Source organism: Cornus florida, unplaced genomic scaffold (assembly GCF_030987335.1).
Source record: "Cornus florida cultivar Cherokee Brave unplaced genomic scaffold, ASM3098733v1 CherokeeBrave_3.0.0_Hap2_Chr11, whole genome shotgun sequence".
Taxonomy (NCBI): Eukaryota; Viridiplantae; Streptophyta; class Magnoliopsida; order Cornales; family Cornaceae; genus Cornus; species Cornus florida.
The window spans coordinates 136755940-136828028 of NW_026775581.1; the positions used below are offsets into that span (position 1 = coordinate 136755940).

At 35.1% G+C, this 72089-nt stretch overlaps 4 protein-coding genes across 5 annotated transcripts; 2 read left to right on the top strand and 2 right to left on the bottom strand.

The window, feature by feature from the left end:
• The first annotated feature begins 8794 nt into the window (after window positions 1–8794).
• LOC132283280 (uncharacterized) lies at window positions 8795–16753 on the top strand. Its single transcript, XM_059785216.1, has 5 exons — window positions 8795–8891; window positions 10156–10286; window positions 10716–11087; window positions 11161–15781; window positions 16339–16753. The coding sequence occupies exon 4, from the start codon at window positions 11227–11229 to the stop codon at window positions 15742–15744; it is 4518 nt and encodes a 1505-aa protein (XP_059641199.1). The 5' UTR covers window positions 8795–8891; window positions 10156–10286; window positions 10716–11087; window positions 11161–11226; the 3' UTR covers window positions 15745–15781; window positions 16339–16753.
• A 3053-nt stretch (window positions 16754–19806) lies between these two features.
• On the top strand, window positions 19807–26523 carry LOC132282230 (xyloglucan O-acetyltransferase 4-like). Its single transcript, XM_059783837.1, has 3 exons — window positions 19807–19844; window positions 24549–24921; window positions 25747–26523. The coding sequence occupies exons 1-3, from the start codon at window positions 19807–19809 to the stop codon at window positions 26521–26523; spliced, it is 1188 nt and encodes a 395-aa protein (XP_059639820.1).
• A 1025-nt stretch (window positions 26524–27548) lies between these two features.
• LOC132283254 (uncharacterized) lies at window positions 27549–38805 on the bottom strand. Of its 2 annotated transcripts, none has more exons than XM_059785180.1 (2): window positions 37707–38805; window positions 27549–28657 (listed from the first exon to the last, which is right to left on the bottom strand). In XM_059785180.1, exon 1 carries the CDS (start codon window positions 38265–38267, stop codon window positions 37716–37718), a length of 552 nt encoding a protein of 183 aa, XP_059641163.1. In that variant the 5' UTR covers window positions 38268–38805; the 3' UTR covers window positions 27549–28657; window positions 37707–37715. The 2 variants fall into 2 exon arrangements, with proteins under 2 accessions (XP_059641163.1, XP_059641162.1); XM_059785179.1 differs by lacking the exon at window positions 27549–28657 and adding an exon at window positions 31177–36997.
• Window positions 38806–53026: 14221 nt separating this feature from the next.
• Window positions 53027–56305, bottom strand: LOC132286684 (WAT1-related protein At5g40230-like). Its single transcript, XM_059789049.1, has 7 exons — window positions 56069–56305; window positions 55892–55957; window positions 55663–55776; window positions 54169–54403; window positions 53886–54044; window positions 53648–53799; window positions 53027–53530 (listed from the first exon to the last, which is right to left on the bottom strand). Exons 1-7 carry the CDS (start codon window positions 56260–56262, stop codon window positions 53392–53394), a joined length of 1059 nt encoding a protein of 352 aa, XP_059645032.1. The 5' UTR covers window positions 56263–56305; the 3' UTR covers window positions 53027–53391.
• Between the last annotated feature and the right edge of the window lie 15784 nt (window positions 56306–72089).

The following is a 72089-nucleotide window of genomic DNA, read 5'->3' on the forward strand; positions in this document are numbered from 1 at the left end:
TGTGGGATTGAAACCGAGTAGTATGAGGTTTACTGGTAGGCGGCAGTCGTCAGAGAATTGAGAGATGACGTTGAAAGGTTTCAAACCGAAACCTAAAGGCAAATTTCATTCTATCTCTTTCCTGTAAACTTGTGTTCTGTGTATTCTTTATAGTCTCCAGGGATTAATTCAACTTTTAAAACTGATAGTTGGATTGCATGCTATTTTTATAACTGATCCAGATTCCATGTTAATTTTAAATTACAACAGTTTTATGTAAATTGTGTAATCTTGAATTGTGATACATAATTAGATGTTTTCAATTTAAATTTATGATGCATACTGTGTAGTATACATGTTGGGAATGTGTTAGGATCTAGTTTAGACACTTAGGAACCTTAGTAATGGAAGACAGAGGGTCTGGAACACGCTGGAGAAGGAAAAAATGGAGGCTGGGAGAGTGGAGACGGCTTCACCCTTCAATGGAGGTGGCTCCATTGAAGTGGAGCCGGCTCCACATGATGTAGAGGTGGCTCTAAGAGGAGTGGAGCCTGCTCAACTTAAAATTGGAGCCTCCTCAACTTAAATTGGAGCCTCCTCAACCTTTTATAAATGCCCAGTACGTGGTTTTTGGTGGTTTTTCGGACTATAGGGGCTATAATGCAATACTGAAGTTTAGTTGGGGGTTTTAAAATAATATATATACATATTTAAAGACCCATGAATATTGGTTTATGATCTGGAAAGGGGTATCATGAATTTTTTTAAAAGAAATCTATGCATGCTACCAAGTAAGGAAGATGACTTAGTTTCTAGTTTGTTGAGCAAACTAAATGGACTGGAATGGGAGTTATGTTTTAGATTTTATATAAATGATATTTATATATAATTTAATGAAGGCCAGGAATGTTGGTTTTACTGTGTTAATGGAATCCATGAAATTAAACAATAATTTATATGTTGTCACGAAATATGAAAGTTTGATTACTAGTGGTTGTTTTAGCGAATTAAACGATCTAGTATTAAAATACTATTGGGACTTCATATAATGTACTCCGTCTAGACTTCTGAGTGCCATTATACCAAGTTTAGGAATTATGATTGGGGATTAAATGGACGTCATGAGATTTAAATATTAATTTGCATGCCGTCAAGGATTGAGGAGGATTTAAATGTTAGTCTTCATTTTATCAATGTAAATGAACTAGTATGGAAGTATTGGTTGGGAATTCTAGTATAATGTGCAGTTTATAATTCTGATAATCAGTATATCGTGCTATGAATGTTATTGCTGAACTGTTATAATTTTTGTTCTGTCAATTATATGGAAATTGATGGTTTAAATTGTTTATCATTACTTTAACAATTTAAAAGGAGAATCTATGATTATAATCATATACTGATGTGTAATAGGATCTTGTCTATATTTGATTGCTATTATGTTTGTCTTTGGATGTATTTGATGTTCAATTGACTGTGCATCATTTATGGATCATTTGCATTATATGCACTGGTATGGGACGGTGGCATATGAGGAAGGAATTAGATCAAAACACTAATCCTTATCTGTTCATACATACGGAATGGATTAACTAAAACAGTTAAATCCTACATGGATGTATGTCTTGTCAACTAAAACAGTTGAACGACATAACGGATGGTTGTTTTTATATTTTACACTAGGAATGATAGGGATTTAATTAAAACATTTAAATCCTAATTATATGTTGTGTCTTGGCGACGAACAGTTGACCGGCACAACATTGGTTTTGGATGGAATATATATATATATATATATATATATATATATATATATATATTTATATTTATATTTATAGTACCATGATATGAGCTTGAGTCTCAAGATCATGGTTAGGGTGCGTATATCACAAATGATGAGTAGCTAGATATAACTGATGTTCCCTGGTAGGTCTAGGGCACATGCACACCGTAATATGTAAGTTACATGTTACTTTCTATTCAGGCTGAACTGTATAGGCTAGTGAGCATCTTATAGTATGTATATATATATATATATGGACTATTTTAGATATTGCCGAGCTATCTAGGATGTATCTGCGTATCGGGTTTATGTACGGATTATAGTAGGATGGGACTTGCATGTGGGCTTGACCCACCTTTATTTTTCAGGTGTTCGTGAGTACCAGACTTAGGGCTTGATCGTGGTGATGCAGATACAGTCACTCACTCTTCCGACTACATAGGATTTCCTTTCTTTTTTTAGTTTTGGATTTTAATTTTGTAAATTTATTTATAATATGGGATTATTCGGGGTCCGCTAGTTGGATTCCCGAGTTGTACGGATTTGGAGGATTTAAATGATATTAATTTAGTATTTAAAGTTTGAGGAATTTTATTTTAGATTTCTTTCAGCGCATTATTATTTTATTCTTAATTCAGGTTTTATTCTTGCTTGTTTATATATTGATTGTCTGATATCCCTCGAATCTGTGCTCGGACTTGATCACCCATGGCTCTAGAATCGAGGGGTATCACAAAACCTTAAACCACCGTCTCTGAATTCCGGCGAATCCTAAGACTGTTCTCCACCTCTAGTTACTGTTTTCCTCCTCTGTTGCCACTTGGTTCCACCCACGAGCAACTCCCTTTCTTTATTCCTTGAACCTCTCTAATTCCTCTCAAGTTTCTCTCTTTTTTTTTCTCCCAAATCCCTCTCTGTTTCTCTCTGCCTCACAGTACGTGAATAAGGTTCTAAAACCTTTGGCAGACATATAACTTATGTATATATAGGCTTCTATAAAACCTAACCCTAATTCCAACCTAACTATAAGTCGGCTACTTCATCCGTAAAAACCAAAATTAAAGACTTTAAATTTAAACATGGAAAATAATTATTAACCTATTACTCCATTTAAACAAATAAAGAAAATAACGCACATAATTTACACACTGCCATACAAGCATAATATTAATGAAAACAAAGAAATAAAACAAATAATCTCAATTAAATAAAACAAGTAATTAAAACAAATAACTTAATTAAATAAAAAAATTAACAAAGAATTTAAATAAATAAAAATAATTAACAAATAGGCAACTAAGCACATAATCAAAGAAAAATGAATTTAAATTCCAACTATATCATTTAAATTATAATTATATCCTTTTGAGAATAAGGGGTATTACATGAGATATTAATAATGAGGGTATATTGGTAAAAATTATACAAATTTTATTTCTCCATTCCTTCCAACTAAATACAAAAACAGTATCATCTCATCCATCATTTCTCTTATCCATTCCATCCAACCAAATAAAAAGTGAGAGAGACAATTTTCCTTCTATAGGGATGACTCATCCATCCCTCCCCCTCTTCCTTCCATCCATTTTTTTATCCCTCCTACAAAACGAAGCATAAAGTACAACTACAATTAGTACAACCAAAGCAATCTCATACTTATTCAATTTATATATATAAAAATAATTTTCCAAAATTAAATACAATCAAACCATGTTTCTTGGATAAGATTACATCAATTCCCTAAGAAGAAGTTTAGCTATGCATGGAGAAGTAGAAAGTTTCATCATTGTTGGGCACGCCATCTCCATGGACTGCAATTTTTCTCGAGTTCTTCTTCTTCAATCTTCAATAAAGCTTCCAACCCTAAGCCGACAAAACTGTCTGTTCTCTCTCCCCCCCCCCCCCCCTTTGCTGGACATCTCTGTATATATATACATATATATGTGTGTGTGTGTGTGTGTGTATATATTGTAGGGTTTCCTCCTAAAGAAGGGAAAATAGAAAAAGCCTGGCAAAATAAAGAAGCTTAATCAGTTTTCTATATTTTTGTTAGTTTGCAACGCTATTTTGACCTATTTGAAGTATGAATCTCAATATTTATATTAGACACAAAAACGACGGGCTTTAAGCCTTCTTGCCAGAGCCGTTAAGTTTTCCCAATACCGAGTTTTGATTAAAAAGTTATGTTCAAAACAGTGAAATAAGTTCAGAATTTCCTACTCAAGTTATTTTCTTATTAGAATAGGAAAACTTCTTCATATAATTACCCAAAACGAATTTTGCTTACTGGAAACTCCTTTAAAATTCTTTTAAAATCATCCTTAAATGATCTTGGCCATTGGATCACCTTAAATACTCTATCTCTTGTGGTCTCCATCCATCGATTAAACTTAAAGACCCTAAAAGTAACGGAATTGACTGAATTTCACGAGATTAGCTGAAAATAACAAAAATCAATAAAAGAGCATAAATAATATAAAATAAATATTACTAAGGTATTAAAATATACAAATCTAAAGGCTCAAATGTGCTACATTCAGTGCTTATCTGCGAGCAAAAAACACCCATATGGTATGCATATAAAGTATATAATCCCTTATACATTCTAAAAAGTCCCTAAGATTCAATTTTGGAGCAAAGACTAAAAAGTCCCTATGACTTGAACGCTGAAAAGACTAAAGTGTCCCTCTCTAACTGGATTTAAAAAAAAAAAAAAAGGTAAAAAAACTAATTAAATGTGAAATAACTAAACTATCCCTCTTTATATATATATATATATATATATATATATATATATATATATATATATAATAACAGGTTGCAAGCAAAAAATAAATATCCTTATGGTATGCATAGAGAGTATATAACCCCCTATACGTTATAAAACCTTCTTAACATTAAATTTTGATGTAAACAATGACCTGGATGCTGAAAAGATTAAAATATTCCTCTACAATTTAATAAAAAATAGGTAAAAATAATAATTAAATGTGACAAATGTGTGTGTGTGTGTATATATATAAGGGTATTATCGGAAGAGACATGTATATATATATATAAGGGTATTATCAGAAGAGACAAGTGTATTTTTAAAACTTTATGTCTAAAGAATATAATGTGCAATACACATGACTATTTTTTTAACAAAATAATGACCTTAAGCTTTTCTTTATCACATTTTTTCAAACTTAACGGACTTATATAGTCAAAATAAATTATAGGGGTGTTATTTGCTAAAAATGTAAACAATAGGTGTGCTTTTCTCACTTTGCCTTTATAAGGGCATTATCAGAAAAGATAAGAGTATTTTCAGAATTTTATATCTCAACAATGACTTCAAACCATTTTTTACTCATTTTTTCAAATTTAACGGAGTTATTTACTCAAAATAAAAATATTAAAAGTGTTTATATATATATAAGAGTCAAGTACAGAAAACACTCCTAATGTATATTTTGAATAGCACTTTCACTCCCTATTTGAAAAGGTGTGCTAAAAACACCCATATATATATATATTTTAAATTATGCGGAAACATCCTTTAATCAGAAATCTGACATAAAATAATGTTGTAATACCCGTTTTATCCTTTTACTCTTCTGAAAATGTCCAAGGGGATGTGTATGCTAATAATCTCATAGTATAGGGGTGTTATGCGCACATTAATTATATTTAACCCACTTTTAAAGTTTTTCTCACCTTTTCGGGAAAAAAAATTATCTCTATATATTTCCACTAACAGTGTATTATCTCTCTTAAAAATATATATATATATATATTTGTTGTCACAATCGTCAGTAAAAATAAATAAATAATTTTGTCACGATTATTAGATTAGTGTACAATATATAATATAGAATGAAAATTTCAGTTCCTTTTATAGTTATAAAATATATATATATATATTCTCAATTAAATTTTAATATAGTTAGCAATTTTCATTAAATATATAATTAAAAAATTAAATTAAATATATTTATTCATTTTATATAAAAATATACATTTAATTTTTAAACTTTAAAATTTACAATAAATTTTCACACACACACACACACACACATATATATAATTATGTACATAGCAACAAATGATTGAGTATTCAATTTTTATTGGGAAAAAAAAACGAACAAATGGGTGTTCGATCATCTACCGTCATCATGATATTCAAATAGCGATAAAACTATGTTCTCAATTAAATCTAACCGTTAAATAGTGCATAAAATACCCCTATAATATGCTTAAGGTGCGTATCACACCCCTCGTGTATTAAATAACCATTTTCGTCATTTTATAAAATGATGCATTTTTAAATAATATGTAAAATGTGTATATAAGGATAATTTAGTCAAACTATATCTTAAATGTGTCAGGAGAGACCTATTTGCACTAAAATAAAATTTTATTGGTGCTTTCTGCACATGGAGATGTGATACACATCGTAAGCACACAATAGGGGTGTTTTCTGCACTTGACCTTATATACACACACTAAATGGGCAATAACCCAGTTGATACAAATCCATTTATCCAAAGGAGAGTTAGAGGGTTTTGAGCCTTGGTGGAGGTAGGGTGTTGTTGCCTAGCTGTTACAAACCCACCCCTCCAAGGAGTTCAAGGATATGAGTTTGTTTAACCTTCCCAATATATATAGAGTAGTGATCCTAACCTTCCCAATATATATAGAGTAGTGATCCAAGAAAATTCATCCATAATTTTTATAGAGACCATTAGTTCTAATTTAACTATCATTATAGAAACTCACCTATATTCTTTCCTTTTAATACAAAACCACCATCACTATATCTAGTTTTCAAATTTAATATTTATTAATACCACTAATTACAACAATAAAAGGTAGTTACCCAAAAAAAGGAAAAAATAAAAATAAAAAATAGAAACCACTTCATTTTTTAAAATCACCTATCTCTAAAACAAAGACCTGAGTATTTTCTCTTTCTCCATATAAATTGAATTTGCAAGTTCTTTATCTCATTTGTCTCCCTTTAATCCCAAGTTCTGATTATTACAAAACTACCACAAACTATTCACTAAGTCTGCTTAGCAATTTCATAATAAATCATAGTCCCAATCATACATACATCGACCTATTTCACAACAAGAAAATTAAACTAATGATATATACAACATTGGCTCAAAAAAAGATAAAAATAAAAATAAAATTTATTTTTTCTACACAGCACTTCACTCCATAAATTTCAATGGATTAAAATCTCTTTTTTCTAATTGTCTCTTGTAATTATTTGTTTGAGAGACGTGATTTTCAAAGGTGTAAGGTTTCAAATTTTTTTGGGTAATTACATTTTATTGTTGTAATTAGTGATATTGGTAAATATTAAATTTATAAACTAAAATAATAACAATGGTTTTGTATTAAAAATAAATGAAGTAAATGGATTTTTATAATCATCGTTAGATTAGATCTAATGGCTACTATAGAAAGTGGGATGAATTTTCTTATTCCACGAGAAGTAAGAGACCACTACTCTATTTATATATATATATGTTATCTAAAATAAATGCATATTTTCTAAAGAAATTTGAATATTTAAAAATCTTTAAAAGTAAACTAATTAAATAAGAGAATTTGATATTTTTCCAAGTATAAAAGCAGTAGGTGGACTTCCATGTAAAATGAGAATTTAAAAGATGAAACTAATGTATGTAATGTTGGAATAAAATGACATGATTTTCTGAGAAAACTAAGTGGTAGAATTAGATTTCTCCAAATTTTGTTAAAAAAAACACAGAAGTGGTATTACTAACGACTTAAATGGTATTTTATTTTCTTTCCATTTAAAAGTTGAGAGTTAAGTCCTCAATTGAATAATAATAAGTGCGTGTATAATTTATTTATTTTTTAAAAAGTTTTGACAAGTTTAACAGCATACTAGACACAAAGAAAGTTCGAAAAAGAAAAATAAGCAAATAATGAAGTTAAAAATGTGGTAAAAAAAGCATGAGTATATAATGTATGACTTTAAATTTTTATTATCCAAAATGCCAAGTATATAAAGCAACAGGATCATTGGAGTGACGGGTATGGTAGAAAAACATTTGAATGAAAATTAACAAAAAAGTTATGATCCGCTTGGTTTGTAACTATAAAAATAATTTTTTGTTAGTACAAAAAAATCTATTTAATTCAATTTTATGAAAATTCAGTTATAAAAATAAAAATAATTTTTTATTTTTTTGAATTATTGAGAACTATTTTTAATCTTAAAAATTAAGCAAACTCTTAAAATTTACAATAAAATAATTTTTTAACATAAAATTAAATTTTTTAGTATTGAATGCAAAGATGAAACACGAATATATTTTTGATCGGATGACATTATCATTTGAGTTCACAAAGACTTTTTCACAAATTAAACAATGATAACGAAACCAAGTTATACTTGAGGGAGGTTAGTATAATTTACTAAAAAATAGTTCAAATAGAAATAGAACCAAAATATTCATGGCAAAGGAACATGAATACGGTGTCGTTTTCCTTTCCCGCATCAATTATTCCCTTGGCCAAATTGACCTGACCCAACGGTCCGCCCAACCATTTCACCTGCTCGTCCATTCGCCGTTTCACAATCTCTCTCTCTCTACACACACAAAACACAACGAAACAGCTCACTCGAAACCCTCCCCTGAAATTTCTCGACTTTGCTAATTCAATTCTCTCTTTGAGATCCAAATCAGTCGGATTTTCCGTCAAATCGATTCGATTTATCGACACCTAAGCCCTAAATGTCAAATTCCGGTGATTCTTAGCTTAAAATTGAGCCCTGATTTTTAGGGTTTCCGTTTTTCTAACGGCGACACAAAATTTATGCATCGATCGAGGGTTTCAAAACAGCTCGAGTAAAATATTATCATCTAGGGTTTTATTGATAAGGGGATCAAAAAGGTCGAAATTTATTGGAGTTGATGTTTCTCGTCAGTGATGCAAGTGGCTTGATAGGTACCGTAACCGGCGATTATGGACGGTTATTATGCATGGGCGGGAAGGTGAGCGGAGGACACACCGCCGGCACATGTGGTCAGTCCCTGCATCCACCACGTCGTCTGTAGCCGCTACCGATTCTGCTCCAATTACATCCGATTCATTCTCCAAAGTATACCTACAAACATATGTAAATATATATATTGCTTTTATTGTGTTTTCTGTGGCGGTGGTATATATCTTGTTTTTTTTTTTTTTTCCTTGGTTGACGACGATATAACTTCAATTATTAATTTTGGCAGCGAGATTCGTTAGAAATTTCTTACTGGTTTATAGTCATCCAGTGGATAGTGAGAATGCTGATCGTGTTGGTCATGTCATGTTGTTGAGTTGTTTTGTAGGTTTCAGGAGAAAAATGAATAGATAAATAAAGGCAATTTTTATGTACTGAGGGTTGTGTGTGTGTGTGTATATATATATATATATTTTGGTGTGTGTCTGGCTTTTGGGTGAAATTACCAAACAAAATGTTCAACTAAATGTGAGATTGGCTCAAATTTTTTTTTGCTATGCAAATTTGGTAATCTCTATATGCTCTCTAATTAACTGGTTCAATTCTTGTTTAGATCAGCTAGTCTTTTTGGAGGTAGTTACTGAATTTTTTGGGCTGGGAAGTTTTGACGTTAAGTTTTGCCTAGGGTTTGGCAATTATGGGTGGTGTGGCTGAACTCATTTGCATAGCTGAACTCATTTTCTGCTGTGTTTTGTTGTAATAAATTACTTCACTTAATGGAAATACTCTCTCGCTAAATTTCAAGAATCATTCATTTCTGAACAAATCCAATATAAATGTAAGTTGGACATCTTTTCAGCACAAACAGTTGGATGGATTTGTTAGAGTGTTATATAAACTTGGCTTTTATTTCTATAGATGTGTAGTTTTGTTTCATATCATAATTTTGTCACAAACTTTATAGGAATCATGTACGCCCTAAATACACGAATGTAGATTGAAACATCTTTTTTCACCATGTGTTGTTGGAATTTGGAAGCATTCTTTGAAATGTTACTGATGTCATTAGCTTTGCTTTGTTAAACAGCCCGATCATGAGTGGTTAAAAGCAGTCTTTGGGATATTAGTGCGACTATTATCCAAACACCCTGAATTGGACTACTATTTTCATTTTTGTTTGTTTCGGTGGTTATTGTTTTGACATCATTACTTACCAATTAATCTAGTGACACAAATGCCAAGCTTGGATTGCTTCTATTTTAGGTTTCTACACACACTGGGTTTGTCATAGATAGATTTATTTTGACTGTTAGTGTAAGAGTAGTGTCCATGACGCACACTAATAGAAGAAACAATAATATGCTTCTGTGGTTGAGGTCGCTTTGTTTAGGTTATGTCACATGAACTCGGTTGTGGGTGTCAGGTGTGGGCGTGTATCCAAGTGTTGGATCCGACTGTTTTGCAAGATGTTCCATTATATTGAAGTATGTGTATCCATGCCCATGTCATGTTGCACCGATACAGATAATCCAGGATGAAGAAAGGAGGACCCAGGTAACATAGCATCTGGATATGAAGTAAACTTCTTCTTGTCTGGATGTTAGCCATTTGTCCAAAGTGGAAGTAAATTTGAGAATTCAATTTTTTGGGATCATTTACTGTCATTGTTCTTTCTGCCTTCTATGTGAATTTATCTTACTTATTGTTTTTGCCACAACTTAATTGCTATGTGAGAATGTAACATCATCTATAAATATTTCTGGTGAATCCTTTTAATTGTGGAGTTGTCACTTACGTTCTTTAGGCTTATTTTTTGTTAATAGTACTGATAAGTTATGGTTAGGTTGCTGTGATATCTTCTATCTCCAGTAGAAGTACCTAAAGTACATGTACATAGCTACACATTTTTGGCATGTGAAAGCGCAATTTGTTTATCTCAAAAACTTAAGGAGTATTCTTCACTTAGGCTTTGCTTTCTTGTAGGATGGGCGCAAGATTTGTGTTGGTGATTGTGCACTTTTCAAGCCACCCCAGGATTCCCCACCTTTCATTGGAATAATTCATAGGTTAATATTAAGAGAAGAGGAAAGTTTAAGTTTATGTGTGAATTGGCTCTATCGACCAGCTGATGTAAAGCTTGGAAAAGGTAATTTGCTGGAAGCAGCACCTAACGAGGTCTTTTACTCATTTCACAAGGATGAGATACCTGCTGCATCATTACTCCATCCGTGTAAAGTTGCATTTCTTGGTAAAGATGTTGAACTTCCTTCAGGTATCTCCTCATTTGTGTGCAGACGGGTGTATGATATTGAGAACAAGTGTTTATGGTGGCTAACTGACCGAGATTACATTAACGTGAGTATTGTGGTTTTGTATTGTATATATGATAGTTACATTAACCAGTTTCTTCTCTTGATAAGATTTTTAGTCTTGTTTCTGGATACAGGATCGGCAGGAAGAAGTAGATAAGCTATTAAACAAAACACGAATAGAAATGTACGGAGCAGTGCAGTCAGGAGGCCGTTCCCCGAAACCCTTGAATAATCCGGTGGGAACACCACAGTTAAAGCATGGTTCGGATAGCATACAGGACAGCAACTCCCCCGTTGCTTCTCAGGTTAAGGGGAAGAAGAAGGATCGGAGTGAGCAAGGATCTGATCCTGTCAAACGGGAGCGGTCATCCAAAACAGATGATCCAGATTCTGGTCAATTTAAACCAGAACACATTTTAAAGTCTGAGATTGCTAAAATAACAGTCAAAGGTGGGCTTGTAGATTTTGAAGGGGTCGAGAAACTAGTGCAACTCATGCAACCTGACAGTGCTGAGAAGAAAATTAATTTGGCTTGCCGAATAATGCTTGTTGATGTAATTGCTGTCACTGATAGGTTTGATTGCCTTGGATGGTTTGTACAACTCAGGGGCCTGCCTGTGTTGGATGAATGGCTCCAAGAGCTTCATAAAGGGAAGATTGGTGACGGCATTAGCCCGAAGGAAAGCGATAAATCTGCCGAGGAATTTCTGTTTGCTTTGCTTCGTGCATTGGATAAGCTGCCTGTAAATCTTCATGCACTACAAAATTGTAATGTTGGCAAGTCTGTGAATCTTTTGGTACGTAGTCACAAAAATTCTGAAATTCAGAAGAAAGCTAAGAGTTTAGTTGACACATGGAAGGAACGTGTTCGAGCTGAGATTAAAATGATTGAAGCGAAGGCTGGGCCAAGTGGTGGTGGTTCATGGCCTACTAAGTCGGTGCTTTCTGAAGTTTCTCATATAGGGAACCGGCGTATTGGAGGATCCTCTGAGGTTGGTATGAAGAGTTCCATTCTACAGTCTTCTGCAGCTAAAACTACACCGGTTAAGCTTGGTTCTGGTGAAGATGTTTCTAAGTTTGCATCGGAATCTCCTGGCTCAACAAAATTAGCAGCATCAATGACTACATCAATGGGTACCAGCGCCAAGGATGCCAGTTCTGCATCATTAGTTGGTGGTGGAGCCTCAGATCTACCTCTATCAACAATTAAAGAGGAGAAGAGCAGCAGTTCTAGTCAGTCTCAGAACAACAGCCAATCGTGTTCAAGTGATCATGCAAAAATGGGGGGCTCTTCTTACAGGGAAGACGCACGCACTTCAACTGCTGGTTCCCCGAGCGTAAATAAGATATCTAGCAGTGCATCTGGCCATTGGAAGTTGAGTAAGAGTCCTCATGGATCAGCTGTCTCAGGTGTTCAAAATGAAACTGATTTGGGGAAATTTAGCCTTTCAAATAGGAGTTCGACGACTGAAAAGTTCTCACCTACAAGGGTAGCTGACATACCCCCTGTGGATCAGGGAAATAGCCACCGATTGATTGTCAGGTTGCCAAACACTGTTCAAAGTCTTGCACAAACTGCTAGTGGTGGTTCTTTTGAAGATCCTACCACCCACGATCAGAAAGTCAAGGGAAAATTTGATGCCTTGCAGGTTACCTGTGCATCAAGTGTGGACTTGGATTCATTTCAGGGCAAAGGTACATTGGCCGGGTCTGATGAAGGTAATGTGTCATCTACTGGGACTCCATGTGATGAACGGAGCAGCGCTGCTATAGATGGTGAGAAACTGAGTGAAGCCTCCAAATTTACTGGTTTATCTTCCAGAATTACCCCCAATCAAGGGAAACCTTTTGATGCTTCTTTTAGCTCTATTAATGCTTTGATTGAGAGCTGTGTCAAGTTATCTGAAGCCAGTACGTCTGCATCAGGTGGGGATGATATTGGGATGAATCTGCTTGCCAGTGTGGCTGCTGGAGAAATGCCCAGATCTGATGCCTCACCATTGGGATCTCCTGGGAGAAATTCACCTGTACCGGAGGACCCCCGCTCTGGCAATGATTTGAAATTGAGACAATTGGATGAACATATAGCTCGGAATGAGGAGCAACTGAATGATGTTGCGCACAGTGCTTCTACAGCGGAGCAAGTTAATTCTGTTGATTCTGTGTGTGTTAATATCGACTCCCAACATCGTGCGATGCCTGCCTCAACAAACTTTTCTGGAAATAGTAAAGTTACTTCATTCGGCTGTGAAGATAAGATGGGGGAGCGCAGTGCACAACTGGATTCTTCCATTATGGATTTGCAGCAAAATGCATGCTGCCCACGCTTGACATCTGATGGGAACTCCAGTAAACTAATTTGCAATGCTTCATTGGCTATGTCTTCCGTAGATGCTATAAAAGAGGTCAAGGCAGAAGATAACAACGTTGACCAGTTTATTGAGAGAAGCAAGTTAGGTTCTGTGCAGCTGAGAAATAACAGTGTTTCTCATTCTAAATTCAAAGCAAAAAGTCCCATGTTTGACGAAGATAAGAAGTTAGATTATGCAGAAGAAAGAACTGTTGAGAACAGTGTAGTAATGGTACCAGAAGTAGTTGTTACAAGTGCAAAAGTTGAGAACGGAGCCAATGAAGAATCCCATTCTCCCTCATCTTTAGGAATGTGCAAGGAGGAGAAAGATACCGTGAAGAAAGAGTCTGATTGTGGTTTCTTAACTGAGCAGATGTCATCCCTAGGGACAAAGCTCCACTTAAAGTCTACAAGTGGAAAAAGTGCGGACACTCTGCCTTCTTGTTCTGGTAGTGCTTTGGTCGTGGAGTCACAGGCTGAAAAGGCTGGTGCCAAGAAGGTAGAGAGCCGGACTGAACAGACTGGGGAACAAAAAGTTGATTTAGGATCACCCAACTTAGATCATAAGAGTGAATGTGCTGAGCAGAAGTCGGAAAGAAATGAGGCTCTTAGTTACGGTCCTGGTGGATCAGCTTCCGTAGAGGAGTCTCCCACAGTTCCTGTACAAGAAACAGAACAGTGTATGAAGTCTAGTGGGCGCAAGTTAGATGGAGTTGAAATAGGGATAAAGGAACCTGCTTCCTGTGTGAATGCTTCTTTGTTGCCTGCAGGGTCAGATGTGGCTGTTAAGCTGGATTTTGATCTGAATGAAGATTTTTCTGTTGATGATGGAAACCATGGGGAGTTTGTTAAGTCATCAATTCCTGGAAATTCATCCGTCATCCATTTCCCTTGCCCGTTACCTTTTCCCATTCCTTCCATGTCTGGGAGTTTCCCTTCTTCAATTACTGTGGCTGCTGCTGCCAAAGGATCATTTTTTCCTCCTGAAATCCCTTTGAGAACCAAGGGGGAAATGGGCTGGAAAGGATCAGCTGCTACCAGTGCATTCCGGCCTGCAGAACCTAGAAAGGTTCTGGAAATGCCCCCCAGTTCAACTTTTGCCCCTTTCTCAGATGACACTCCAAGCAAACAAGTGCGTCCTCCTTTCGACATTGACCTGAATGTGCCAGACCAGAGAATTCTTGAGGATGTGGCTTTTTCCCAGAACTCTACACGGGCGACATATTCAGGATCTGGGTCTCGCGATCATAGTGGTGGGGGACTTGATCTTGATTTGAACAGAGTTGATGAGAGTTCTGAAATTGGACAGTTCTCTTTTAGCAACAGTGGTAGATTAGAAGTTCAACAATTCCTGGGTAGATCGTCTTTGTCTGGTGGATTTTCTAATGGCGAGTTAAATGCTTCCAGGGACTTTGATTTGAACAATGGACCTGGTCCAGATGAAGTGTTAGTAACTGAGACAGTTCCACATGCCAAGAACAATGTGCCATTTCTATCGCCTATTCCTGGTGTCAGAATGAGTAGTACAGATTTAGCAAAGTATTCATCATGGTTACCTCAAGGTGACTCCTATTCAGCCATCACTATCCCGTCGATCTTTCCAGGTAGAGGGGAGCAGAGTTATCCGGTTGTTACTGGTACTACCTCACAGAGGGTCGTGGGTCCCCCTACTGGGGGCAGTTCTTTTGGTCCTGAAATCTACAGGGGGGCCGTGCTGTCATCCTCCCCTGCAATTACCATCCCCCCTACGACCCCATTTCAATATCCAGGATTCCCATTTGACACCAGTTTTCCTGTGACATCAAATTCATATTTAGGTTGTTCAACGGCATATATGGATTCTCCATCTGGTGGTTCACTTTGCTTTCCTGCCCTTACCCCACAACTTGTCGGACCAACTGCTGGTGTATCATCCCACTACCCTCGATCCTATGTTATGAGCCTTCCAGTTGGTGCAAGTAACACTGGTCTTGAAAGTAGAAAATGGGGAGGTCAGGGTCTAGATCTTAATGCAGGTCCTGCAGTTGCAGATGACCGGAGAGATGAGAGGTTGCCTTCAGCATTGAGGCAGCTTCCAGTTGCTTGTTCACAAGCCTTGGCGGACGACCAATTAAAGATGTATCAGATGGCAGGTGTGCTCAAGAGAAAGGAGCCTGATAGCGGAGTTGTAGATGACCGGAGAGATGAGAGGTTGCCTTCAGCATTGAGGCAGCTTCCAGTTGCTTGTTCACAAGCCTTGGCGGACGACCAATTAAAGATGTATCAGATGACAGGTGTACTCAAGAGGAAGGAGCCTGATAGCGGATGGGATGGAGACCGGATTAGATACAAGCAACCCTCATGGCAGTAAGGAGTTATTACAAATGCGTCAAACCTGTTGAGGACTGGTGAGCCATCTATCCAAGCTTGTAGTAATAGTAATTGGGATGTTGATGGTGATGGAGTTTACATTAAGGATTGGATGCACTTTGAAGTCTTGTGAAAAATTATGAAATTGTGTTTTTTGTGACATATGAAAGCATAAAGTGCATCTTTCAGAATGGAGCTTATTTAGATTTAGATTTATTGTTTCGCCCTTTTTAAATATGGTCTTGTACATGCAATGATATAGGCTTACCTGGCGAAGGGAAATGAAAGTATTAGTTATAAAAGAAAAAAAAAGAACATAATCCTTGCTATGTGAAATTCATCAACGTATTCTTCATTTTTTGTGGGTGGAAAAGCATTCCATTGCTCTACCTTGCTGGAATTTGATTTATGCCTTGAGCTCTACTTTCTTTTTGGGAATGTTCTTTCCCTCTCTTATTAGATCTTCAAGTAAACATGATTTATCCCACATGTACACTGCATTTTGATATTTAGGAAACAACAATATCTCTTTATAAATATTTGGTGTTTTTTGTGCTTTTCCATTTTCACCAAGGCGTGAACTTTTTTTATGCAGTTCTTTGTGGCCTACAAAAGCAATCAGTCCGTTCATCCTGCTGATCAGATTTCGACGGCCAGGTCGAAAATGAGCTCGTTCTGAGCCACTTGTGTTCTGCTGCAGAGCTCCTAACTGGAAGACCACCTGGTTCCTCAAAGCACCCTTGGAGGTTAAGTCAGTTCCACTGTATATTATTTAACTTCTGAAAAGCATGTGGTGACACCATAAAACTATAGAATAGGGCTGATGTACCAATTTGTGTCAATGCTGGTGACTCCAATCCTTACCAATCATTCCGATGAGACGGGATTGGATGTATCGGACGTGTGTCCAGGATGAAGCTGGTTCATGTCTTCATAATTATTTTTCTCCTCCTCCTGTTGTTACATACATAGTTCTGTAGTCATGACTATCAAATTTTGGTATTTTATCACATTCTGGAGAATGATATAGCATAGAGCAACCACTGTATGCCCTGCGAATGTGATGTGTTTCCAATTTTTTAATGTTTTAATATTTTTCTTCTCTGCCTCCCTCCATACAAAACCACCACCTCCGCCAAAGAAAGTACCTACTGTCGATTGTTCTCAGGGTTGTGATATGAGATGACATGCTTCATTTCTGTTTTATAGACTGTGGACTTCCTTTTCTGCTTGCAATCATGCTGAAATTCAAGCGTGAGTGTGTTTGGCCCAAATCAGCAGTCCTCCAATTGTGAACTGATAAGAAGAGCTGCATCTGCTGATTGTATTTAAAGCGTAAATTGCATTGATACCCCCTTTAGGTTTTGGTCAATGTCACATAAATAATGGTTAACACCTGCCAAAATTACCAATTCAAAAGATGTTGAAATGTTAAAATTGCCGCCCCTTATTGTTTAATTGATTTATGATATTTATATCAGAAATCTTAAATGACCAAAAGGCCCACATGATTTCCCATTATTATAGTCTTCATATTTAGGCCCCATTTGGTAACTATTTTTGTTTATTGTTTATCATTTAAGCTTAAACATAATGAGTGTTTATGTGTAGTTTTTATTTATCAATAAACAGATACAATGTTTGAGAACGTTAAAATGTTTGTCTTATTTTTGAGAACGTTAAAATGTTTGTCTTATTTTTAAAACAATAAGCAGAAACAAATGTTTGTTAATCTTAAACTTTTTTTTAAAAAAATTAACACCAGTCTCAAATAAATAATAAAGGTTTTTATAAAGTGCTCAATTATTTCTTACTTATAATGGCTTTTAGGTAAGAAATTGTTACTCCAATCAACTTCTATTATTTTTTCCCCTGAAGATATTCATTGCTTAAGTAATATTTCAAGATACCATTATTAAGACCTACCAAAAGAATGTAAAAATGAAGTTTTGGATTTTTTCTTATTATTTGAATTGATATATGAAGATAAGTTCACTCTTTGACCCACTTCCATTCCAACTAATATAGTGTATGATGTATCTATACATATAGATCATGATTAAATTTTTTTTTTTTTTTTTTTTAAGTTGGTACTCACAAACACATGCCTCCACCGAGACTCGAACCATTGATCTCCCTTTGGGAAGTAGGGGTTTGGTACCACTAAGCCACTGGCTTGTTGGTAGCTCATGATTAATTTTGTTCTCATCATCTCCAGTTTTGGATAAAAAAGGCCCAAATTTGAAAATTTGCGACCTTATTTTGAGTGCTCACGAACAAAATTGAACTTTCTAGAGAGATAAGAAGGCAAGCTGATCCTCAGGTCATAAAATCCGACGAAGTTATTGCCCATTCCATCACCAACGGCGAGATATAATTCATTTCAATGGTGTTCATCAACACCTACATAAGTGTGTGTGTGTGTGTGTGTGTGTATGTGTATGTGTATATATATATACACACACACACACACACACACACACCTAACTTTCTTTACTTTATCTCTATATAACTATACAAGTATATGTTACTAATTTGGGTTTTTGGGTGTGACTCGCCGCTACTATCATCTCCGACGAGTGGGGTTTCGATGATGAATAGTGGTAGCGGCAACAATAGCTTGATGATGGCATTATCGGAGGACAACGAGGGGTTGAGGACGAGTAACATCTTGCCGGATCACCATAAAAGATTATGTGATATTGTGGCCCGAATTTGATGTCAGGTCGCACCCGACAACCCGTTGGATGAGCTTTGACCTGTTTTTTGCTCATGGGGCGTGGACCCTAATTAGTCTCTTGTAACCCAATATATATGGGCACTTAGGGCTTGGAGGGGGGAAGAGTGAGACTCTAAAATTTGTTCAGAAACAGAGTGATAGGCTGAAAACTGGTAATCTTTGATTTTACACATAGTGAAAACTTTTGCCAAATCCCAACCGTGGGCGTAGGCTGTTGCCGAACCACATATAAATTTTGTATTCTTTGTGTGGTGTGTTTACTTTTTTGTCGTGATTCTTGGTTCAACTTGGGTTCTTTACGTTTGTTTTAACAAACTGGTATTAGAGCTTTCGATTCGAAGCAGGGATGTCGTCCAAGTTTCTGGAAATCAAGAAGTTTAACGACAGAAACGATTTCAACCTGTGGAGGGTTAGGATGCAGGCTTTGTTGGTTCAACAAGGGTTATCCAAGGCGCTGAAGGGGAAGGATGAACTGCTAGAAAAAATCAACGACAAAGATGAGGTTATGGAGAAAACACATAGTACGATTTTATTGTGCTTGAGTAACTAGGTTCTGCGAGAAGTTGCTGGAGAGACTACGGCGGATGGGCTGTAGCATAAGTTGGAGTCCCATGTAATGACGAAATCTCTTGCGAATCGCTTGTATCTAAAGAAACGATTGTTCACTCTTTAGATGCACGAATGTTCGTCTCTGAAAGACCATTTTGACGAGGTAAATAGTTTCATAATGGACTTGAATAATATTGATGTCAAGATAAAGGATGAAGATCAGGCTATTATTTTGTTGTGTTCTCTACCACCCTCGTATGAGAACTTTGTCGATACAATGATGTATGACATAATTGCTTTGTCTATGGAAGACGTGAAGGTAGCTTTTAATTCTAAGGAGTTGCAGCAAAAGGGCGTTTGAAGGCAATATAGAAAGTTCGACAGAGAGGTTATTTGTTAGAGGGAGAACGAATCAGAAGGGAACGTCTAGCAGCAAATGTCTTTTGAAGTCTAAGAACAAATCGAAGGTGTTGAGGTGCTTCATCTGTCACAAGGAAGGGCATTTCAAAAAGGATTGTCCGGAGCGTAAGAAGGGAAAGGTAAAATCCTCTGAAATTGAAAGTGTGGCTGTTGCAGAGGGTAATGATACAGATGGTGGTAATATTCTCACAATTTCAGTCGGCAGCTCTTGCGATGAGTGGATTCTTGATTCAGGTTGCTCGTTTCATGCTTGTCCAAACAGGGACTGGTTTACCTCTTATTGATGGAGGGGAAGTTCTGATGAGGAATGATGCGGCGTGAAAGGTAGTAGGTATCGGTACAGTTTGAATCAAGATGTATGATGGCATATTGGGGACATTGACTGATGTCAGGTATGTACCAGAATTGAGAAAGAATTTATTTTCCCTAGGGACGTTGAATTCCATCGGGTGCATTTATAAGGCTGGAGGTGGAGTCATTTAGGTTTCCAAGGGTGCTCTTGTGGTGATGAAGAAACATGGTTTATATGCTTTGTAGGGTAGCACAATCACAATTTCAGTTGTTGTGTCGTCCTCGGATCTAGATTTAGATACTACCAGATTGTGGCATATGCGGCTTGCGTATATGAGTGAGAGAGGGATGGATGGGTGGTTAGAAAACTAGGAAGCTGGATTTCTGTGAGCATTGTGTCTTCGGGAAGCAGTGCAGAGTGAAGTTCAGTATAGGAATTCATAGGACCAAAGGTATGGTGGATTAAATTCATTCTGATCTTTGGGGTCCCTCTCAGGTTACGTCACATGGTGGTGGTAGATATATGATGACGCCGATTGATGAATTTCCTCGAAAAGTTTGGGTTTACCTCTCGAGAGATATAAACTATAAGCACTCAGAAAATCCGCACAAATTTGGTTCTGAGGAATAGAAAACAAGAAAAATATAGAAGGGTATTTTTGTTCTTTTAATTAACTAGAAAAATAGAGCGCTTAAGTATTTTTGTGGATCGTGAATATCACTAACCATAATAAATTCGGGGCCTTCATTATTTTTTTCTCTTTTCCAGACTAAATGTCATTGATTTTTTCCCATTTAACAACAACATTAATTAGGTACCTAGTTATTAGTTAATTGATTTAAGGTCTTCATATATCTTCATATATATATATATATATATATATATATATATAGATAGATAGATAGATAGATTAAAAGTACAAGGGGGTTAAGAAGTAGAATCAATATTAAATTGATTCAATTATGATCTCTAAGTCCAGAAATAAAAATAATATGCTTTATTATGTATATAAAGTAAAAGAATATTTTTTATTAATTTTTCGGACTACTAAGTTTCTGGTATTGAACCTACTTAAACTTGAATTAATCAGTATGAGTATGTGTGTATAATGTTAAAATGGATAAATTAATGATAATTAGTCACTAGCTAATTTAATATTCATATTATGTGAGGGTTGGTAGCTGCCAAAGTGGTCTAACGATAATGATTGATGAATATTAAATTTAGTAGTAGACATAATAAATGATGAATTAGTCATTAACTAATTTAATATTCATATTATTTAAAGGTTGGTAACTGCCAAAATGGCCCAACCATAATAGTTGATGAATATTAATTTTAGTGGTGAACATAATTGCAATATTTTATGAATTATGATGCTTATGATTTTTGTAATATTCATCAGTATTGAGTTTATTTAATTATGAGAAATAATTTCTTAAAGGGAATTGATTTTCAAGTAGTTAAATGTACATTAAGGGTTGTATGCATTTTAATTAGGTAGATATAATATATCCAAAGATAACTTGCCTGTTTAATTAAATAATGGATCATCCAATGAAGTTATACATATAAATACATTTAAGTATCATTATTAGTATTTTGTGGTTACCACCAAAGGGGTACCATAGTTGTACAATGTACTTATTTTTCTAAAATTTAATGTAAGTGTAATTAAATTAAGGCATTATGGTTGTGAACATTTTATCTTATTATAATTGTTTTATTATATCATTTAATTCACATACTACATATATTCTAATTCTGAATTAGACTAACTTCTCATGATAGATTGAGCAAGTTTAATGCAATTCACGTGTGTTGGACCAATTGAGAAAACTCGTTGCTATTACGATGAAAGAAAGCAGTGAGAAAGAAAAAGATTTTCCATAAAGCTTGGGAGAGATAGAATAGATTAAACATAATCTCTATGCAAATAATTATTCCCCAAATTGATAGTGCTAAGAAATATTTGAATGGAAGAATGCTTTCATAATGTAGATAAATATCTAGTAGGAAAACTAATGATTGATATCACTACTGTACATTTTAATGTTACTAATACCATGTATGATCATGTTCTTGAGATGACTAATCTTACTGTAAAATTGGGAACCTTAGGGATAATTGTGGATGACACTTTTCTCATTCAATTTATTCTCAATTTCTTATCTACTAAGTTTGGGGTTATTTCAAATTCACTATTAAAGATAAGTGGTATATGAATGAATTAGCAAGTACGTCAATTTAGGAGGTTTAAGTAGCAAGGTAATCATTATGTTTATCTCTTGACTTAGAGAAGTTAAAAAGAAATTTGGGAAGAATCCTGAAAGGGCATTAAGTGAGCAACACCCAAAAATAAAAGATTTTGGTCAATCTATTAAAAGAAAGGAATGTAATAATACAAAAATGTCATTTATGTATTGAACACTTTTAGAAAGATTACATAAAATACAAAGAATGATTCGAAAAGAAAGGTAAGCCTTTGGCTTTTGTATGTTTCGAATCAATCTTATTGAAATTCCTTTTAATACATCATGGGTTGACACAAGTACTAATGTTTATATTTCTAATAGATGCAAGGTTTTCTTATTACTTATACTATAAATTCAAATGAGAATTTATTATTTATGAGAATTGGGAAAAAAATTTGTTGAGACCATTGAGACATTTTGTTTAATCTTAGAAGGTGAATTTATTTTAAATTTATTTTAAACTCTTTATGTTTTTTTAATGTAAAAATTTTTGTTTCTATGTCCAAACTTTATGCTTTTCCTTTAAAGTTAGTAATTGACGTTTCAGTTTGTTCAAAAAATTCTAATTTTTTGGTTTTGGTATCTTGTTGATGATTTGTACAAATTAAAGTTTGATTATTTATTTTCTGAAATTTTTTTGACCTTGCATCATAATGTTGGAATCAAACGTGGCTCAATTAATGAAAATTCATCTTTCTTATGATATAAAAGACTGGCCATTTATCCCGTGAAAGATTAACAAGATTAGAAAAAGATGAAATTCTTCGGAATCTACATTTTAGTGTGTGTGGATTGTATTAAAGGTAAATAAACTAAACATACAAAGATTTGAACTACAAGAAGTACAAAGCTTCTTGAATTATTTATATAGACATTTGTGGACCTTTTGATATTACATCTTTTGGTGGAAAAAAGTATTTTATCACCTTTATAGATGATTTTTCACATTATGGATATATCTATTAATTGTATGAAAAATCTCAAGCAATGAATACTTTTGAAGTATACATAAATGAGGTTGAAAGACAACGAGATATAAAAGTAAAAATCGTAAGGTCAAATAGGGGTGGTGAATATTATAAAAAGTATGATGAAACGGGCCAATGTCCTAAATCGTTTGCTACTCCTTACAAGGCATGACATTTGTTGAAATCGGTAATACCATATTCATTGAAATGATTAAATCAGTGGGAGTGATAAAAATAAGAATGTAATCATTCAAGAAATTAGGGTACAAATCCCTTCACCCACAATTTCTAAAGAAATAATTATTTATTCGATTGTTGAACTATATAATAACGAAGAACAATTGAATGATTAATAAGTCTATAATAAGATTGTCACCAATGAACAAATTGTAGAAAAACCGCAAGGAATAATATTATGACTGTCCGAAAGAAAAGAGCAATAAATAGCCTATGAATTTTTGGAATTATAGTTTCAAATTCTTTTGCAATTATTGTTTTTGTTTTCGTATAGTTTATATATCTTTTATTCTTTGTAATAGAATATAATTTATTTTGACTAAATGGTAAAAATCTGGTTACGGTTTTTGTGGTAGTTTTTAAAAGTAGTTTTGAGTCTTAGATTCTTTTTTAAATGATTTTTCATATTTAATTCTTTTATTTATGCATTTCCCTCTATTTTTATATATTGATGTTGATTTCTTTATAATAATTCATGGTTGTGATGACGATGTTATGACTTATGAGTCGCTCCTTTAGTCCAAGTCCCAGTCAATATTTGCTTGGAAGAACTGGAAGACATGACAAAATAGGTATTAAGGTGGCAAGCTCAAGAGTTAACTAATATAAATCATTATCATATGCGTAAACTCAAAAAATTATTCTGTAAACTCAAAAAACTATTCTGTAGTTTCTTTTTAAAAATAAGATTAGAAATTAAATATCAAAAATTAATTTCACCACGACTAGTATATATATATACATATAGCCTTCATATCTAATTACTATGTTTCAAATTACTCTTTTTTTTTTTTTTTTTGGAACTAGATCTCATTGATTTTCTAACAACACTAGGTTAATAGGATAATTTATGATATTTTATATAAAAAATCTTACCAAAAAGCCCACATAATTTCCCCTTATTATAATCTTTATATTTAATTACCAATGTTCAACTTACTTTTTCTCTCTTTTTGAGACTAGATATCATTGATTTTCTCCCATATAACAACACTAGGTACCTAATTAATACAGTACATAATTAATACATTGATTTTCTTCCATTTAAGGCCACTAGATACCTAATTAATACATTGATTTTCTCCCATGTAACAACACCAGGTACCTAATTAATACATTAATTTTCTCCCATGTAACAACAATAGGTACCTAATTAATACTCCATATTAGATGTCCACCTTGGGCTCTCTTTATCCTTCTCTCACCCTGTCTGAGCTTGAATTCATCCTCTCTATTCTCCCATAAACTTCACCACTCTTACAAAAAAAAGCGATATCTGATGATGATGGTGAGTGGAAGGATTACTTTCTTGTTATGTTCTGCTGGTGTAATCTTCATTACTAGCTTCATCGCTATGTGTTCTCCCAAACCTTTCAAGTTCGCATCAAATCAACAAATTGATCAAAGGACTCATGTTTTAACCCAAGGAATTGATCATGAAGAGTGTGACTTGTTCAAGGGTCAATGGATTCCAGACCAAAATGGTTCTGCGTACACGAGTACAAACTGTTCATGGATACCTGAATGGAAGAATTGTTTCAAGCATGGGAGGAAGGACACAGACTTTATCAACTGGAGATGGAAACCCATCGAATGTGAGCTTCCAAGGTTCGATCCCAAGACCTTTCTGAGGATTGTTCAACATAAAATAATGGTATTTGTAGGTGACTCTGTTGCCCGGAATCATATGGAGTCACTTCTATGTCTACTCTCTCAGGTCACTTTTCATCAACTTATTCTCTGTCTTCTTCTCCTCCTCATTTTGAGACCGATTAAATAATGCGAATGAATAAGCATCAATAAGCATATAGATGTGGAAATGATAGGTGTGTAGCTACTTGTGGGACACAGTTACATTCATTAACATAATCAGATGTGACGGGCGTAGAACTTAACTGACGAAGCTTACCTGATGGTAGATAAAGAGTTATAGCATCTACAACTGATCTGACATACCTGGGAGATACATGCCATTCATTTTTATTGAAAAAAAAGGATCACATAATGATATAAATTGATCAAATAAAAGAAAATATCATGTTCGCAATTTTTATAGCTGTTAGTTAGCCTGTTACTATCAAATATAATATATAATATACTGTTTAATTTTCTTTCTAAATAAATGAAGTAGTACATCCTGAATTAGCAGGGTTCCATATTAAAACCAGAGTTATCAACTCCCTTCAGATCCTAGAACTGATATGATCCGTTCGAATGTATGTTATTCATCTCCAAATAGATTGTGATGAATTGGAAGAGTACGAGAAGAGAAAAATTTGTAATTCCAAGCACTCGAGACATTATGCATGCCCTAACCGAAAAAAAGACATAATGTATGCTCAATTTCATGGTATCATGAACTCTTTAATTAAATTGAAAATTGAATGATTATCGCAATGAACTGACCCAACATCATTGATAAGCCACCAGCAACTTCACCAAGATTCTCGTCTAATTCAATTGTAACAGATTATCAACTATCAACTTCTTCTAGGTGGTCTAATTAAATTGTAACAAATTATCAACTATCAACTTCTTCTAGGTGGTAGGTCCAACTGAAGTAGACAAGGATGGCGAGGACAGATCTCAGACGATGTATTTCTACTCACACAACTTCACCCTCGTATTCATCCCAACAACATTCTTAGTCACCAGCGAGGAGAGATTTATCAATGGTTCTTCATTTGGCCCTTTCAACTTACATCTTGACAGAATTGACAACAAATGGTCTCAAAAACTTCAAGGATCAGACTATGCTATCATCTCCGATGCCCACTGGTTCTTCCGACCCAATTACATATACGAGGGCGGGATTCTGATTGGATGCGTGTATTGCAGCGATCTGAATGTCACACATTTCGGGCTTGACTTCGCCTTCCGAAAGGTCTTCCGTACTACCCTCGAGTTCATCAGTGGTTGCAAGGAGTGCAAGGGATTAACGACTCTGGTAAGGACATTCTCACCAGCACATTTTGAGAATGGGGCTTGGAACGCTGGAGGATACTGCAACAAGACCAGTCCCCTGGGTGAAGGTGAAATTAACTTGGGAGGTTTTGAGTGGGAATTGAGGACCGTTCAAGTGGAAGAAGTAGAAAGAGTGAGAAAAGGAGGACAGAGAGGACAGAGGTTTGTGGAGTTGGATGTTACAATGGCCATGCTAATGAGACCTGATGGGCACCCTGGACCCCACTATGGTAACCAACAGATGACGGGTATCAATGACTGTCTACATTGGTGTTTACCGGGGCCTATCGATGCATGGAATGATTTGTTGATGGCTGTGCTGAAAAAGGAAGCTGGTTTATCACTTGAGGGTTGAGATAAATTCAGGTTAAGCGCCACACTGAGAATCTCCCCTCAGCTCTCCCACAATGCACTTTGATATGGATTTACCAAGTAGAAGCTAGGTCCTAATCAATGAGGGTAAGTATAGGCAATTCAATTAAAATAAAAAGAAAAAAGAAGAGAGGTATGGAGAAATGAAAGAACCACAAAATGGTACAGTTTAGAGGGGCCATGAGAATCTATATAAACAAAGGTACTGGTGGAGCAGAAGCAATGATGTCATAGGCTAGCGGACATTCAAGCAAACATGTCTTACTGTTTTCTCAACTAATCAAATCTAAATAACCGATAAACTATCTTGTAAAGTTGGTAATTTAACCAAGCATGCTTCTCTGTTTCGATACTGAAAAGCTATTTTCCTGCATCTTGCACGAACAATAGCAAGGCTAAGATAAAAAGACATTATGTACAAGAACTTATTAGGCATCTAACAACCATCACCCAATCAAGGAGAGGCTCCGCACGATATAAAATTCATTTACCTTTCCTCCATGAATTCCCTCTACTATAGTCACACTCCATCATTCATGTATTTTATACCCCTGTTATACACACCTCATCAAAACAAAGTGGAGCAGGGATGCCTTCCTTTCCCTACTCCCAACTCTACAAACCCTTCAAATCTGAAATGACCCTCACTTGTATGAGAAACACCAATATATCCCAAACAAGTCCAACAAAGAGGATCTAATTCCAAGTCATTTTACGAGGTCTTTATGGATTGTCAACCCTATATGAGAAGCAAATGTCCATGCTTCTCTATCTCTTGAAGATCAATCTTACAATCTCCTCATTTCAACTTATAGTCCTCCCAGAAAGTACCATTTACATAATCAATCTTAGACCTTTTAACTTTAGAACCTTTTGAAATTTAAAATATATCTCCACAATTTGACGCGTAAAATTTAACAAACTTAATTACATCAAGTAAAATTATATTACTCGCACGCAGCATACATTGTGGTTTCTATTCCTGTATATTACTCAATGCATCCAATATTCATACATCAAGTAAAATATATCTCCACAATTTGACGCGTAAAATTTACCAAACTTAATTACATCAAGTAAAATTTTATTACTCGCACGCAGCATACATTGTGGTTTCTATTCCTGTATATTACTCAATGCATCCAATATTCATAATGTTAGAACATTTATATATATATATTTTTATGTTGGATCATGTTGTAACTATAAGCTTTCTTTTGTTTTAGGGTTTATTATATTATACGAAATACAGATTCAGCCGCTCACTCGCTCTCTCTCTCTCTCTCTCTCTCTCTCTCTCTCTCTCTCACACACACACACACACACACACACAGAGTTTGAACATGGTATCAGAGCAATGGTCCGATTAGTGCCGTTGCTGCCGCGAGTTGCATAATCGGTGGTGAGGGTGTGTACTAACTTCAAGTGACTAGTCCGTGTTGTTTGTCGCTGTCGCCGAGAGGAACAGGGTTGCAGAGTTGTTGATTGCCGGAATTTTTCGTCGACGATCTTCAAATTACGGTCGCCAAGAAGTCTGCAGAGACCAACAGTGCTGTGTAGCCCGACGACAACTGACGACCCCTCTATCATTGTCGCCCATTGTCGTTGGTTGTGTAGTCGCCGTGGTGTGACTAATTTTGTGGCCGACGTCCATGTTTAGGGCTGATTGTTTGGTCCTTTGCTATCGGCGGCTTCTTTTCTATCTCCGAGAAAGAGTTATAGAGGTTGCTGCGTCCTCGCCGTCAGTGAGCTGTAGATTGGTGACTGTAAGAGTGAAAAAGAAGAAGAGTGTTTGGCTACAGGAGTGAAGGAGCCCAAACCTGGTTTACTAAAACCGGTTTTGCAGAGATCCAGTTCTGGCTTAACCCGGTTCTGCTGACCCAAATCATTAGATCAGGCCAAAACTTTTGGATCCGACCCGAACATGTGGATCCGACCCGATTTTTCTTCTGGATTCGACAAACACAGTTCCGAGCAGAATTTCTCTGCCTTCTCTCTGGGGCTCTGCCTTCTGTTTCTTTCTTCTTCTTGGGACAATAAGTTTTTTTTTTAAAGTTTAGTAGTCTCTTTGGTTAAGTAGTCATTCATGTAAGAGCTTTCAACTATTGCCACTGAACCTGCGGGAATTAAATCTTCAATTACACATTTTGATCATGATGGACTGCAAATTACAAGTATGAAATTAAGTAATTCTAATTACTTGTTGTCGGCTCAAGCTGTGAAAATCTCTTTAGAAGTCCGACGACAATTAAAATTTGTTACACATGATCCTCCATCTATAACTGCAATAGGGTATAATGACTGGGAAACAGATAACTATATGGTTATGTCATGGATGTGGAATAGTATGGAGCCTTCCATTGCAACTAACTTCATGTTTTTGAACACTACAAAGGAAATTTGGGAAGCAGTTAAAGAAACTTACTCTATGGATACAAATGTTTCTCGAATCTATTCTCTCTATGAAAAGATGTTTCATTCTCGTCAGTCCGGTCGGAGCATAGGCGAGTATTATAGTGCTTTCAAAAGCCTGTTGGATGAGTTCAATCAATACCACCCCTTGACTAATGATCTTGAAATTCTCAAGCGACAACGTGAGGAATTTAATGTTTCTATTTTTCTTGCGGGACTAGACCCTAATCTTCAGAGTATTCGGGAACAAATACTTGCTGGTGATGGAGGACTTCCATCTTTGGGTAACATTTATGCCCGATTACTTCGGGTTTCAGAACCATCACATAGAATGTCCATTGAGAAAGAAAATTCAGCTATGATGATTCCTTCTGTCACCCCACTATTTTATAGAAGTCGGGGTACTTCTAGTAGCAACCGAGGGTATAGAGGCAATTTGGGTGGTTCTCGTGGCAATGGTGGCTGTGATAGAGGTTGCGGTCACCATGGACATATCGATACTCGTCACTGTGGGGGTATTAATCATTCTATTGAGTATTGTTGGGATCTTCATAGAAAACCAACATGGGCGAATCAAGTAGTCACTTCTTCTGACATTGGTTGTTCTCATCCCTCTTTTGGCCAAGACAACCTACCTTTTACGGCTTCTGTAATACCCCTAATTTTAAAAGGATAGTCTCGGTATTTATTTGTTTGTTTTAATTGTATTTTTTAATTATTTAATTAATTATTTGACTAATTGCTTATGGGTTTAATTGAATTAGGTATTACTTGATTATTTGATTATGTGTCTATGTATTATTTGTATTTGTTTATGTGTTAATTATTTAATTAGATTATGTGCTTAAATGGTGTTTTGATTAATTGTAAATTAAATATTTTCTTTTCTTTTATTATTTTATTTTATTTTTCTTTTATGGTTATGGTTAGTAGTAATGGGCCAACCAATTGGGTCCCATGGACTACTTGGATAGGAGGTTGGATGCGTATGAATTATTACCCATGGATAGTTGTGCATAGATATATATTATATACATATATAAAAGGGAAAGTAATTTATTAATTACTTTTATGGTAACTTGGGTAGTAATATTTAATCTGATGTGAATGTTTTATATTTAAATAATAAAAATATACATAGATTTGATACGTGTTATATTATAAGTTACTTTATAATATTATGATAACTTAAGTATTACTGGATAATCCATTAATAAATAATGGAATGTGTATAATTCATTTATTTAATAAAGATTTACATAAATTATATACGTAACATATTTTACTTACCTTTTTAATATATATAAAAGGGAAAGTAATTTATTAATTACTTTTATGGTAACTTGGGTAGTAATATTTAATCTGATGTATATGTTTTATATTTAAATAATAAAAATATACATAGATTTGATACGTGTTATGTTTTAAGTTACTTTATAATATTATGGTAACTTAAGTATTATTGGATAATCCATTAATAAATAATGGAATGTGTATAATTTATTTATTTAATAAACATATACATAAATTATATACGTAACATATTTTACTTACCTTTTTAATATATATATAAAAGAGAAAGTAATTTATTAATTACTTTTATGGTAATTTGGGTAATAATATTTAATCTGATGTATATGTTTATTTAAATAATAAAAATATACATAGATTTGATACGTGTTATGTTTTAAGTTACTTTATAATATTATGGCAACTTAAATATTATTGGATAATCCATTAATAAATAATGGAATGTGTATAATTTATTTATTTAATAAACATATACATAAATTATATACGTAACATATTTTGCTTACCTTTTTAATATTTTTATTTTTATTTTTTTTAGTTGACTTGGATTGGGAAAAAGGATTAGGGTTATTTTATTTAATCTATAAATATATAGCTATAGGTTGTAAAAGGGGGTTAGAAATATTCACGTGATATATACTGGAGAGATAGTGTTAGAGAGGGAAGGAGGAAAAGGAAGGAATGAGGAGAAAAACCCTATAGAGAGAAGATCAAGGAAGAAGAAGTTTAACTTTCGATCCGAAAGTTTAAGGCAAGTTCTTCTTCTATCTCTTTCCCTTTGATTCATGTTTCTGTACATGCCTAAGAAATTCCAGGATTTATTAAACACATAAAATTAAATAATTATGCATGTTTAATTGGGTTAGAACATAGGTTTTATGAAATTGGTTCATATCTGTTCTTGTGTTATGAATTGATAAAATGTATGATTTTGATTTGATTTCTTATGTGAATTTTTACATGTTTAAATTATGTATTTTTCATATCTGTGGAATGATGGAACGTAGAAACATGCCTAGGATTCCTGAACATTAAATAAGGACTAGGTTTGGGTTTTAATAAATTTAAATAGACTCAATCATAATGATGCTTGCTATTTGAATGTTTTAAACAAACGAATGGATTTAATCTTTTAAAATATTTTAGCAATTGAGATTAAATGTGTAGGATGAATTGGATATAGAGAATCCTTATTTAACGGTATAATAAAATATCATCATGTATAAGATTCAGTTTGTGTAGGACATATGATATAGGAAGTTTAAAGAAATAATAAGTCATTCCTATTATGTGATAACTTGATATTATATTTATCATAGTTATTTATGAAATGTTTAATGTATTTCCTTAATTGTTACATCAATTGTTGGATTGTGTGGTTTAATGCACCGATATGGGACGGTGGCATTCTAGGGATGGATTAACTTATCAGTTAAGTCCTACCTATTTTATATAAGGGAATGGATTAACTAAAATATTAAATCCTACTTATATTTAAGTCAGGTCAGCTGAACAAGTTGAATGACTTATGAAGGATTAATTTATTATATATGAGAATGGATTAACTAAAATGTTAAGTCATACTTATATTCTAGTCAGGTCAGCTGAACAAGTTGAATGACTTATGGAGGATTAATTTATACTGGATAGGATGGTTACTAGATTATATATATATAAGTATGGTGCCATGATATGAGCTTGAGTCTCAGGATCAATGATTAGGGCGCGTATATCGCCAGGGATGTGTAGCTAGATATAGTGTAGTTGTGTACCCTGGTAGATCTAGGTACTCATGCCCACTATATGTGCGTTTTGCATGTTGCCTATTATTCAGGTTGAGATAACCCTATAGTCTAGTGAGGTTCATTTAGTGTGTATATATATATATATACGGACTACTAGTTACTGTTGGATTGACTAGGATGTATACGTGTATCGGATCTCTGCTTGGACTGTAGTAAAGTAGAACTTGTTTGTGGGCCTGATCCACCATTATTTTTCAGGTGTTCGTCACGAGTAGAGGTTGTTCGTGCTGAGCGGGGATCAGTCTACTTCATTCTTCCGATACTACATAGGAGTTCCTTTATGATTCAGTTTCCTGTTTTAGATTACTGTCATTTGTTTAGTTTGGATTTTCTAGGGGTCCACACAGTATGGATTCCCGAGTTGTATTTTGGAGGATCAGTTGTATCAGAAGAGTTTATTAATTAATGGAAATATATTATGAGGTTTATTATTAGATTATCATTTTAGTTTCTTGTCAGCATTTTATTTATTCTTCTTTATTCTTTTGTACTCTGTGTTCATTTATTATCAATTTGTTTTGATATCCTCGGGTATTCGGGCGTGGGCCTGGCCAACCCGCATTCGGAAATTCGGGGGTATCACAGCTTCTGTTTTGCCATCGAGTTCATCTAATAGTGACACCGTCACACTATCTCAAGCCGAGTTCAGAGCCTTGATGAACCAAGCACAACATAAGTTTGCTGATGTTGTTACCTTTGCCCAATCAGGTGATATTACATGTTTTTCGGATGTATAGACCTCATCCTCCTCTTGGGTTCTCGACTGTGGGGCATCTACTCATCTAACGGGTAATGGATCTCTATTTTCTCATTTCCACAAGTCTACCTCCACATCTTTTGTTACTTTGGCAGATGGTAGAACTCGTCCCATTATTGGTCAGAGCACAGTTAAACTCACTTCTTCCATTTCATTATCTTCCGTGCAATTGGTTCCGCAATTTACTTTTAATTTATTATCTGTTAGTAAACTAACTCAAGCACTTAATTGTTTTGTGACCTTTTATCCTTCCTTTTGTGTTTCAGGACCTCAAAACGAAGAAGACAAGGTGGCAACATTAAAAGAATGGCCTTTATTACTTGGATTGCCAATCATCTTTTAGTGTCGTTGCTCTCCATTTACAGGATTCTATATGCCAGCAGCATTACCGGTTAGGTCATCCCTCCTTGAGGCACTTGAAGTATGATCTACCTTTTCTTGAGTCGGTGTCAACTTTAGACTGTGAGTCATGTCAATTAGGCAAGCACCATAAAGTGTCTTTTCCTCCTCGTATTGATAATCGTCAGTCTTCTTTATTTGAATTGGTGCATACCGACATTTGGGGTCCTTCTCGTCATATCAGTTATTCAAGTTTTTCATATTTTGTTACCTTTGTTGATGACTATTCAAGGACGACATGGATGTTTTTAATGAAAAACCGTTCTGAACTTTTTTCCATATTTCAATTATTTTTTAAAGAAATTGAGGTCCAATTTGGCTGTGTTATACAAACTTTACAATCTGATAATGCTATGGAATATGTCAAAGGTGCTATTTCCACATTTTGTGACTCTCGTGGTATTTTGCACCAAACTTCTTCTTCTTATACTCCTCAACAAAATGGAGTCGACAAACGGAAAAATAGACATTTAATTGAAATAGCTCGGACTTTATTGATTCTTATGCATCTTCCAAAAGCATTTTGGGGAGATGATGTTTTAACTGCTTGCTACTTAATTAATCGTATGCCATTGTCCGTTCTTAATTGGAAATGCCCTTATTCTATTGTTTTTCCTACTCATCCGTTATTTGCATTGACTCCTCATGTTTTTGGTTGTGTGCGCTTCACTCGTATATTACGTCCTGGCATTGATAAATTGTCTCCTCATGCCATTAAATGTGTCTTTATTGGTTACTCTCAAACTCAAAAGGGTTATAAATGTTGGGATCTTAGCACTCGTAGTGCTTTTGTGAATATGGATGTTACCTTTTTTGAGGACACTCTTTACTTCTATTCACATGGTTCGTCTTTAAATTCTGATTTGTTGCTTTCATTGCCTGTCGTGTCTACTTCACCTGAGTCTGTCCCACCACTGACACTTCAAGTGTATAGTAGACGACCACAAGAAGCATCCCCCCAATTGTCTACTTCTATTGAGGCTCCTCCTCCTACTGATGATCTTCCTATTGCCTTGCGCAAAGGTACTCATTCTTGTGTTACTACACATCCTATCTCTAACTTTGTCTCATATAATTATGTTTCGCCCTCCTTTTCCTGTTTTTTTATCCAAATTGTCTTCCACTTTTGTTCCCAAGACTGTGTAGGATGCTCTTTCTAATCTAGATTGGCGCAAAGCCATGGTAGATGAAATGGATGCTCTTCATCATAATGGGACATGGGACCTTGTTCCCTTACCTCCTGGTTCCAAACTGGTTGGTTGTAAGTGGGTTTACACTGTCAAATACCTTTATGATGGATCTATTGAGCGTTTGAAGGCTCGTCTTGTTGCAAAGGGGTACACCCAGACTTATGGTATTGATTATGATGAGACATTTTCCCCTGTTGCGCAGATTTCTTCTATCCGAGTTCTTATTTCCATTGTCGCCCATTGTAACTGGTCGTTGTTTCAATTAGATGTGAAAAATGCCTTCTTGCATGATGACTTACTTGAAGAAGTTTATATGGAGCAACCAACTGGATTTTTGCTTAGGGGGAGTCTCGTTATGCTGTATGTCGCCTAAAGAAGGCCCTGTATGGATTAAAACAATCTCCAAGGGCTTGGTTTGGGAAATTCTCCAAGGCAGCACTTGCTTTTGGTCTTAACAGATGTTAAACAGATCATTCGGTATTTTACTAGCACACTAGAGCTGGTTTTATATTTCTTGTCATGTATGTAGATGATATTGTTATCACAGGTGATGATTCTGATGGCATTGCTAAGTTGAAGTTGTTTATGCAAAATCGGTTCCACACTAAAGACTTAGGTAAACTTAAATATTTCTTGGGTATTGAGGTTGATAGATCCAAGCAAGGTATAAGTTTATCACAAAGGAAATATGTGTTGGACTTATTAAAAGAAACAGGTATGTTAGGTGGGCATCCTGCTGATGCTCTTATGGATCCAAATATGAAACTCTTGTCTGATGAGGGTGATTTATTTGATGACCATGGAAGATATAGACATTTAGTTGGGAAATCAATTTATCTCAATATCATCCGATCTGACATTTCATATGCAGTTAGTGTTGTAAGTCAATTCATGGGAGCTCCTAGAGTACCACATTGGAATGCTATTTTTCGAATTATTTGGTATCTCAAGCAAGCTCTAGGTTTTGGGTTGTTATATAAATCGAATGGTCATCTCAGTGTGGAAGGTTTTACATATGTTGACCGGGCTGGATCTCCCTCAGATAGGAGGTCTACTGAAGGCTAGTGCACATTCGTAGGAGGAAATCTTGTTACATGGAGGAGTAAGAAACAAACGGTAGTAGCTCGATCTAGTGCTGAAGCTAAGTACAGGGCAATGACTCATACCACTAGTGAGTTGACATGGATACAACATTTTCTAGAGGAATTTGGGTTGAAAGTTAAAGCTCCGATTCCATTGTTCTGTAATAACCAAGCGGTTGTTCACATTGCATTCAGTCCTGTGTTCCGTAAGAGAACCAAGCATATTGAAGTTGATTGTCACTTCATTCGAGAAAAAATATCAAGTGGGAGCATTTGTACTCCATTTGTGAAGTCTGAGGATCAACTAGCTAATATGTTCACCAAAGCGTTGGGTCATAATCGGTTAAAGACTATCTGTTCCAAACTGGGATTATATGATATATATTCTCCAGCCTAAGGGGGAGTGTTAGAACATATATATATATATATATATATATATATGTTAGGTCATGTTGTAATTATGTATAGTTGGTAGGGTCATTATGTTGGGTCATTCTTTTTGGGATAGGGGGAGTACAAGATTTCTTTTGTTTTAGGGTTTATTATATTATATGAAATACAGATTCAGTCGCGCTCTCTCTCTCTCTCAGTTTGAACACATCAGAAAAAGGAAATGCATCCAATATTTATCAGAAAAAGGATACAATCCAATTGTTAACCCCAGATATCAGTTAACTGTAATTGAAACCTGAAAATAACTCCTTTGAATTTTCTCATTGCATATCCATCATACATGCACTATATCATATTACTAGTGCTATGATTTGCTCCAATTCATTGCATCTTTAAATATCTCTAATATATTTCTTACATATGTGGGTACTAAATGATTTTGCCACTATTAATCTAGTTCTACTATTATTCTTCATCTATGTTACTTGGACTCAAGTACATAAATCTGGTTGGGGGTATATGCCAATATCTCGGATCTCCTTGGATCCCAAATCCGATACAGGGGACTACACTTGAAATGTGGCCAAAGTTAGATAGGAGTAAGTAAACATGTCCTCCACACTTAGATGCTATACGTGTTAAAGAGGTTTCAATCTATCTCACAAGCTATCAAATTTGACCTTTATTTTCTTCTTCTTCCATAATTACAAATAGAGGATCATGATGCCCAATTTGGATTTATGCGTTGAACACATCCCATATCAATATCCATGTCATATCGTATCAACACCAGTCAATTGAGAAAAATAGGGGAGTCCATATAACACAGCTCTTCGTGATAAAAAAATTCACTAAACATACCACCAACCAAGACACCCTTCATTCCCCATATACTTCCATACCTCAATTAATTGACTAATTCATCCTAGACCCATCCATCAGCATTTTATCAAGGCATTGTAATCTAAAAAATTATAATTCCAAGGGGAAATGTTTTTTGACATCATAAAAAGTACCCGAATCCTCCAATTTTAAGTACCTAACAAAATTTCCATTGAACAATTCTTGGATGCATCTCTTCCACCTTTCTTTACTGTTTTCCTCAGCCCTGAGTAAAACCCTTTGATCAAGAAATCATACATATACTAGAAATTAGAAAAAATAAGACCATTACCAAGCCCCAACAGACAATAATGTATGTGTGAAGTAGAAAGAAAGAATCTTTAAATCTGGAAGCTTGCCATAATATTAGCTCTATTTAAATTACAAAGAAAATCAGTGAAACTATGTATACGAAAATCAGAGACATAATGTTTGGGTAATGTTTGATATTAGCCCTTGAGCTTCATCCATTTCAAAGAATGCACAAATTATTAAAACTACAAAAACCAGGTTCCATTCATTTAGTTTAGAAAGTCAAAACTACAAGACAAATATCCAAGGAAGTAAAAAAAAACTAAAAAATGCCAAAGGAAATTAACAATTATCATCCAAGAGAATGATGGTATCAATCTATATCAATTGCAATGAGATAGAGAAATAGTCATTCAAAATCCAACATTGCACTTAAGTCTAGCAAATTGATTTACCCAACCCAAGAAAAATGATTAGATAAGTATACTTCAAAGGCATTTCAGTATAAACAAAGAAATGTAATGTAGAGCAACAATAGAACATTGAGGGCAGAATCATTAGCATGCACTAAATTATCATGCTCTAAATAGAAACTGATATCAGTCTCCATCTAGTTTCTACAAAATCAAAGATGTAAATGTCAATAAGATAAAATCTAATTTAACATGAACATACAAACTGACCCTGAAATCTCATGCTTCAATTGTGTTACCGAGCACAAAGGAGAAGAGCTCACGAACGGGCGAAAACTCGACCAATCCAATATCCATTGCATACCCAGTAACTGGCAGCTTCATGTCCCGCAAAACAGTAAACGCCTCCGCCATCCGACTCTTGGGCACTTCTTCAGCAACAGGACAATAAGGAATCCATGATTCTGGGCGAGACTCCTCTCCAATTTCCAACCCCTCCTTCTTCAACACATCGCACAATTGCGAATGAAACTGAAGGAGAGATAGTGATGGTGTTGGAGCAAGAAAGAGAACATTGTTGTCATTTGGAAGGCTTCCAATGGATGAGAAAGATAGGGATAAAGGTTCTTGCTTTGAAGAGAAAGCTTTCATGGCGTTTTCGAGCTTTGAGGGGTCGATAAAAGGGCTGGAGAAGAGAGTGATGTGAGGTCTAGATTCAATTTCGATGAGCTGAGTACTGATTTGGCGACGAGCCAATACATTCCAGGCCTTCAAGACCTGGTTTTCGAGTGCAGGATCAAAGTAAAGTTCAATTGCATACCCTTGTGACATCGCTTGAATTCCACCAAATTAATATAAACAGTAAATTAAAGAAACACAATACCCAAATCCAAGATCAAGAATTGAGATCTTACGAAACTCCAATTAAGAAAAATGAAGAAGACCAGATTTAAACAACCCAAAAACAGCGAATTGAAAAAACAAACAAATAGAAAAATGAAAATGAAGAGCCAACCCTAAGAAGAAGAGTTGAGATATCAGAATAACTCACCAAGACAAAAACTGAACAACCAAATGATTGAGATTGAAAAACCCACAAACAGATAGAATCAAAGCCCTAATGATTAAGAAAAAGAGGGCTAGTGAGAGTTGGTAGACAGCGAACCGAGATTGGGGACAACTGAACAGAAAGAAAAAAAACCAAGAACGAAGACTAATTGGGAAGACTGAGAATTAACAATAAAATGAACCGAGAAACAGAGGAAAGCAAATACGGAGTAAAAGAGACTGCGTTGGAGATTAAAATTTGTCAAATATGGTAAAAAGGGCAAAAGTATTATTAGAAGGAAGAGCATGTGAAATTTAGATGATAAACAGACAGTTTTTGTCCAAACACAATGTTGTTGACTAACGAAATACGGAGTAAAAGAAAATAAATAAATAAAAGAAAGAAAATAAATATTACTGTATAAAAGATGGAAGAGGAAAAAAAAAATTATTATTTTATTTTGTGAGTAACAAGGAAATTTTGAAATTTAATTATGCAAAAATTACACTTAAATCTATTTAGGAGCCCAAATTTTAAATTGATCTATCTTAAAAGTATAAATTTTTATTTGATTGAAATAAGCAATTTAATTACATATACATCTAGAATAATTATTTAGGTCCAAAATGCCTTTCAAATTTTTAATTCAAATTATAAAATTAAATAATTCTTTCATTCAAAAAATTCAAAAGAAAATATAATTCCTTCTCCAAATTATAATAATAAAAAAATAAGATTCATTAGTCGATTTCAAGTTTAACACTAATTATAATCCAAATGTAACATTAATTATAAAATAACGAATCAATGGGCAAAATTAACAAAGTTTGTATCACCGATTAACTATTATCCCTTATTTATTTGTTTATTTTCTATCTGTTTCTCTCAACTACTTTCCAATTGTTATATCAGTTATCTACAACTAAAATGCATGTAGGGTTTTTATTTCCCTAAATAATTACATGTGGTTTTAAAGGTATTATTAGCATTCAATAAAAAGGTATATATTGATTTACCTACACATTCAACCAAATAATTTTACAGTTGTACAAGCAACAATTAAATCACTTTAGAAATGAATGTTGAATATATTAAATCGTCCAATACTCTGAATTTTTTCTTTAGAAAAGAAAAAATAGAAAAATAAAATAAAGATAAAAAAGAAATACAAATAAAAAGAAAAGAAAGAAAGTTCTATCACAGTTTAATGACATATCAACCTAACTCAGTCAAATGTCACAATATTATCTGTTAATTAAATATGTAAGTCTATATATATTTTTGAATTTCTTGAACGAAGAAATTATTTGATTTAAGGACAATTTTATATTTTGAAATAAAAGTTTGGATAATATTTTGGGCTTCCGTAAATGGATATATATAATTATTTTGCTTAATTCATTTAAAGTGAAAAATAAATTTTAAAATTAGACCAAATTGTTATTTAAGACTCTTAACTCAAAATAAGTGTAATTTTTTTTAATTAATAAAAAATTAGGGGCAAAGCATGTAATTACAAACACTCTCTCCCTTTCAATTTTTTTTTATCAAAAATATAATAGAAACAGGCCAATATATATATATATATATATATATATATATGTATATATGGCATGTATATTACTACGCGATATCCTGACCCAAACAGAGAATGGTGCGGGTACTGTATTTTCAGAAGCTTTGCTAGCAATCATGGGACCGTCACATCTCCCTCTTCCTCTTTTGGATCACTACATAACTTAAAAACCGTGCTTGCTGTTAAATATAGTCCCTATTAGATTTAGTATCTTTTTTCTTACATTTATACCAATAAATCTGATTATTTACTTCAAACAGAAATTTGAATAATCTCTTTTTCGTAAAAAATATTAAATAATATTAATGCAATTGGTATATTTAAAGTATCAAAATTTTAATTACTAGCCTTGATTTTAATATAAATAGAATGGCAAAACTTAATTCCATTTTTTTTAATTTTTTCAAATATTTAAAATAATATTTAAAATAATTACATAATAAGGTAATGTTAAGACGATCTATAGAACAATGGAGAGGCTGACATCACTGATCTAATCTCTATTTATATATTCGACACTTTGCAACTTACTTAGGGTTCACGATTCAACTACAACGCACGTTGTTGGGGTTCTTGTTATTCGTTCTCGAGGGCTTAATGACTCGATCCAGACGAGGGTTTTGATCGCTTGTGGGTTTCGATTTAGGCAAGGGTTACGTTTGATTCATAGGACGGTTTTGAGGTTTCGGCTCAGACGGGTTTTGGTCGCTTGGTGGTTCTGATCGCTTGAGGGTTCTGCTAGGGTTAGGGTTAGATTCATAGGGTGGTTTTGAGGCTTCGGTTAGGGTTCTGACATCACTGATCCAATCTCTATTTATATATCCGACGCTTTGCAACTTAGTTAGGGTTCACGATTCAACTACAACACACGTCGTTGGGGTTTCTCGAGGTGCCTCGATCCAGATGAGGGTTTTGATCGCTTGTGGGTTTCGATTTAGGCAAGGGTTAGATAAAATTCAAAGGATGGTTTTGAGGTTTTGGCTCAGACGGGTTTTGATCGCTTGGTGGTTTTGATCGAGGGTTCTTTTCAGACTAGGTTTAGGGTTAGATTCATATGATGGTTTTGAGGCTTCGGTTCAGAGAGGGCTCTTGATTGAGGGTTGGGTTGTGATTGCTAGTGGGTTTTGATCGCTTGAGGGTTCTATTAAGACAAGGGTTAGGGTTAAATGACGGCTTTGAGGTTTTGACGTTAATTTTGACTTTTGGTTTTATTTTTTTGTTAAATATAAACTAAAGATTACTCGGAAATGATTAGGAAATTGAAAGGAGGGAAGAGGAAATGATAACCTTTTGATATATTTGTATAATCATTAATCAAAGTATTAGGCACATTCTGGTCTTTATTGTTATGTAGAATGGAAGGAGTTCAAGCACAAAGAATGAAGTATCGCCACCTCACAAGGTTCTCAACCACCTTGAGGGGTCATGGTGCTTCAAGCGACCGTGGCATAAGTGGTGGTGGAAGGCACAATTATTTTCGATGGTTAAACAGCTCCCATGCCCCCTCACTCTAAAACTCTCCATCAATTGCTGAATTTTGGAGCAACAAAAGGCTCTCCTTCAGTCTCCCAGGAATTTCACCAAACAGGTATGAATGTATGCACACACAAAGATATTTTTAAGGACACAAATTTTAGGGGTTCGAGGATTGAAAATTTGACAGGCTAAAGAAGGTGCTTACCTATATCTCGATTTTTACACGTGTCATAGTCCTCAGGATTCCACTGACAACCTAGCCCACCAAAGAAGGATCGGCAAGTATAGCCATTTAAGGTCATTTGCACTGATCTCTTTATATTTTGACTCTTTAAAAATGTCAAATCAATTTTTTTAAGAGTCACATTAATAATTTTAAGAGTCACTTTAGTAATTTTCGCTCTGCAGAAACATACACTCTATTAGACTTTTTGAATTTTTGCTCTAAAAAATAATAATAATAAAAAATTAAAATAATAATTTTTTATTTTTTTTAAAATTTTTTCTTAAACGGCTATAATTTTCATCTTAGGCCAAATACACCATTTAGCCTACACATTTAAAATTTAAAGCAAAATTTTTTTTTAAAAAACTAAATTTTAAGGAAAAAAATATATATATATATTTTTTAATATATTTTTGGCCAAAATATATATATTTTTGGATAAATAATGGTTAATCAATATATTTTTTATTTAATGAATTTTATTTATTTAATTTTTTTTAAAAGAAAGTTCTAAATAACTTATTTTTTGATTTTTTTAAAAAAAAATCACAAAGAGCCAAAAGACAGGCAGCCAAACCGCGTCGTTTTGAAACCATAAAAAACAAAAAAAAAAAATTACCTGATCGCGGACCGACTTGCTGAATACTGTGAACCGCGAGCCTAAAATAGGCCCTACCAGTTTGAAGAGGCCGCTGCACTGACCAAAAGCATGTTTGGCTCGCGGAAAATGGGTTCCGCAAGTGGGCTGCGGATGGCCAGCGAGGGTTTTGATCGCTTGTGGGTTTCATTTAGGCAAGGGTTAGGTTAAATTCAAAGGATGGTTTTGAGGTTTTGGCTCAAACGGGTTTTGATCGCTCGGTGGTTTTGATCGAGGGTTCTTTTCAGACTAGGGTTAGGGTTGGATTCATAGGATGGTTTTGAGGCTTCGGTTCAGAGAGGGCTCTTGATTGAGGGTTGGGTTGTGATTGCTTGTGGGTTTTGATCGCTTGAGGGTTCTATTAAGACAAGGGATAGGGTTCAATGACGGCTTTGAGGTTTTGGTTCATACAGGGGTCTTGAGATTTTAGGGTCAGCGTTAAATTCATACGATGATGATCCAGAGAAGAATCCCGTGGGTTCGATCCATGGTCTAGAGGGTTCTATCTATATGATGATTATCTTCAGAGTTCTGCTAACATGTTTTTGGGTAAAAATTCACAAATCTATCATATTTAACTCATTTCTTTACCATTTATCAGTCTCAATTCGTTTTCATATTGATAAAGTTATACTTTTTGTATTAAGGATTAGTTATGGAAGGATAGAAATTGATTGATTATTGAGATATATTAGATCAATTTGTTATAGTATAAAAAATTACAATTACTTTACATGTACATATGAGTATATCCAGTATTTGTGTTAATCATTTGTTCTATTCCTATATTATTGTGTTGAATTTGTAATTTACCTCTAGTTTAATGGTCTAATGTAATTAATTTTTTATAATTTTGTTTTGCATTTGGGTAATTACCCCACCTTTCCTGAAGCATAATATAATTACACCGGCTTCTCCTGTTTAAAAAATTACTTGGTTCTCCCCTGTTGTGGGTAGTCAAGCTCTCCCCTACATTAGCAGTCTACATAAATATAATAACTATTGCGGGGAAAAATGTTAAACTGCACCTCACAATTTCCAGACGGGAATGTTGTTGGGGGCCACTATAGTATTTTAATCATTGAGGGAGGTCCATGTAATCATGTTATTCCTGAAGTTGGCCAATGTAATTTATTTTTTATGTTGTTTTTTTCTGGCATTTTATGTAATATATATACTTGCATTGTTGAAACAAATTTCTCTTCATATTAATGACTTCTAATATTAAGATTCGGAAGCTCGAAGATGGTAAGAGTGCTCAGATCTAATGATTTGAGAGGCTGGTGGTTCGAATCCACCCGAATCTATTTGATAATAGAAATAACGATTGAAGTTGCTTTTTTCTTTGAGAGCGAATGCGGTGGCTACTTTATTCTTTTCTCTTGCCGGTGTCCTTTTGAATATTGCTGGAGAAATGGCATAGGCAATATTTGGATATGAAGCTGAAATGTCCCATATAATACTTACGTATATTTTATCTTCCTTCATATGAAGCATGCTGCTGTAGGCACCTAGCTGATATTGACGGTTGGCTATAAGTAATGTGTTGGAGCCACGAAGGCAGATTCCTTTTCAAAGAGGTAATGGTTTCATTATGCGAAAGCTAAAAATAGTAGATGCCGGATGCTTGTGTTGAGACTAAAGTAATCTATTTAACTTGCCACAGTACATGCACAATCCTTTGCTCCTGTTAACATTTTAATTAGTTGTGTTTATTCATCATCCTAAACAAGACATTTTGGCTTGTTTGTAGGGGGGAAAAGGCTGTTCTTAGGCTGCTAGTGTTTAGCTTATTTACTCATACATTGTATCATTGGTGTCGGGACCTTGGTATAAATCATAGGTCCGCGGAGTCCAAGGTGTGTTCCTGTGGTGTTAAATGCCTTTATTATGGTATTTCTTTGATGGATATTTCAAATAAAGTAGGATCTTAATTTTTTATTGTTTTTGTAATTGAGCATTTGAACAAAGTTGGATTTTGATTATTTCTTTGGTGCAACAACTGCTCTCTGGATTAAAGGATGAACTCTTCTTTATGTTGTTCGACCACAATCTGGTGTTTCAACATTGTGATATCTTTTTGAGTCATACTCATAAATGAAATGGAGACTTCATTAATTTCCATTCTGGCACTGTTGAACTTCAATGAGTTCTTTCTAGACTGACATATTTCTACTGCATTTTCTTTCAGCGCTGATAGTTTGCAGTAATGCACATTTGTTTAAATGTAGTGATAATTGCAGTTTGGTGTCTTCTAATTCAGTGTATCCAAGTGTATCTGCTGGACAGGTATGCCATCATCTTGTTTTCCAATGTGCATGGCAATCTCCTTTGAAAGATGCCTCTTGTTGTATCGGATTTTTGAACTTTTCAAATCTTTTATTTGTGTTGGGTGAGAGTTATTTGGTGGCAGTCTGTGGTTTTCACCTACTGCTTCCTGATTTCAATGCTTTGGAGTACAGGTAGCATGCTGAAAATTACAATGTTTAGGAGATTGTAAGGATGGAATGGAAGCAAATGATTGAGCTGGATCGTTGGTCTCCCTGGCATCAATTTACATGCTTCTATGTGGTATTTAATTCAATATATATGTGTGTGTGTGTATATTTTCATTTCAATTGCTTTTTTAGAGGGTGTGAGAACAACTTAAATTTGCTTCTTGTTTTTTTTACCACAATAACTTGGGTTGAGGAAGGGAAGAGGAAGAGGAAGAGGAAAAATTGGAATATACTAATTTATATGATTATATTTAAGGAACTTGGCATTTGATGGGACCAACTCTAAGGCGGGCGGGAGAGGATTTACCGTGGAGTAACAGCTTTTTTAAAGAATAATGATTTTATTCATTTTTTTCATATGCATTTTTGTTAGCCTGAGTTACCTGACGAGCAGGCTTACTTAAAGAGGAGGATCTGTTTCATGCATTTCTATCTTAACATACTCGAACCCACACCAAACAGCTAGATGAGATGCGGTAAATTTGCGCAAGAAACCATAGCATTGTGCATGGTGGGTGGTCAAACAAGTTATGATGTGTCATGTTTCTAATTTACCAGCGGTACTTATGAAATTTAAGTTGCAAATGAATTAAGATTTTCAAAACGTGAAACATTCTTAGAATTGACAATAATATATGGATGATGGTCTTGAGGGTTCTCCATGCCTTTTTTCTGGTAAAAGTTCATAAATCCTCTATATTTTAACTCATTTCTTTTCCATTTATCAGTCTTTTTAGTTCAGTTTCACAGTGACTAATAATGTAAATTGTTGTATATGGTGGCAGGTTTTGATTGGCATTTTTTGGTATGTCTACTGTAATCTTTTCTATAATTTTTCATTGAGTTAGATTTTAATAGATAATTGAAAGTACTTTGATAAAACTTTAGTTTTTGTATTTAGGGCTAGATATGGTAGGATTGAAATGGATTGATTATTGATCAATACCGATTAAATCCGAGCTCTTGGAATTGAATTTGCTTCCGAAGGATAAACTTAAATGATTTGTGATGTTCTTTAACAGTTGGTTATAAGGAATGTGTTGGAGGCACTGAGGAGGAATCCTTTTCGAAGAGGTAACGAGTTTATTTTGAATAAGCTAAAAATAGTAGATGCCAGATGCTTGTGTTGAAACCAAGTAATCTATTTCATTAGCCGCAATAGATACTGGATCCCTTACTCAAATTAACATTCTTATTGGTTGTGCCTTTTCATCCTAAAGTACAAAATTTGGCTCGTTTATGGGGTGAAAAAATCTATTCTTAGTCTGCTTGTTCTTAGCTTATTAACTCGTTCATTGGATCGTTAATGTTGGGATCTTGATATAAATCATGGGTGTGCAGTTCTCAGGGTGAGTTCCTGCTGTGTTGAATGCCTTCATCATAGACTTGCTGTAATTGATCATTTGAACAAAGTGGGATTTTAATTATTTCTTTTTTGCGACTCCTGCTTTTTGGTTAAAAAGTTGTACTCTTATTTATGTATTTCGACCACATTTTGGTGTTTGGATATCGTGTTATCTTATTGAGCCATACTCGTTAATGGAATGGAGACTTCATTAATTTCCATTTTGGCATTGTAGAACTTCAATGAGTACTTTCTAGACTGACTTATTTCTGCTTCATTTTCTTTCAGTGCTGATAGTTTGCAGTAATGCATTTGTTTAAACGTACTGATCATTTCAGTTGGTGTTTTCTAATTCAATGTATCCAAGCGTTGGATGGCATCTTCTTGCTTTTTCAATGTACATGGCAGTCTGCTGTGAAAGATACTTGGTTTTGTATCGGGTTTTGGAATTTTCCAATGCTTTTACTTGTCTTGGATTCTTGGGTGAGAGTTATTTGATGGCTGTCTGTGGTGTTCACCAAGGCCATTTGGATGCTCTTGGAGTACAGAGTCTACAGACGGGTAGCTTGCTGACAATTCCAATGTTCAGGAGATTGGAGGGATGGAATGGAAGAAAATGTTTGACTTTGCTGTCTCCCTGGCTTCAATGTTTAAGGTAACAACAGCTCACTTGCTTTCTATGTGGTATTTAATTCTCTCTCTCTCTCTCTATATATATTATATGTATATACATATTTATATTCTGATCTGTTAGTTAATCCTCTAACAAGTTGGACAAATTTCAATTGGTTTTTGAGAGGGTGTGAGAACTGCTACAATTTGCATCTTATTTTACCACATTAACATGAGAAGAGGAAGAGGAAAAATTAGATATAATATTTTATATGGCGGCTGTTTTTTTATTTATTTTATTTTAATATTAGTGATTTTTCCTTTTTTTTATTTATGCATTTTTGTTGGCCTGAGTCGCCTGACATGTTAACTGAATGAGGAGCAGATATGGGTCTGCTTCAAGCCTTCTATCTTCAAGTATATGAGCCCACTCCAAACAGTGTAAAATTGCCCATGAAACAATAGCATTGTCGATAAGCATGGTGGGTGGTCAACAGGTTATGACATAACATGACATGTTTTTAACTGTTGGATTTGGCTCTTAAATGGTTGGGGAAAAGGGGGCTTGGAGAGGATCCGTTTTGCGTACATTTCTTGGGTAAAAATTCACAAATCCACTCATTTTACTCCTTTCTTTACCATTTATCAGTCTTAACTCATTTTCACAATGATTTAAATGTTAATAGTTGTATAAGATGGTGAATTATGGAGTAATTGGCAATTTTTTGGTACATCTACACTAATTTTTGCTATAATTGCATTGAATTAATTTTAATAGATAATTGAAAGTGCTTGATAAAATTTTACTTTTGCATTAAGGATGCTGTCAACATCTGGAAAGCCGTGAGTTGTGGAGGTTGCTTGTAAAGATTGGTTGAATTGATTCCCCAATATATGCTAATTCAACTAAATTGTTCTCAGGATGCTGTCAGGATTTTGTCGGCCAAGCTCAACTATGAAATGAGGTTGGCGAAATTCAATTTTGAAATGATCCTCCTGTAGGCCGACCTCGTACCAAATTCTTGTCATATTCTGACTCTTAATCTTATGGCCTTCTTAAGTCTTTTGTCACATTGGAAACGGAGCAGCAGTTGACCATTTTTGACTTGCTCTGTCATGGCTTGATCTTATTGATATGCTGCTTATAAATTTATTTTTATATATCAATCTATGCCACGTCTGTGCTATTGTAGCTAATTTTCCTTGCGTAGGTCAGAGGCTATCGCTTGTAATAGACTACTCATGCACATTCATCCCTTCTGGTTTCCTTTTGATTTAATCCAAATAAATGACTACAATTAAACCACACATCAATTTAGCAAGTAAAACACCCAATTAATTAACTACACAAGCACCTAATTAATTCAAATAAATCACATAAGCAATTAAGACAATTAGCATATAATCATGTAGCCACATAAACACATAGCCACGTAAGCACATACTCACATAATTAAATAAACTGTAATAAAATAAATAATTAACTTCCCTTTTTATCCTTTTGAAAACTAGGGGTATTACAGAGTGGCACTTGCTGAAGTGTCACTTGAGCTTGTGAAGTATCTCAGCTGTTTGTTTCATTATTGACTCTAACCTTCTTGTTGCCCCTTTTATTCCTCATTCCCTTGTTAGTATTTGTATTCTTCCTTCAACAAGTATAATTTGAGTTATAACCATTGTTTAACATTTGTGCTTGGAGAAAATGCGCGGTGAGATGGATCTTTATCCGTTTTCATGTTTCACTCTCTTTGGGTTGGAGTCTTTCACGGTTGCATTGACTTTCATTCTTGGAACTATGTGCAGCAAAAGCATATTTAAGATCCTGCAAGGATAAGTTGGATGCATCCTAGTGGCAATTTTCGTTGCAACGTCACGGTAATGTGTAACTACTTCATTATATTTCATTAGATTATCTTTCTTATTTTTATTTTTTCCTGGGCAAGATGGAAATTTTATGATGAAGCAAGTAGGGGCGTACCCCCACAAAACAGTAGAAGAACTAAAACGAAGTGCGACTAGAAAAATAAAGCTAGATCTTGGAGTTGGATGCCAGAAACATCAAGAACCTCCCTGTTTAGCAACTTCATCAGCACTTGTAGATCTTCCATCAGGCAGTATGTGGTTTCTTTCACACCAGATATGCCACTTTGCAGTGGAGAAAGTCTCTTCACAATCTTTTGAGCCATGTTATATAGCCTTGAAAGGTGAGGAACCACTCAGCTAAGTGAAGAAATCTGTCATTCAGCTGCAAGTCCTATTTAAAAAAGGCAATGAACCAGAACCAAATATTTGCAATAAAGTTACAGGTGACAAGTGATCTCTTGTAGCTGCAGCATAACGTAGACTACACACGGGAGCCATACAAATGCCTCTTCTTCTGAGACTAACCTTAGAAGGTTATTTGTGACAAACAAGAAGTGAGAGCAACTCTAGGCCTAAATCCATTCCAGCATAAGTTAAACCAATTCACTTTGTTACCATAACCATGCCACAGTTCCAAAGCTTTCTTAAAAGAGAACTCGGTTGAATCCCAAAGGATCCTTATCAGGACCACAATGAATTGGGACTAGGGATCATGCATCTACCATAAACAATTAAAGAATCAAGTTTAGCAGTCCAGTTCAATTTCAATTCTCTGCAAATTTACTTATCAAAAAAAAAAAAAAAAATCTCTGCAAATTTATAAGAAAATTATTGAATTAGAGACGGATTCTGGAACCAAGGAACATCAAATAGACTGATGGTGGTTCCAGAACCAACCCTGTTGCGAATGTGCTGAAGCAGCCACCATTTTCTTCCAAACACGAGCTTGAAACCCTGAGGACAGAATTCCAGTAAGAGGCGTTAGTGTTGCACTTATAGTTAAACCAAGCCACCCACAAGCATTTTTCGGATCTAATGAAATCCCAAGTTGACTTACAGGAGGAAAATGGTTTGTATCAGATACCTTGCTGATGCCAAAGCCACCTTCTACTTTAGGAGAGGTCAAGATATCCCAATTCAAATGGTGAAGTTTCCTGCTATCATCAGTTGATCCCCAAATGAAATATCTCATCTTTCTCTCTAGCACCTGCAGCAAGGATAACGAAGACCCAGCACCAATAATAAGTGGAGGAGGTCAAGAATGATTTAATCAATTGTTTGAATCCTATTGGCATCAGGTTTCGTTTTCTGTTGGAACAGGTAACAGCTGATCACTCTTCTCTCTAGCCTTCTTTTGCTGGCCATCTTAAATGCTTTACTCAGTTCAGGATGTTTTGCCCTTTGGTATTCCTATTATGCTTCTTTACCGTCGTTATAATTGTTTAAAATAAAGTCATTTATGGATGCTAATGATGAATTGGGCAAGTTACTGGGAGTTTAAGAGCAGCACATCCTATCCTTTTGGTCAAGAATGTACTTTCTTTATTCAGAGCAAGTTTAGTTTTCACTTACTTTTAGCGTCCTTTATGTAGCATATCTACTCATTATTATTTTTTTCTGTGAATGTGCTTTCTTCCTCCACCAGATATCTTATTAGTTGATCATGTCTAGCTGTGCAAAAGTAAGTATTGACTTTATTTTGTTTTTTCTAGTCCAGGATTCTTTAATTAATTCAATTTTATGAATTTTGACTTTATAGTTGCTCGGGAGGAGCACGAGGGCCAAGGTTCTCATTTGAATGTCGTGGGCGAAGGATGCGTCCAGGTATACCGTGCTTAAGCTTATTTAACATAAGTTTTCAGAACTCGAAGGTTCGCAGTGCCTCTCTAAGTTCCATAATGGAAGGGGCTAATTCTCAATAGACGATTGGATGAGGGAAACAGGTCTCTTAACAAAAAAAGGCAGGCTTTCTACAACTGGAGCTACTTTCTCGTCAAGAGTCTCATGTTTTGTGGTCTCGACTGCTAATCTGTAAGCCGACCCTAATCTGTAACTCATGCCCTAATGTTTTTAGTTGTCTTTATTGTCCTTTAAGGTCCTCTTATTCTAATGACAGATGGGGCTTGAAATTGGTATTTCATATCGGAAAATGATTTTAAAGCGACGAGTTTGGCAGGATTCTTTGATCGAATGTTTTTAATTGGTCATGTATGCAAAATAGACCCCACTTGCTTATCTCTTGTATAAATGACAAATCAAGGGCATTCGGTCAAGGAATTCTGCAATATTTATCGGCCTGAATATCATTACACTTCGTATAGTGTTGACAATGCCACTATAAAACCAGACAAGGCATTTGCTAATGATGATGTAACTGAGAGAAGTCCAATGGATATCTAAAGAGAGAGAGAGAGAGAGAGAGAAGGAAAGAAAGAAAATCAGGAGCAATTAGATATGTTACAAGTTGTCTCCTAAAAGTAGTTGTCTTGCCCCTTGCATCGATTTCAGAGATTGAGAGAGGTCCCAAAAACGAAATACCGATAAAGAATGTGAACTTCATGTTCCTTAATGCGGTTTGAAGCGTGCGACAGCCCCCTCGTTATCTTACTGTTACTGATTGCCTGATTTATGGACATGCGGATGTGTATCTAGACCTAGAAGGTAGAGAGACAATGAATAAGACAGGATGTGGACTGAACTGAACAGACAGGCCGATTCTGATGCCGATCGTTAGAGGGATGGATGGAAGTGCTATGGACGGACCCGAAGTAGCTCACCATGGACCAAGATAGGGACCCTTGGTAAGCGGTATCAATTCTATAATGCTGAAAAGCTTTAATCTGAGTTATTTTTTTCTGCTGCTGCTGAATCTATTTTTTCAAATACGTTAAATCATATATTTTATTTAGTTGGGACAATGGGCTGGAAAAAATCTATTTTAAATTACATGGAATACTTAGGAACTTCTGAGGGTTGATAGAATAGAAAATAGATGACACTTGGATTAGAAATTTTGGGTTATGATATTGCAAGTGTTTTATGATGTCTTCTGTCAGAAGCTATGCAACTCAGAATGATTTTGGATGTTTGGGAAGTCCTTTATAAGTTGATTTGATCATAATTTTTTATATCCATATTTTCTCTAGTCATTTATGAGTTTATATGTGAATAAACTCTCTTGATTGAAATTACTAATTTAAAAAAGGATGGGATACTGTTGCAAAATTGAAATTTGTTGCTATGCCTTTGGTGGATTCATATGCTCAAAATCATAAGAACGTTTAGAAGAGTTTTGAGAGGTTGGTGGTTCAAGTCCCTCTTGGATAATTGTGTACACTGTAACTACATTTTTTCAGTTTTGAATTTTGTTGGATGCTTTTTGTATGCCATTGAAATTGCCTTGATTTGTTGTGATTGTCTTGGCAAACTGGGGTGCATTTCTGTCGGTTGGTTTAAGCTACTGAAGGGGAAGATGATTGCATCTTCACTCCTATAGAAGCATTGTCTACTTCTTTCCCTTCCTATAATTTTTTGATTTTGTATTATTCCTTTCATTTGTTATTAATATTTGAGGTGCGCCAAGGGGAAGTGATGGCCATTAAATTGAGGGGAAGGTATGAGATGATTCCTTCCAAGTACAAATAAAATACTAAATCTCAATCAATGATTTTATGTTATGCATTGACTGACTTGGTCTAGAATATGGACCCAGAAAATTATGTGTTCTTTTTTCCCTTTTTTTTTTTTTGCTAATTTATATGGGGGCAATATTAGAATTACATGAGTATATAATAATATAAAAAAAACAAAATTCAGTGGGGGCAATTGCAATTGCCCCCACTGAACATATCACACGTCTGTGCATGTATGCTGCATCAAGAGAACAAGAATATGTGGTTCAATTTTCAAGAACAGTTTTTTTTTTTTTTTTTTTGGTGTGTGTGTGTGTGTGTGTGTGTGTAATCTTAAAGAACAGAAAGACACGTAACAATTCAAAATTTTGTTTGGTCAAAGCTGTTCTTTGAGAAGGATATAAGAATTTTTGTAGAGAATAATAGTTATTTTTTGCTATTTTAGTGACACTAAGCACAAGTATATCTATAAATTGTTCCAAGCATTGGCCAACTATAAAAGTGTATGTTATTAGTATTATTATTATTTGTGGAATATTACTGCACATATGTTTTATATACCCTTTTATTAACATATTCAGTGATGATTTGGTGAGCTGTTATGGTTGTATTGTATTTGTTGACACAAATGATTATTTTGCTCATGTACCTTCTTGTTTAGTGTGAAGTCTACAGAGATAGTGAGGTTCTGAAGGTGATTGTGATGGAAGCTCTATGAGGTTTCAGGTCTTTCCGATAATTTGTTTCTTGTTGCTTGTTAGAGATATATATATATATATATATATAGATATTTTGTTGCTGCATCTTTGTTTTTTGTTTCTTTATTGATTCTTTCTTTTTGCCCTATTTATATTCTTCCTTCAACAAGTATAATTTGTGATCTTACCATTGTTTAACATTTGTGGACGGAGAAAATGTGCAGTAATTTCATTGCAACATCACATAAATAATTAATGCCTCGGCGGACAATCAACAATTTGTATCATAGCTGCCACTCTAACATTTGGCAATTAGGGGCTGTTTTGTGCTTCTTCTACCTTCCTTAACTTGGATAGCTTCGCAACAGGGGAGCATTTGGCGACTCCAAATCACTAACTGCAACATCCTTACCCATCTCTTCTTTTGCCTTACCCCATATTACAACATAAAACCCAACTGATATTACTATTGCTCCAATAACACTGCAATTAGGCAATGAAACAAAACAGATTATATAGAGAATTAAAGAGTTAAATCAATTAAACCAAGTAATCGACTCTAATGATTAAAAAATGAGTACATGAGAGTTGGAATTTCACCTTCCAAGATAGAGGGTATCACCAAGGAAAATGACCCCCATGATAGTTGCAATGCCAATCGACAATGGCCTAAACAATGCTACATACACAGGCCCTTTCAGGTGCAGACCCCATGTATGAACCACAGTACCAAGGGATGATCCAATCACTCCCTAAATTAACAAAAAAAATAGAGGCTGCAATTAGGATTTACTGTTTAGAAATAATGTTCCGAATTGTCAGTTCATCAGGCTCTTACTGAATATAGAATGGCGACCAACGTTAGATCAGCTCTTAATTTCCATGCGTTCAAGTCCGGTTCTGTGAGTAGGCATACTGGTGCAGATATGATGGTCACAGCTAAGCTGTATAGACAGACTACAAGTAGCTCTGCTGGGTACCTTCTGACAAGTTGCGCCTGTAAAATATGTTACGGATTCAACTCTAGGGTTTTGCTTGATCCTTGAAATATGATTAACATTTATGAATTTCTTCCTAGAACGAAATAGGATTTAAAAAGAGCACAGAGAATTTAATTGTACCTGAAAAATGTACCATACAGAGATTATTAGATAGTCAGCGGTAAGAAGAAGACCACCAAGAGCCCAATTGGATTGTGGTGAAGTCAGAGGCTGATTGAGTGAAAGGGATTGTGATGGTGTCCTTAAAACTGCTGGACCCCTATATAGAACCACTACAAGTGCACCTGATATTGAAACTATGGTGCCTAAAATTTTAGCCTGACTGCTTGCACTTCTCAACGTCACCTTTTCCATCCTAATAAACAATAAATGAATGAAGATAAAGCCAAGTTAGAAAGTGCATACATTAACGAGGTTAGTGGTCTAGCGGTGAGATTCAAGTCTCAAAAGAGACAAATGTGTATGTGAGGTACCAATGAAAAAAAAAAAAAAAAACGCATACATCTCCATCTATTAAAATAAACTAGTTTCTTTTTTTACTCACATTTCAAAAAAGAATTCTTGACAAGAATAAAACCTAAAAATGAGCTGTTGTCTGTTGAGGCACTAAATCTTCATGGAAATATTAGGAATTGCAATTCTATTTCCCTCACTTTTTTGAATGTAATCACAGAGAAAACGTTTCTTAAACAAGCCCCTCTCTCTCGCTTCTAGGCTTGTGGGAATTCTCTAACACCTTTCTTCTCTATTTTAATTTATGTTTTAAAGGTTAATGTTTCTTAATTAGAAAGTTGTATGAGTTAGAAATTCAGAATAGTGATCTAGTATTATTATTTCTGTTCATATGTAAATATATTTAGAAGAAAAAACATAATTAATTTATTTTCATTTACAATTTTAGAAGAGTAGAGAAATTTGAGTGAACTAGGCTATTTGCGTTTCAGCTGTGTCTTCAAAGTTACAGTATGAAGAAACAGACAAAAATAATAATAAATAAATAAAATTTTCGCACACAGTTTATTGTAGCAGTTGTGTGTGTGTGTGTGTCTATACTCTATATATATGAACAGAAAACAAACAAAAGAAAACCCACCGACCAATGCACACGAATTAAGAAATATGTCGTTTCTCGGCAGAAACTAACTTATTAAGCTATTAGTAGTAGATCACCAACAAACAATCGGTTAAAAGAAAGAAAATAAAAAAATCAACAAAGAATAACTTATTGGCAGTTTATGCTTGTGGGACACAAGTTGTACAAACAAACGATTGAACTTGTCTCCCGAGAACAATAATACAACGCAAAAAAGATAGTCCGAATTTCGCATGATGCGTCACGTGGTCCCAGTTCACTAACGTGCATCGGTTTCAACTAACATCATGATACCATATCATGACTGGGAATAATTTTGGAAAAAATTTAGTGTGCGTCTAGATAAATAAGAGATAATTTAAAAGAAATGATAGTATTAGTTAAGATTTAAGAGAAAAAAGAAAAAAAAGAATAATAATAATTTGTATTCATGTTTGAAAAAAAAAAAAAAAAAAAAAAAAAAAAAAAAAAAAAAAAATCATTTTTATTTGAATACGAATTAGGTAAATGAAGTGACGAACCTGGTAATAATGGCAAGTGCGAAAGTAAAAGCTGGTGTGAGGTTGCTGATGGCAGAGCCGAGACTTGGAGAACTGTACTCAATTCCTTTAAATCCAAGCATTTGAGCTGAAAAACTGGTATGCCCATATATATATATAAATTAATTGGATCTAAATAATTGTAAGGTTTTTTTTTTTTTTTATCAAAATGAAGCAAAATGGTTGTATAAAATGGTTAAAAAATCAGTACCCAAGAATGGCAAGGAGGCAGATTCTCCAAAGGAGAGAGAAATTGAATGGAGGAAGCGAAGTTTTCCTGCAATTAAAGATTCAAATAATACATATATAGTGTGTGTATACATGTGTGTGTGTGCGTGCGTGTTAGAAAAAGCAATGGGATGGGTGAGAGAGAGAGAGAGAGAGAGACCTGTGGAAAAAGAAGGCAAAGGGCAAGAGAGCAAGAGTGGCAATAGCGAAAGAGTAGACGATGAAGACTTGGTAGCTGAGACCTCTGGAACTGGCTGCTTTGAAGAGTGTGCTTAGGCCTACGTTGGTGCACTCCACCGTCACCATGGCCGCGAATGGCATTACTTCTCTGTAACAGTACTTTCCTCTCCCCATTTCTCTGTCTGCCTGCCCAAGTGATTGGTTAGTTGGTGTGGAGGGTTTCTGTATCTCTATTGGTCCCTCCTTGGACTGGACTTAAATAGAATAGTGGTATGGTATCTTCTTTGCTTCTATCTTTTTCTTTTAATTTTTATTTACTAAAATGTAGAGTATTTTTCTTTTAATTTTTATTTACTAAAATGCAGAGGGTTAAGTGACTATTGCGAGACCTTTTTTTTTTCAGAGTTTTTTTTCTTTCTAAAAGAGCGAAAAAAAAAAATGGTAGTTGAAACATATTTTCTGATTTAAATCATAATAACAGTTTAGTTTTACTCAACTTGACAATTAGCATTTACATTGCATTCTTCAAAATTAGACTTGAATTCTCTATCTTTTGAATTGAAAAAAGAAAAAATATCACTAATTAACATTATTATTATTATTATTATTTTAACTTCCTTTCAAAAGTTCATTTCTAATACAACGACAACAAAAAAAATTGTATAAATGTTTTAATTTCATGAGATCCATATATATATATAAATAATCTGGATGTGAGTCAGGTTTTGCAAGTTGCAGCAAGAAGATATGGTAGCTGTGAATTTATTAAAAAGGTTTCTCCTTAATAGACTAATAAAATAGGATAGATCATACATAATAGCTTTTAATGAATAACGCACATGAACCAAAAATATTGGGCGACATGATATGCATGTGAGGCCAGCGAATAAGTAACTGACATCCAAAGCGAGTAAATTGAATACGTCAAAAGGCGCTTCCTATTTTCAGGGTGTGGGCCATCTAAATAATTGTGAATCGCCACTTGTATACTTCTCTCCTCTTTCCTTCTTTCTACATTAATAGGTATAATTTATTTGTCCTATTAATTGTGAATTTAATAGGACAAAGAGGCTATAATTTATTTATAGGATTAATTACAATGACACTCTCTAAAGTTTGAAGTATTTATAGACATATATAAGTTAGCCATTTTTTGAACACTCACACTCCCTGTCCGAAATTTTAATTCAAACAAGCCCTTAAAAGTTATGAAAAGACGAAATTACCCTTCAATAAAATATCAATTATTAATCTAAAATATCAAAATATGCATATGACAGAACTACCTTTTTTAAATCTCTACCCTCTGTTCCGAAAAAGCCTAAACTCGATGACCGGTGCCGCGCCGCCGCCGCAATTACAGTTCTGACCTCCGCGCCGTGCTGCCACCGCCGGAGTTCCAAGCTCTACGTTGAGGACTGACGAGGATGCCATCGAGCCATTACAGGAATAGTGAAGCAGAAAATCGTCGCCGAAATCGCGACTGATTCCTCATTGCCGGCTCGAATTTTGGCCTTGCAACGTCGCCAACAAAAATTCCGGATACTCTCCTGCAATGGCCTCTGCCCGAACCCTCACCGTCATCTATTTTTAACAAGAGGGAGACTTGGTAGGATGAAGCAACAGCCGAGAATAGCTGTTGTGATGGATCCGGCGAGGATAGGTTGGCGGTGAATTCTGCGAGGATGAACTCGGCCTCGACTTTAGAGAGCTCGACTGGAGGAGAGCTTAACTGTGGATGGCTCGGCCGTGGAGGACTCGCGGCGGCTGGTGAGGGCGCGACCGGTGAGGGCTCGGCAGTGATGAAGACGATCTCGGTTGTGGGTGACGGGAAGACGGCCTCGGCTGTGGGTGACGGGCTAATAGCACTAAACGCCGGTGGATAGCTTGGCTGGACGAAATCGGCGGCAATTGGCTCAGTTGACTTCAGAACGGCAGTGACGGGCGCAGCTGACTGATAGCGGCGGTGATGGGCTCTGACTCGTCCGAGTTAGACTCGGTCGGGTTCAATGGCTGTGCTCGGAAGGATCTATGGAAGAGAGCTCGGAAGGTAATACAACCGGGTTCAATGGCTGCCTCCATCCTATGTTTTGTATGTATATATATATATATATGTGTGTGTGTGTGTAATTACCCTATTGTTTTGTATGTATGTATATATAGATATATGTGTGTAATTTTGAATTGTAGGGCTTGTGTGATGGTGGTGGAACAATGAAGAAGATGGTGGTTGTTGAGGTTAGGGTGGTGATGAGTGGTGGTTGTGTATATTGGCTGAGGTTACTTTGGTCATTTTACGTGGTCAAAGGGTAAACATGTACTTTCATCTAGTTTGGGGTGTCATTGTTTAAAGTTTACAAACTTGAGGGGTCTTATTGTCTAAAAAAAAGCTAACTTATATATGTCTGTCAATACGATAAACCTCAGGGAGTTTCGTTGTAATTAACCCTAATTTATATATTTGGAGGAGTAAAGTCATAAAATCTGTTATACTGTATTATTCTAAATAATTATATTTGATCAAATAATCTGTTTTACTAATAAAACTGATTATTTTATTTGAATATCTAAATTGCGATCTTTCAGAAAAATTATTTGAAAGTGAAAAAATAAACTATCATGTACAAATTGGAATTACATGTTTGTAAGAATTTTGTACAAGAATTATATTTCATGGTTTGGTTACACGAAAATTACAAGAAATTATTATATTTTAGGGATATGAAGTGACGGATTTGACGTTTGGGGTCATGGTGTGGTGATAAAGAAATTGATAAAGAGAGAAAGTGAAGAAGATGACACAATGTGATTGATAGAATATGATTTGATATGTATTAGGATCTTTTCCGAATGAGGTCACATAATTTTTTGGATCCATTCGAGTCCACCCAGCATCATTGGGTGGTGTATTATTTGGGCAACTTTTCTCCTGTATGGTGTTCCAATAGAGACTTCTCTTGACTAGAAGATTGGTCCAAGCTATCAACTCCACAGCCCTCCATCATCTCTTCTTTTGTTTTTCCCCACATCACACCATAAAACCCAATAGATATTATTATTGCTCCAACCACACTACATGTTACAAAAGACACAGAGAAAATGATTGAGTGAATTATTAATACTAATAATAATAATTCAACTTCCTAAAACAAATAATGGGTATCTATATGATTTTGGGTAAATGAAATAGCTGATATACAGAGAGAGAGATTTGGACCTTCCAAGATCGAGTGTGTTCCCTAGGAATATGACACCCATAGCTGCTGCGATAACAATTGACAATGGCTTGAACAATGACACATAAACTGGGCCCTTCAAACGCAAGGCCCATGTCTGTATAGCAGTGTTGATAAATGACCCAAACACTCCCTACATACATAGAAGAAAACCTTTATTTAGACATTACCAGTACCTCCTATCTTTTTGTTTTTTTCTTTTTTTTTTTCTTCATATCAAACAATATAAGTTTTCTCAAAACAAGCCATTTTTTATGATTGAATTTTCAGAAAAATGCAACTAAACAAGTTTTTGTACAATTTTTTGACTTTTAGTTATGTGAAAATAAAAAGTTATTCGCGGAAGAAAACTGAACCAAGAATGTCATTAGCTTGTTACCGAATATACAATAGCAACCAAGGATATATCAGCTTTTATTCTCCAAGCACTAGAGTTTCTTTCTGCAACTAAACCTACCGCTGCACACATGACAGTCGCACATAATGTAATACCCCTAATTTTAAAGAGGATAAAATTGGATAAAATTAGAATTTCAATTATTTTTATTACATTTTTTTTATATGACTAGTTATTTAAGTGTGTAATTGTTTTACTTTATTAATTGATTTAATTGTAGTTATGTGTGTTTTGTTTGTTTAATGTTTAAATTGTTTTAAATTGAATATGTATTTATATATGTTTTTATTTGAATTAATGTTTAATTGTTTGTTTAATGTTTAAATTGTTTTAAATTGAATATGTATTTATATATGTTTTTATTTGGATTAATGTTAATTGAATTATTTGTAAATTTAAGTTTTATTGATTAATGGAAGTTGGGTTTGGATAGTAGTGATGGACCAACCGTTTGGGTCTCATGGATTATTCGGATAAGAGGGGGGATGGGTACAGTATTACCCATGGAAGTATATACATGTATATTTGAGTATATCCGTATATAGGGTTAGTTTAATTGTTAGTATTTATTAATAATTAAACTGGTGTTATCAATCCTAATTTAATATGTATTATAATTTTAGGGTTTTATTTTATTCTCACGAGTTTTTTCGGCTCCTTTCAGAATTTCAGAATTCTATTTAGGTTTTCCTTAAACCTCTATAAATACATCATTATATTTTCTTAGGGTTTTTTGGAAAAATAAACACAAACCCTATTTTCAAACCTTATTCACGTACAGTGAAAATACAGAGAGTTGTAGAGTGCAAACAGAGAGAGGGTTTGAGGAAAACAGAGTAACCTAGGTGTGATACCCCCGGATTTCCGGATGCGGGTTGGCCAGGCCCACGCCCGATTACCCGAGGATATCAAAACAATTAGCAATTTAATGAACACAGAATACAATATAGAAAACAAGAATGAATAAAATTTTGCTGAAAAGAATCTAGAATGATAATCCAATAATTGAAAACCTCAGAATAAATAATTTCATTGATAATTAAAACTATTTTTGATACAATTGATCCACCACGAATGGAAATCGTTCTCCAATTTATACAACTCGGGAATCCATCTAGTGGACCCTTAAAAATATCCAATGGTACTCAAAAGACTGGAACAAAACCCAAATCTTAACATGAAATAAAATCCTACGCCATCAGTAGAGTGAATAACTGTATCTGCTCAGCACGATCAAGCTCTACAGCCCAGAACTGACGAACACCTGAAAAAAATAATAAAAGTGTGGGTCAGGCCCACTAGCAAGTTCTAATCTAACTGCAATCCATACAGTGACCCGATACGCAGATACACCATAGATACCTCACAATATCTATCTAGTCCATACATATATATATCCACACTATGGGACATTCACTGAACTACAGTAGGGGTCTCAACCTGAATAGAAGGCAACATGCGAATACGCACCCAAAGGTGGGCATGAGTACCTAGACCTAACAGGGTACACCCAACCTACTATAACCAGCTACACGTCCACTGCATATACGCACCCTAACCAACAAGTTTGAGACTCAAGCTCAACTCGTGGTACCATAAACATATATATCTAAACTCCGTTCCTAACCATTCACAAGAAATCCAATAAGTCATTCGGCGTATTCAACCGTACCGACTTATATATATATAAGGAGGATTTATTGAACAACCCGTTCCCTTATTCCAAAATAGGTAGGACTGAGTATTTTAAATCAGTCTGTCCCTAGTATGCCACCGTCCCATACCGGTGCATACAATCCACAAAGTCCATATAATTGATAGAACCAGTCATACTGTTCACCAATTAAAATCCATAAGGTAGGAATTAGCATTTTGAGCTAAACCATACCTAGTATGCCACCGTCCCATACCGGTGCATACCATCCTCCATATCCATGTAAATTACAACATTCAAATGATAAGCAAGTAATTTACAATGCAAAACCAAACCCAGATAATTGACAGAATTTTAATGTGAGAATTCAGCAATTAAAATCCAATACATAATTCCAAATAATTGGTCAAATTTAATATAAGAATTCTGCAATTATAATCCAATATATGATTCCAAATAATTGACCAAATTAAGTATAAGAATTCAGCAATTATGTTCCAATACATAATTCCAGGTAAATTACAAGGCATAAATAATAAGCACGTAATTTATAGTCCAAAACCAACCATCCACATCGTTGCAGAATAGTATTGAGTATTTCAACAACTTAAAACCAAAACCATGTAAATTACAGACTACGAATGATAGTACAGCAATTTAAAATCCAAAACCAATATCCAATTAATTACCGAAGATTTTTAAATGTTTCAGCAATTTAAATCCAAACAATTAACCATATAGTTGCGGGGGTGATTTAATAAATCAACAACTAACATCCAGAGCCTGCATAGATTACATCTAACACATCAATGACCCCATAATATATTTAAGACCATTTAATAAATATATTACATCCCACTGGAATGCCTAAAAATAAGCTTAAGCATTTAAAACTTCATTCATCCACCAACCGTATACAATTGTACATAAGTGTTATACAGTTTGATCCGTTAATTTAGAATTAACCTTAAATTAATTTAGGGTCTTAATAACACCCAAAAATTAACTATTTAATCCCTCCGTGAAGTCTCATTAAATTTCTAAAATTTAATCAAGCCATTCAGTTCCTTTCTCTGTTAGTAGCATACACCGTTGTATATTTTTACACTGCTTCATCCTTTGTCTTAAAGACTTAAACCATGCAACATTAAGTTTAATAACACTTAAAATTAACTACTTAGATCCTCTGTTAAGTCCCTACAGTTCATTAGAATCACTCAGAAGCCCAAACAGTGCTCCAAACACCAAACAGAGCCCTAAAACCACTTTCTGGACGTAAAAACCAATTGGAGCCGGCTCTTGGAATGGAGGAGCCGGCTCTTCCCCTATTGGAGCCGGCTCCAATCCCCTAGGAGCCGGCTCTTGCTGAAGGGGAGCCGGCTCTTGACTTCCTAGAGCCGGCTCTCTCCCTCTTGAGAGCCTCCAGTTCAGTCTCTGCTCCGTTTCCGTCAATCTGCTCCTTCTCCGATCAATTCCTACCCCTCTGCTTGTTTCTTAAACTGATCTAAAGGAGCTAATACCCTCCTGATAGCATCCCCAAGGTTTGATTATAGCAATTTAAATCAATTAACAGAAGTCAACTTGTGAAAAAACTGAAACCTTATGCATAGATTACAACGAAGCTAAATGCAACAGAGATCTAAAATAAAAATAGCAACCTTCCTATGAGATTTACATAACTCCCGTAGTCTTTCCATCCTTAGTTTACAGTAGTTCTAATAAAAACAGAGATAAAACTACGACAAGAACCCTCATGCTTAAAGGACATAAAACTGGACCAACTTGCATGCACTGTAACAGATATTGCAGAAATATCACAGAAATAATTCAAAGCATACATATGATTAATTTGATGTATAACATACATGAATGATTTAGTTTTCAATTTCCTTAAAACCCTAGAGCATATCTAGGTGCACAGAACACGGCTCAAAGGGAAAGAGGAAGATAGAACTTGCCTGAATAGGTTTGCAAACAAACCCTTGTTGCCGTTGGTCTCAGTTTTTCCGACATCCACTGAAACTTGTCTAACCTCCTAGAACCTCTGCTCCTTCCTTCTCCTTGGTTAAACCTTGGAACCCCAGTCGAAATTCTCACAAACTGCTCTGTTCTCACCAAAACTCCCTCTGTAACTCTCTCTATTTGGTAGACTTTTCTGTGTAAAAGTTACGACAATATGTAATCCTAGGTTTAACATATACTGAGTTATTTATAATTGCAAGATTAAAACCCTAATCCACAGAGCCCTAACTTCGTCGGCCCACAAAGTAACCCAGTTTAGATACATATCAGATGCTTACGAGACGGCTCCAAAAACCCTAACTAAAACGTATCTAAAACCCTAGTTAATGGAAATTACATAATTACCCTGTTCAAAAATTAAATACTTAATAAACAATTAATTTAAACCCATTAATTAATTCAAATAAGGAAGCAACGAATCACTTAAAACACATAAAACAAATAAAACAAGTAATTAAAATAAACCAACAAATAAAGAATTACACCCTTAATTAAAATAAACAATAATAAATCAATTAAATCAAATTATCCAATTAAGTCAATTAATGCAAATAATGTTAAATAATTCAACTAAGACAATTAAACAAAAATAATAAACGCAAATAAATAATTAACAAATAAATCAATTAATACACACAAATAAACATTTATTCATAAAATTAATAAATAAAATAAAAATGCACATAAAATAACATTTAAATTCCAATTTTATCCCTTTTTAAAGTAGGGGTATTACATTCTTCCCCCCTAACAAAAGGAATTCCGTCCTCGGAATTCACGAAACTCTGAATTAGTTTTACTCCATTCCGTTGTGGATTCTGCCTCCGTGTAAGGGCTCCACTGATTTCCAAATCCGTAAAGAAAAATATATATGTCCGATATACATGACACACAAAAATTTTCCAACATGTAAGTTGTATTTAACAACTACTCATCCGCACCCAAATTTTGATATAGGGTATAGGTCCATATTCCTACAAGTTCCATAACATAGATATGTAAAACTTCTATGCATCCCATCCCAATGTTTGAAAACACAAATCGATAGGTTACCGCTTAAACGGAGAAACACCATCCATAACAAATCAATCTAATGAAGACATAAAAACTGACCTTCCTTAATCACGCTCCTTACTTCCGATATGGAAGACAACCCAATCAACTGTTCCTTTAATAGGAAAATCGTTAGTGTATGAATGGAATTAGTTACCATATCCTATTACCGCCCCCAAACTGCGCGTAATCCACTACAAAGAAGAGTATATCTCTCTAACGTATCCTTAAATGAAGTTAGGGTCTAATTGTATAACCCCCCGCTTCCATGTTAAACCAACAGGTAAGAAGTCTGCACCGTATAAAATACAAAACCTTTTACGTTATCATACTATCCTCCCTGTGCCAACAATATGAGAAGTGAAAAAAACACTTACAACTTCCCATAAAAACTAGGATACCTATCCCAAGTATCTCCTCCATTGTAAGTGCCATGTAGAACTAATGCGAAATCAAAAAGTGAACACATACTTGTGTCCCCGACCAATCCATACTCCTAATCCGGATTAATTAACAAAAATGAACACGTAATATCAAAATCGAAACACATAACAATCAAAATGACACATATAATAACAGAAATGAAGCACGTAGATACACACAACACACAAAACAACCAAAATATAATCCTTTTTTAAGATATCCTCCATTCCAAAGAAGAAACCTCCTTTGAACTCAAGTTCGCAAAAGTCTGTTCCATAGTTTCGTTGGTAATTATCCAACCCTGACACTGAGCCATTAACCGTAGCTTAACTGCACAATCGTTTGCTTAAGCAATTATCCAATGGCTTAACCCTCATCCACCTAATACGCAAACCGACTATCGTGGCTTTATTAAAGCAACTTAGCACGTTACATCCTAATTCCTATACGCTCCAGAATGTGATAATAAATCACGTCTTTGTTCTGACAAGAACTCCGTCCGGTTCCCAAACTCCTAAAGAGTACTTTTCAATTAACTCCTTAAGACATGATACACAAATTCATCCATATGTAGATTGGTTCACACCAACTCTACCCGTATCATTCACTATACTACTTGTGAATGAAAACACATTTGTGCGATTCGTCATCCTCAAATTTCAATATCCCTTTTCTTGGATACGCCGAAATCTTCTTCATCAGGATCCTCTTCAGAATCCCACTCTTCACTTCTCTCCTCTTTGAACACAACTGAAATTGTGTTGGTCCCAAGAAACGGTGACCTACCACCTACACCTTAATCCTTCCTTGGCGTATACTTTCTAAGCAATGCTAATCTTAGAACTAAACCTTCAATTCTAAGTTCTGTTTCTTGCAAAGAACTCGACAACATACTCCTTTACTCCGTTAGGTCCGTATTGCTTCCGTCCTGGACCCCATCCTCCCCCTAGTGCCAACCATTCCATAACTATGGACTATAATTGACATCCGTTCCTCCTAACGATCCGTAACAAGAGTACAACGAATCCTAACATGGCTCTACATTTTAAGAGACGCAACGCGGAAGTCTTATAACGAAAACACTCCTAAGGACACTAGAACCTGGAGTGCTCTGATACCAACTGTGATACCCCCGGATTTCCGGATGCGGGTTGGCCAGGCCCACGCCCGATTACCCGAGGATATCAAAACAATTAGCAATTTAATGAACACAGAATACAATATAGAAAACAAGAATGAATAAAATTTTGCTGAAAAGAATCTAGAATGATAATCCAATAATTGAAAACCTCAGAATAAATAATTTCATTGATAATTAAAACTATTTTTGATACAATTGATCCACCACGAATGGAAATCGTTCTCCAATTTATACAACTCGGGAATCCATCTAGTGGACCCCTAAAAATATCCAATGGTACTCAAAAGACTGGAACAAAACCCAAATCTTAACATGAAATAAAATCCTACGCCATCAGTAGAGTGAATAACTGTATCTGCTCAGCACGATCAAGCTCTACAGCCCAGAACTGACGAACACCTGAAAAAAATAATAAAAGTGTGGGTCAGGCCCACTAGCAAGTTCTAATCTAACTGCAATCCATACAGTGACCCGATACGCAGATACACCATAGATACCTCACAATATCTATCTAGTCCATACATATATATATCCACACTATGGGACATTCACTGAACTACAGTAGGGGTCTCAACCTGAATAGAAGGCAACATGCGAATACGCACTCAAAGGTGGGCATGAGTACCTAGACCTAACAGGGTACACCCAACCTACTATAACCAGCTACACGTCCACTGCATATACGCACCCTAACCAACAAGTTTGAGACTCAAGCTCAACTCGTGGTACCATAAACATATATATCTAAACTCCATTCCTAACCATTCACAAGAAATCCAATAAGTCATTCGGCGTATTCAACCGTACCGACTTATATATATATAAGGAGGATTTATTGAACAACCCGTTCCCTTATTCCAAAATAGGTAGGACTGAGTATTTTAAATCAGTCTGTCCCTAGTATGCCACCGTCCCATACCGGTGCATACAATCCACAAAGTCCATATAATTGATAGAACCAGTCATACTGTTCACCAATTAAAATCCATAAGGTAGGAATTAGCATTTTGAGCTAAACCATACCTAGTATGCCACCGTCCCATACCGGTGCATACCATCCTCCATATCCATGTAAATTACAACATTCAAATGATAAGCAAGTAATTTACAATGCAAAACCAAACCCAGATAATTGACAGAATTTTAATGTGAGAATTCAGCAATTAAAATCCAATACATAATTCCAAATAATTGGTCAAATTTAATATAAGAATTCTGCAATTATAATCCAATATATGATTCCAAATAATTGACCAAATTAAGTATAAGAATTCAGCAATTATGTTCCAATACATAATTCCAGGTAAATTACAAGGCATAAATAATAAGCACGTAATTTATAGTCCAAAACCAACCATCCACATCGTTGCAGAATAGTATTGAGTATTTCAACAACTTAAAACCAAAACCATGTAAATTACAGACTACGAATGATAGTACAGCAATTTAAAATCCAAAACCAATATCCAATTAATTACCGAAGATTTTTAAATGTTTCAGCAATTTAAATCCAAACAATTAACCATATAGTTGCGGGGGTGATTTAATAAATCAACAACTAACATCCAGAGCCTGCATAGATTACATCTAACACATCAATGACCCCATAATATATTTAAGACCATTTAATAAATATATTACATCCCACTGGAATGCCTAAAAATAAGCTTAAGCATTTAAAACTTCATTCATCCACCAACCGTATACAATTGTACATAAGTGTTATACAGTTTGATCCGTTAATTTAGAATTAACCTTAAATTAATTTAGGGTCTTAATAACACCCAAAAATTAACTATTTAATCCCTCCGTGAAGTCTCATTAAATTTCTAAAATTTAATCAAGCCATTCAGTTCCTTTCTCTGTTAGTAGCATACACCGTTGTATATTTTTACACTGCTTCATCCTTTGTCTTAAAGACTTAAACCATGCAACATTAAGTTTAATAACACTTAAAATTAACTACTTAGATCCTCTGTTAAGTCCCTACAGTTCATTAGAATCACTCAGAAGCCCAAACAGTGCTCCAAACACCAAACAGAGCCCTAAAACCACTTTCTGGACGTAAAAACCAATTGGAGCCGGCTCTTGGAATGGAGGAGCCGGCTCTTCCCCTATTGGAGCCGGCTCCAATCCCCTAGGAGCCGGCTCTTGCTGAAGGGGAGCCGGCTCTTGACTTCCTAGAGCCGGCTCTCTCCCTCTTGAGAGCCTCCAGTTCAGTCTCTGCTCCGTTTCCGTCAATCTGCTCCTTCTCCGATCAATTCCTACCCCTCTGCTTGTTTCTTAAACTGATCTAAAGGAGCTAATACCCTCCTGATAGCATCCCCAAGGTTTGATTATAGCAATTTAAATCAATTAACAGAAGTCAACTTGTGAAAAAACTGAAACCTTATGCATAGATTACAACGAAGCTAAATGCAACAGAGATCTAAAATAAAAATAGCAACCTTCCTATGAGATTTACATAACTCCCGTAGTCTTTCCATCCTTAGTTTACAGTAGTTCTAATAAAAACAGAGATAAAACTACGACAAGAACCCTCATGCTTAAAGGACATAAAACTGGACCAACTTGCATGCACTGTAACAGATATTGCAGAAATATCACAGAAATAATTCAAAGCATACATATGATTAATTTGATGTATAACATACATGAATGATTTAGTTTTCAATTTCCTTAAAACCCTAGAGCATATCTAGGTGCACAGAACACGGCTCAAAGGGAAAGAGGAAGATAGAACTTGCCTGAATAGGTTTGCAAACAAACCCTTGTTGCCGTTGGTCTCAGTTTTTCCGACATCCACTGAAACTTGTCTAACCTCCTAGAACCTCTGCTCCTTCCTTCTCCTTGGTTAAACCTTGGAACCCCAGTCGAAATTCTCACAAACTGCTCTGTTCTCACCAAAACTCCCTCTGTAACTCTCTCTATTTGGTAGACTTTTCTGTGTAAAAGTTACGACAATATGTAATCCTAGGTTTAACATATACTGAGTTATTTATAATTGCAAGATTAAAACCCTAATCCACAGAGCCCTAACTTCGTCGGCCCACAAAGTAACCCAGTTTAGATACATATCAGATGCTTACGAGACGGCTCCAAAAACCCTAACTAAAACGTATCTAAAACCCTAGTTAATGGAAATTACATAATTACCCTGTTCAAAAATTAAATACTTAATAAACAATTAATTTAAACCCATTAATTAATTCAAATAAGGAAGCAACGAATCACTTAAAACACATAAAACAAATAAAACAAGTAATTAAAATAAACCAACAAATAAATAATTACACCCTTAATTAAAATAAACAATAATAAATCAATTAAATCAAATTATCCAATTAAGTCAATTAATGCAAATAATGTTAAATAATTCAACTAAGACAATTAAACAAAAATAATAAACGCAAATAAATAATTAACAAATAAATCAATTAATACACACAAATAAACATTTATTCATAAAATTAATAAATAAAATAAAAATGCACATAAAATAACATTTAAATTCCAATTTTATCCCTTTTTAAAGTAGGGGTATTACATTCTTCCCCCCTAACAAAAGGAATTCCGTCCTCGGAATTCACGAAACTCTGAATTAGTTTTACTCCATTCCGTTGTGGATTCTGCCTCCGTGTAAGGGCTCCACTGATTTCCAAATCCGTAAAGAAAAATATATATGTCCGATATACATGACACACAAAAATTTTCCAACATGTAAGTTGTATTTAACAACTACTCATCCGCACCCAAATTTTGATATAGGGTATAGGTCCATATTCCTACAAGTTCCATAACATAGATATGTAAAACTTCTATGCATCCCATCCCAATGTTTGAAAACACAAATCGATAGGTTACCGCTTAAACGGAGAAACACCATCCATAACAAATCAATCTAATGAAGACATAAAAACTGACCTTCCTTAATCACGCTCCTTACTTCCGATATGGAAGACAACCCAATCAACTGTTCCTTTAATAGGAAAATCGTTAGTGTATGAATGGAATTAGTTACCATATCCTATTACCGCCCCCAAACTGCGCGTAATCCACTACAAAGAAGAGTATATCTCTCTAACGTATCCTTAAATGAAGTTAGGGTCTAATTGTATAACCCCCCGCTTCCATGTTAAACCAACAGGTAAGAAGTCTGCACCGTATAAAATACAAAACCTTTTACGTTATCATACTATCCTCCCTGTGCCAACAATATGAGAAGTGAAAAAAACACTTACAACTTCCCATAAAAACTAGGATACCTATCCCAAGTATCTCCTCCATTGTAAGTGCCATGTAGAACTAATGCGAAATCAAAAAGTGAACACATACTTGTGTCCCCGACCAATCCATACTCCTAATCCGGATTAATTAACAAAAATGAACACGTAATATCAAAATCGAAACACATAACAATCAAAATGACACATATAATAACAGAAATGAAGCACGTAGATACACACAACACACAAAACAACCAAAATATAATCCTTTTTTAAGATATCCTCCATTCCAAAGAAGAAACCTCCTTTGAACTCAAGTTCGCAAAAGTCTGTTCCATAGTTTCGTTGGTAATTATCCAACCCTGACACTGAGCCATTAACCGTAGCTTAACTGCACAATCGTTTGCTTAAGCAATTATCCAATGGCTTAACCCTCATCCACCTAATACGCAAACCGACTATCGTGGCTTTATTAAAGCAACTTAGCACGTTACATCCTAATTCCTATACGCTCCAGAATGTGATAATAAATCACGTCTTTGTTCTGACAAGAACTCCGTCCGGTTCCCAAACTCCTAAAGAGTACTTTTCAATTAACTCCTTAAGACATGATACACAAATTCATCCATATGTAGATTGGTTCACACCAACTCTACCCGTATCATTCACTATACTACTTGTGAATGAAAACACATTTGTGCGATTCGTCATCCTCAAATTTCAATATCCCTTTTCTTGGATACGCCGAAATCTTCTTCATCAGGATCCTCTTCAGAATCCCACTCTTCACTTCTCTCCTCTTTGAACACAACTGAAATTGTGTTGGTCCCAAGAAACGGTGACCTACCACCTACACCTTAATCCTTCCTTGGCGTATACTTTCTAAGCAATGCTAATCTTAGAACTAAACCTTCAATTCTAAGTTCTGTTTCTTGCAAAGAACTCGACAACATACTCCTTTACTCCGTTAGGTCCGTATTGCTTCCGTCCTGGACCCCATCCTCCCCCTAGTGCCAACCATTCCATAACTATGGACTATAATTGACATCCGTTCCTCCTAACGATCCGTAACAAGAGTACAACGAATCCTAACATGGCTCTACATTTTAAGAGACGCAACGCGGAAGTCTTATAACGAAAACACTCCTAAGGACACTAGAACCTGGAGTGCTCTGATACCAACTGTGATACCCCCGGATTTCCGGATGCGGGTTGGCCAGGCCCACGCCCGATTACCCGAGGATATCAAAACAATTAGCAATTTAATGAACACAGAATACAATATAGAAAACAAGAATGAATAAAATTTTGCTGAAAAGAATCTAGAATGATAATCCAATAATTGAAAACCTCAGAATAAATAATTTCATTGATAATTAAAACTATTTTTGATACAATTGATCCACCACGAATGGAAATCGTTCTCCAATTTATACAACTCGGGAATCCATCTAGTGGACCCCTAAAAATATCCAATGGTACTCAAAAGACTGGAACAAAACCCAAATCTTAACATGAAATAAAATCCTACGCCATCAGTAGAGTGAATAACTGTATCTGCTCAGCACGATCAAGCTCTACAGCCCAGAACTGACGAACACCTGAAAAAAATAATAAAAGTGTGGGTCAGGCCCACTAGCAAGTTCTAATCTAACTGCAATCCATACAGTGACCCGATACGCAGATACACCATAGATACCTCACAATATCTATCTAGTCCATACATATATATATCCACACTATGGGACATTCACTGAACTACAGTAGGGGTCTCAACCTGAATAGAAGGCAACATGCGAATACGCACTCAAAGGTGGGCATGAGTACCTAGACCTAACAGGGTACACCC

What these genes read in the sequence shown, in the direction of transcription:
- LOC132286684 (XM_059789049.1), bottom strand. Translation starts at nt 56,262, where the DNA reads ATGGGGAGAGGAAAGTACTGTTACAGAGAAGTAATGCCATTCGCGGCC. An exon ending in TGGTCGCCATTCTATATTCA is followed by an intron (nt 53,800 to 53,885) that starts GTAAGAGCCTGA and finishes TTGTTAATTTAG; the next exon opens with GGAGTGATTGGATCATCCCT. An exon ending in GATACCCTCTATCTTGGAAG is followed by an intron (nt 53,531 to 53,647) that starts GTGAAATTCCAA and finishes GCCTAATTGCAG; the next exon opens with TGTTATTGGAGCAATAGTAA.
- LOC132283254 (XM_059785180.1), bottom strand. Translation starts at nt 38,267, where the DNA reads ATGTCACAAGGGTATGCAATTGAACTTTACTTTGATCCTGCACTCGAA.
- LOC132283280 (XM_059785216.1), top strand. Translation starts at nt 11,227, where the DNA reads ATGTACGGAGCAGTGCAGTCAGGAGGCCGTTCCCCGAAACCCTTGAAT.
- LOC132282230 (XM_059783837.1), top strand. Translation starts at nt 19,807, where the DNA reads ATGTATGATGGCATATTGGGGACATTGACTGATGTCAG. An exon ending in GGGACATTGACTGATGTCAG is followed by an intron (nt 19,845 to 24,548) that starts GTATGTACCAGA and finishes CTTCATTACTAG; the next exon opens with CTTCATCGCTATGTGTTCTC. An exon ending in TTCTATGTCTACTCTCTCAG is followed by an intron (nt 24,922 to 25,746) that starts GTCACTTTTCAT and finishes AACTTCTTCTAG; the next exon opens with GTGGTAGGTCCAACTGAAGT.